The sequence below is a fragment of the Miscanthus floridulus genome, chromosome 8 (genome assembly GCF_019320115.1).
Source record: "Miscanthus floridulus cultivar M001 chromosome 8, ASM1932011v1, whole genome shotgun sequence".
Lineage (NCBI taxonomy): Eukaryota > Viridiplantae > Streptophyta > Magnoliopsida > Poales > Poaceae > Miscanthus > Miscanthus floridulus.
Genome location: NC_089587.1, coordinates 55,000,247 through 55,072,335, shown reverse-complemented (window position 1 = coordinate 55,072,335; position 72,089 = coordinate 55,000,247). Strand labels below are relative to the sequence as shown.

At 46.9% G+C, this 72,089-nt stretch overlaps 2 protein-coding genes across 2 annotated transcripts in view; both read right to left on the bottom strand.

The window, feature by feature from the left end:
* LOC136476416 (valine--tRNA ligase, mitochondrial 1-like) overlaps window positions 1–4,902 on the bottom strand; it is a 7,715-nt gene extending 2,813 nt beyond the window's left edge. The window contains exons 1-16 of the mRNA XM_066474237.1: window positions 4,646–4,902; window positions 4,491–4,532; window positions 4,302–4,349; window positions 3,777–3,836; window positions 3,521–3,690; window positions 3,351–3,423; window positions 3,142–3,207; window positions 2,967–3,050; window positions 2,422–2,499; window positions 2,104–2,187; window positions 1,926–2,005; window positions 1,730–1,787; window positions 1,332–1,634; window positions 1,053–1,223; window positions 349–539; window positions 1–252 (exon numbers count right to left, since the gene is read on the bottom strand). The exon at window positions 1–252 is cut by the window's left edge and continues 151 nt beyond it. Of these exons, the coding sequence (XP_066330334.1) occupies window positions 1–252; window positions 349–539; window positions 1,053–1,223; window positions 1,332–1,634; window positions 1,730–1,787; window positions 1,926–2,005; window positions 2,104–2,187; window positions 2,422–2,499; window positions 2,967–3,050; window positions 3,142–3,207; window positions 3,351–3,423; window positions 3,521–3,690; window positions 3,777–3,836; window positions 4,302–4,349; window positions 4,491–4,532; window positions 4,646–4,654 (1,769 nt within the window). The 5' untranslated portion in view covers window positions 4,655–4,902. The remainder of the gene's footprint in view (window positions 253–348; window positions 540–1,052; window positions 1,224–1,331; window positions 1,635–1,729; window positions 1,788–1,925; window positions 2,006–2,103; window positions 2,188–2,421; window positions 2,500–2,966; window positions 3,051–3,141; window positions 3,208–3,350; window positions 3,424–3,520; window positions 3,691–3,776; window positions 3,837–4,301; window positions 4,350–4,490; window positions 4,533–4,645) is intronic.
* Window positions 4,903–28,641: 23,739 nt separating this feature from the next.
* Window positions 28,642–31,997, bottom strand: LOC136472107 (putative UPF0481 protein At3g02645). The gene is made up of 2 exons (XM_066469836.1): window positions 31,381–31,997; window positions 28,642–30,074 (listed from the first exon to the last, which is right to left on the bottom strand). The coding sequence occupies exons 1-2, from the start codon at window positions 31,758–31,760 to the stop codon at window positions 28,766–28,768; spliced, it is 1,689 nt and encodes a 562-aa protein (XP_066325933.1). The 5' UTR covers window positions 31,761–31,997; the 3' UTR covers window positions 28,642–28,765.
* Window positions 31,998–72,089: the final 40,092 nt, after the last annotated feature.

Here is a 72,089-nt window from a genome sequence, read left to right as displayed (position 1 = left end):
AAGGGGAAAAGACCAGATGAAAACCATGTGTCCAGCACATCAGGGTCTTGATCTAGACATAATTTCGTTCCTGGATACTTTTTCTGTGCCTCAAGGTTTGCATCGCTTTCATTTCTTGCGACTATCCAGCGGTCATTGTTGGAACCAAGGTTTTTATCCAGGTCATCTTCTAGTGTCACATACCATGCAGGTACACGATGTCCCCACCAAAGTTGCCTCGAGACACACCAATCACGTATATTTTCAAGCCATCTGCAAAGACAGCAGTAATGGATAGGTCATTTGTTTCAGATTTATCTCATTCATTTGACATGATAATTACAAGTCACAACACATTGTATGTAATACCTGTACCAGTCTTGCTCATACTGCTGGGGAATAATTTCAATCTTTTTTGACCTTACAGCATCAAGGCCTGCCTTGGCCATGGTGCTGCAATTAACAAACCACTGTGGTTTTATCATAGGTTCCACTACATCATTAGTTCTTGAACAAACGCCCAAACTCATTTCATTCTTCTTTGTGTCCTTATACAACCCCTTAATTACAAGAATAAAAAATGTTACAATCAAAATCCATATATAAAACAAGAAGGCAAAGACCAACATCTTAAAAAAATGATGAAACAATCAAATAAGATATCCATAATTTCCAGTGTGAAGGATATATGTAAGACATGAGATTCAAGAAAAATCGTAATTATGGATAGCCGATCCCAACCTGAATACCTGATGCAATTGCTAATTTTAATAGAATCAATATTTATTGAAATTAAATGATAAGCTGTTTCCAATACTAATGCTGAACTGAAAGTAATTCATGCTAGAATATAGACTAATGTGACTCATACTGATTGTTTTCTTTGTACAACAGATTACAAATAAATACATAAAACACGATTATGGCACAACAATCATGATATTTCACTATTATTATTTTCACTTTGTTAGATTATGCACTCAATTCCACATATTATAATGCATATATTCATAAAAAGCAATTGATAATCAGCTATTTTCAGATACTTAGTTAAGCAAATCCAGTAATAATACCTTTTCCTTCAGTGCCTCAATAACAGCAACACGAGCAACAAATCTTGGCATTCCATCGAATTGTGCACCTCCATTGCTATTTATTTTTCCATCATCTGTGAATATATTGATGAATTCAAGGTTATGACGCTTTCCAACCTCAAAGTCATTTGGATCATGGGCAGGAGTAATCTGCATAAAAAAACGCAAAGAACAATATAGTCTAAGAGGATAGATATGAGGATGGTACAGGTAGGTACAATATAAGATGACAAGAAGGTAGTCCTCAGCAGGTCTTACCTTGACAGCCCCAGTACCAAAAGTGGGATCAACTAACTCAGCATCACAGATTATTTTGAGTTTTCGTCCATTGAAGGGGTGGACTGCATATCTTCCATGCAGATGCTTATACCTTTCGTCCTCAGGGTGAACAGCTATTGCTGTATCACCCAGCATTGTTTCTATTCTGGTGGTTGCTACAACAATCTCACCAAGTCCTTCCTCAAGAGGATAGGCAAAAGATATCAATACACCAAACTGTACAGGATTGGCATAACCAGGGACCTTTAACATAGTTTCTTCTTTAAGATCAATATGATCAACCTGGCAAAACAGTATTTTCCATCAGAAAATCATCTAATCATGCGTACAAAGGATCACAAAGTCTATCATAAATAATATAAAGTTCCATCAACAACCTCAATGTCAGAAATTGCAGTTCGAAGTGTGCAATCCCAATTGACAAGGCGATAATCTCTGAAAAGGAATAAACAATTCATTAGATGTGACAACAAGGTTGTCAACTAAAAAAAAGGAAAAGGTAAAGGATTGTAACAAACTAAATTGTGGAATATTTCATTCTAACACTCAAATAAGAAGTGTGAGGAAACTGACCTATATATCAGGCCTTCCTTGTGTAACCTGACAAAAGCTTCAGTTACGGCTTTTGATCTTTGCTCATCCATTGTAAAAGCCTGGTGCCAAGTTTGAAATGAAATTACTATGTGTTAATATGCATGGTTCAAGCACGAGACATGTTTTTTTCCCAAACTGAAATAAATAGGTATGTTACCTCACGGGACCAATCAAGTGAAGCCCCAAGCCGGCGCAATTGATTCAATATGGTACCACCATATTGATCTTTCCATTTGAGTACCTGTTTGTAAGATGATAAAGAAATGGAATAAGCAAACATCAAACCTAAATATGATACATCAGGAGCAGGATTAAGGAATCAGAAAAGGCAGCAACACATTCATTTCAGAACATGGCAGTAACTATGATGTTTCAGAACCACAGTGGAGACTGAGTCCATTATTAATGGTAAAATAACAGATAGAGAAACAGTTGGCCCACATATAATCATATGTCATGCAAAAGAAGTGCTTACTTCAGAAACAAATTTTTCACGCCCTATGTCATGCCTTGTCAGCTTCCTTTCACGCATAAGCTTCTTTTCTACAACAACCTGATATAAATGAGAACAGATGTCAAAGCGAAGTACAAAAAATTGAAGTACTCTGTTGTCCAAACAAGAAGTCTGAACTAAAAATGCTAAGTTAAAACATATACAAGTTGAAATGAGCAAAAATACAGTATTAATTTGCTCAAGGGAATAGAAGCCACAAAAATGATATGGACTATGCAATTAATGAAAGAGCAATTGCTAAACAGTAAATTCCAAATCCAAAAGTAGGAAATGTGATTCAAAACATTATTTTAAAAGTTTCACTAAAAATACAGAAAAGGGTTTTATTGACATGTCCCAACAACCTTGTTGAGGATTTCTTAATGGCAGTACATTGTTAATTATCACTGACAGCATGGGTCGATACATGTTTGCTCCACAACTTGAACGACAAATTCTATCATCTGAAACCTTATGTTTCATGATATAAACATCATCTGATAGTAAACAAATTCCTAAATGCATACCTGTGTAGCAATGCCAGCATGGTCCACTCCAGGGACCCACAGAGCATTGTAGCCTGACATCCTACGCCAGCGTATCATAGCATCCTGCATTGGTTACAAAACCATTGTATAGTCAATGTCTATACCATTAACATGGCATAACGACCTCTGCAAACCAAAAAAGAAAAAACAACACCTCTATAGCCACTGTAAGTGCATGGCCGATGTGAAGAGCTCCAGTCACATTTGGAGGTGGCAGAACCTGGAAAGACATAACTCAACTCTTTGTTGGAAGCTAACCAATGTTTGACAATATAAAAGCACTACAGTATGTCAAAAGATGCAGTATGCTAAATCAGCTTCTAGCTTATATTGCACTACTGTTCAAGAGCATGGATCACTTACTATAACAAATGGTGGTTTTGTGCTTGCAGGATCTGCCCCAAAATATCCGGATGATTCCCACCAGGCATACCATCTGCAAACAACAAAAGAAATCATGCAGTTGTGCCAGACATTTCCAATGCTAGGAATTATAAAATCAACAAATGCAAAGAACTAATCTAGCATCTTACGATCTCTCAACTGCACTTGGACTGTATTGCTTGGCCATCTGAGATGCGAGCAATTTCTTCTGCCCATTAGGAGTGTCTGGGCCTATGAAATCCTGTGGATTTTCATCCTCCACAGCTTTCTTCCTTTGTTTTTTCTCATTCTTCTTTGTTCCATCTGAGGTTGCTTGTGCCTAAGTCATATCCAGCAAGCATTTCATTTACTAGACATCTGGATCATCTGCTCAGTCATAAACAGATTAGAGTACTATATTCGAACCTGGAGCCTAGCCGCCTCCTTTTGTTTTGCCTTAAGTTTTTTCTCTTCTTTCTCTTTTGCCTGAGAGCATCACATTTAACCCATAAATGATTATAGCATACACCGATACACAATAACAAAACAGCCTGATCTCATAATTCAGATCATCTCTGACTTAGTGAAGTTAGGGTGTCTTTGGTTTGACGAATAAGGTGGTCCATCTTCTTCTCATTCCTCACTTTTTTCTATTTGGTTTGTGGAATAGAATGGGTTGATCCATCACCACCTCATTCCTCACAAGCTAATAATTAGTATATGCATGAGCAATGGGTTGGTTCCACCAAAATTCATGGGATGAACTCATGATGCATCACCTCATGAAGCATGGGGGGTGACTCCACAAACCAAACACACCATTACTGTTAAGTATGATCTAACTACCGTTTTCAGGCCATCCAATCACCAATTAACCCGTTGAGCCAAGTCCAAAGAATATATCTGGGAAATTAGTACAGAGAGCAATGCAAGACAGAATTTGATTGATACCTTTTGATCTTTTTTCAGCTTCCTTTCTAACTCTTTCTCATCAAGTTGCTGCAGGAACAAAAAATGAATGAATAGAATAAGTTGCTAACTTGAACAAAAAGTAAATGCAGTTCAGACTGCACAAAGGTGCCAAGTACTCCCGGAGGACCTTTTTCCGTGAGACAAGGTGAAGTAAGTGAGTACACGAACCTTCTCCTCAGCAACCTTCTCCGCCCCCTGCGCATCAGGTTGCTGCACAAAACCACACTCAAATCAGTCCCACGAAGGCACAAACATAGAGAAGGCATCCCCACGAGTAGAAGCAGCGGATGGACGGGTTGCTCGATCAGCGCCCCCTTTCTTACTTTGTCCATGCTTCGGATCAAGCCGGCGGATTGGCTCTTCTCTGCGCCGCTGCCGCCGGCAGCAGGAAGGGTGGAATACGGACAGTGGAATACGGAAGGGTTTAGGGTTTAGGCGTGTGCGGGCGGAGGTCGCCGGTGGGGGAGGAGGAGCGGCGGCCGGCGGGCGCGACTAGAGGAGAGATGCGGGAGAGCAACCAGCGGCGGCGGCGGCGGATATGCGGCCGTGCGGGAGAGGCCGAGCAAGGGATATAGGTGTTGGGGACTTGGGCTTTGGGCTGTTTGATTTTCTTTAACGAAGTCCATTTATCTCCGACCATCTTTTTGTTCTCTATGACAGGTGGAATTCCATGACAGGTTGATGATGATTTGATATTGGGCTGCCTAATGCTTGGTTGGGCCGGACACTACGATGCATGTGCGTGATGATAGCTTTGCGTTCGAGTGCTCGTGTCGTGGGAACAGGTAAAGCCTTTCTTATTATTTTCTTTTCTTTTCTTTTTCATATTTATTTTATTTTTTATTTTTGTTATTCTTGACTTTTATTTTATTTTTTCTATTGACACCTTGTTTTTACATTTTTTTCTTTCTTCCTATGTTACGTGTTTTTTTTACCTCTCTCTTTTCATGTTCCTTCTGCGTTTTGTATTTTATTTACTTATATTTTATTTTATCTATCTTTGTTTGTATTTTTGTTTTATATATTTAATAGCATTTTCATGTATCCGTGATCCTGTGATATTGTGGTGTTATTCGCTTGAAACTTTTCTAGTTTTATTTTAGAGTAAATTGCACTCACCATACAACAACTATTAAAATGGGTGCATGATAGTCCAACATCTTGTAATTTGTCTAATTTAATGTGGCAACTATTTAGGTGGGTGCATGTTGATCCAACTTCTTGTAGTCTATTTAATTTGATGCGAGAACTTTGACTCATTGACGCATATATGGTCCAAGCACATGTGTTTGATGCCATTGGAATAATGACTCATTTGCAGGCAAGCTAGATCTCTTACTTGTTGGATTCAATTTAGGCTTGATCTACTTTTAATTCAACAAAATCAAATAAATCTTAGCCCATGTTAAATGTTATAGTGCAATATAGTTTAGTCTCATTTGGATTTTGACTAAACATTGACTCAACTTAAATAGGTGAACTATGTGTGGTCCTATTGAAAAGTTGAAGGACGTGCCACACTGCGCACGCGCGTGACACCACCGAGCGTGAGCGTGCACGAGCCAGGCCATGCCACGACATCTCGGCTCGCTGTGCGGGGCGATCAAGTTTTTGGAAAGCGTACGGTTGCCTAACGGATTTTTGCACATCGATGTTAGTACAATTAAGGGTCTAATGATATTTGTGAGATGTGGATATATTATAAGTGTACGTGGATGCATGACAACACAAGGAGACCGCCCTAGTTCAAATCGTTGCGGCATATTGACCATTGATGGTTTACCTTAAATTTCTATTTTTGAATTTGAGTATAGGAAAAAACCCTAAACCGAGTTGCAACTCTTCCTCCATGCAATGGACAACCCGCGTATCGCTTTAGTGAGCCTTGAATGACCCTAGGTAGGGGTAAAAACAGATGAAAAAAGTATTATAGTATAGAAATAAAAATGGTCAGTTTGGTATTTTCCATATTTATGAAATCAATGGAAGCTTTTATATTTGGCCAAATTCAAAAATGGTATAATAATATAGTAAACGATTCAAGCTAAGTGATGGATGAGATGAGCGTGTGCTAGGGTGTAGCTTCCAAAGAGTGGATTTGGAGTGTACAAAGACATGTTGTTACAATGCTTGGACCATATATGCACCAATGAGCCAAGTTCTCGCATCAAATTAAACAGATTACAAGATATTGGGCTAACACGCGCCCACCTAGATACTTGCCACATTAAATTAGACAAATTACAAGTTGTTGGACTAACATGCACCCACTTAAATAGTTGTTGTATGATGAATACAATTTACACTTTATTTTATTATTATGATAATGTTCCGTGGTTTATTTTTATTATTAAATAGTACTCATGAGATGTTCTATACCAATCTTCTGGTCCGACTGGTCCATAGCAAGTATAGCGGCAACTGGTCCTTCACTCACCTCCTATTTTTTGATCTTTTATGTTAACTAGGGAGGACACAAGCGCATTTGCAACTAGAAGAATACCCCGTTCGTTGCTGCGGGAGATTCTAGATAATTTAAAAAGAAATTAGACTATTTATATTTATAGTTATATGAATGAATCTATCTTAAATTAATTTTTGTGAATGGTTTGACACATTCAATATGGATAGCTAAATACATGGTAGTAGATGAAGAGATAACTATCATAATTACATGTGCTAGTTAGCTATAATTGCAAGTTATAATGGATTGTTGATGTTGATAGCTTGCATGTTGAGAGAAATCCCTAGGGTTTAGCTTTATAAGAGTATAAGATTACTTCTGACCCTCACATGAGGCGCCGCCAAAACGCATTGCAAATAAATTTTCTCTATCTTAATATAAAGATGTGCAAAATTTTTATATGTTCGAGAACAATTATTTATGCGGCGATAGATCAAATTCGAGAAAAAAATATTTGAGAAGGAATAAGTAACGCAGTAAAGAAATCTCACAGGCCAGCCGGGCTCCGCAGAATGAAGCCGCCAGATAGACAGACACAAGAACTATTAATCCAGGGAATGCATCTGCTCTCCAGTAATTAAATTAAATAAAATGAAACAAAATACTAATAGCACGCAGGTTAATTCAGGGACTAAAGTTTAGAAAAGATCATATCGGGTGTCACATCATCATAAAACTAATTACAGAGATCATAACTAATTCACGAGATGAATTTATTAATCCTAATTAATTCATCATTAGCATATGTTTACTGTAGCACACCATTGTCAAATCATAGACTAATTAAGCTTAGTAGATTCGTCTCGTAAATTAGTCTCAATCTGTGCAATTAATTTTATAATTAGTTTATGTTTAATTCTCCAAATTAATAACAAATATCCGATGTGATGGGGACTAAAGGAGGGAAAAATATATATAAGGCAGTACCGAGTCCGAGTCACAGGTTGGTTCGTTAAAAAAAAGAGCACAGGTTGGTTTGACCGTGGACGCCGAGCCGAGCATCTACCGAGTCCGAGTCAAAGCAAGGGAGTAGAAACCTTGGCAACCAAGGCAGCGTCAGCATCATATATTCCCCCCCCCCCCGCCGCCGCCACCCCACACACACACCTTCTTGGACGAACGAAACTTCGAGCTACCCTCCCTTGCGATCCAGCATCCGCGCGTAGCAACAAAAGCACCCCGGCCCATCACGCAGCGGCCTCGGAGACACAGGCACACAACAGCAGGACGCAATAACGATCAGGAGGTGATTGATGGCGGAAAGGTTGGCCATCCGATGACTAAAAGCGTGAGCGTACGACGTCTTCTCCACGGACGGTGCTAACTGTCGGTGCGAAAAGTGACCAACTAGTAAATATTTGTCGTTTTACCGTACGTTGTGATCGGATATGGCCTAACATCAATGACACAGGGTTTATACTGGTTCATGCAACATGTCATACGTCCAGTTTGACTCGGTCGATGACTTTATTCCTGAGCCCAGGTGCTCGAAGTTTGCTATGGGGTTACAAACGAGAGGGAGTAAGATGGGGGTATCAGAGGTCCGGTCGGACTCCGGATCAAAGGGCCAAGAGTGATGGGAACTCCGACGTGCGCTAAGTGTTCGAGCGTGTGCTCTGTCTAGATCGTTGGAACTTGTTAGTTGTTCCACTCGTCCGAATTGATCGTATCTGAATCGATCCTCCTTTTGTTTTGGAGAGAGCGCATCCCCTTTTATAGATGAAGGGGATGGCTTTATAAGAGAAAGAGTGTGTGTGCTACCTAGTCTTGTTGCCCACGTCGTCAGGTACAAGACGATATATCGGTGCCCACAACACTGTTGGTGTCCGAATGCATGTGGTTGGTTCCACCGTCTTCTTCTAGTATGGTAAATGTCGGCGCCTACCATACTGTAAGATAAATGTCGACGTCCACAACACTATTGACGTTCTAACATGTCTGGAAGGTTATAAAGTACCCTTCTAACATGACCTGACAGTACTATCCTGCAGGTGTGCAGGGTATGGTCCTTGGTATTGCGATTGACTAGAGCGCCCTGCCTTACTTGCTATGTCTGTTTCCTGGGTCTTCACCGAGTGGGCGTCCCCGGTCGGTCGTTCCCCAGTCGGCTCTGGCCTCCCGGGCGGAGAAGAGCTGTAAGCAGAGGTTCGGTGTATTTCTGGTCGGAGAAGCAGGTCAGAGTCGGAAGCGAGCATCGTTCCTCCTTGGACAGGCCTTCCGGTCGGAGAGACGGGCCAAAATCAAAAGCGAGCTTGGCCAGGCCTTCTGGTCGGAGAGGCGGGCCACAGTCAAAAGCGAGCGTCGTTCCTCGTTGGCCAGGCCTTCCGATCAGAGAGGCGTGTCAGAGTTAGAAGCGAGCGCCGTTCCTCCTTGGCCAAAGAGACGGGCTAGAGTTAGAAGCGAGCGTTGTCCTCTCCTTGGCTAGGCCTTCCGGTCGAAGAGGCGGGCCAGAGTCAGAACCGAGCGCCGTTCCTCATTGGCCAGGCCTTCTGGTCAGAGAGGCGGGCCAGAGTCGAAAGCGAGCGTCGTTCCTCCTTGGCCAGGCCTTCTGGTCAGAGACTGGATCGCCCTTCTAGCCTGTCGTTAGGTTTTTGGGCTGGTCCTAGGAGTTGCGCATCGTTCGCAATGTCGTCTGCTGGGCTAAACTTTTGCTGGGAAGCAGGTCCATGAGGGCTCCTGGGTTTATGAACCCGACAGGAGCCCCAGAGCCCCAGGGGGATTCGAGTAGAATCGCCTGGGGGATTTTTTGTCTTGACGGTGGAAGCACGCGAGCGCATCCACGGGTGTAGCCCCCGAGCCTCCGATGATTCGGGTAGAATCATCTAGGGGGTTTTGTCTTGACAGCGGGTGTGTGCGAGCGCACCCGCAGGTGTAGCCCCCGAGCCTCTAGGCGATTCAGGTAGAATCGTCTGGGAGGTTTTTGTTTTGCCAACAGAGGAATTTTTGTTTTGATAGCAGGTGCGCGTGAACGCACCCGCGGGTGTAGCCCCCGAGCCTACGTCTGACTGGTGAGTCAGTTGGAGGCTGAGCATCTTGGTACTCTTTCCTCAGGCTACAGACTGTCGTTCGGGGTGTTCGCCCATGTTTGTCCCGCTCGCAACCTGCGTGGTCGGTTGATTTTCCGAGTCGGTGTTGGACGACCTGAGCCCCTAAGCCCCATTGGGCTTGGTAGGGGTTGGTCTAATTCCGTGTGTTACCCCATCCACGATTTCTGCAACCGAAGGGGCTGAGCTAACATTGCTTGCCTCGATGGCTCGAGCAACGTGCTCGGTGAGCTCGCTAACGGGCATGTTCGAGTGAAATCCAGGTCTATCGTTCGTGACGGGGTCGGCATAGCCCTTATGTGGCATTCCACTGCTCCTTAACCCGTGTCTCGATAGATGCCTAGGTCATTCCAAAGACTGACCCAGGTGGCCTGCTGGCCTCCCCTCGATGGAGATTCTGTGGGCATGGCTTGAGGTTAGGATCGAACGAGAAGGTTGAGATGACCCTGTCTGCTTCGAAGCAGATTAGGGTGAGGGCCTCTAGGGCTCATCTATGTTTTCTCCTCTAGCTCTATTTGATGCGAGGTGGCCTCAAGCCCTTCATGGGCTGGCCTTTGAACCTCGATCGGCCGTTGCTCATGTTGAATGAGGCAACTATCGCTTTGTGACGCAACACGAAGCGTTGTGATGCATCAACTGCATATGCGATGCTTTGGATGTATGGGATGAATGAATGAATGTGTGCATGGATGAATGTGTGAATGCATGTATGAGAATGGATGAATGAATGTTTATGCATTAGAAAATCAAATAAAGTAAGAGGGGTTGGTAGAGTTACCTTGATGACTCGAGTGACAGGCTTGAGGAGTTCTTATCGGATATGTCCGAATGGGATCTATGTTTGTTGTTCGTGATGGAGTCAACATGGTCGACATGGGGCATCCCTCTGCTCCTTACCTAGTCTCTCGGCATTCGCCTAAGCCATCCGATCGACTCAGGAAGCCCATTGGTCTCTTCTCGACGGAGATCCCATTGTTGGGCCCTTCCAAGTTTTGCCTAGGAAGGTGGAGGGCCTGCCTATGTGCGATTGCGCCTTGTTTCCCTGTGCTCGGCCTGTAGTAGTGGTGGCCATGCCCAAGCCACGTCCACGTCTTGACTGATGGTGCATCCCATCAGTCAGGGCGTGTCCTACCGCATCCCATCTGCATTGAATGGGGGAAGGGAGAGGGTTTTTCGCCCCAATCCTTTGCCTTTCCCAAACTATTACACCTCCTCCTTAAATAGGAGAAGGGAGAGGGCTTTCATCATGTTCCTTCGCCTATTTCCCAACTATCGCCTCTCCTTCCTCTTCCTTCTCGCCAAGAGTGTTCGTGTGTCATGACGGTTCCTAGGAGAAAAAGGGTAGAGCGAGGGAGAGGAGAAACTCATAGATCCATTCATAAATCTAGGGTGCAATGTCAAGCTGGAGGTCATCTAGTGTAAGCGAGTCGGTGCTGGCTGCCTTCGCCGAGAAGGGGCTGCCGCCGCTGAAGGAGGTGGCGCACTGGAGGGCTCCTACGGGGGAGGCTTTTCCATGACCTCAGGCCAAGGTAGTCTCCTTCCTTGCCTTCCACGAGCATGGGCTAGGATACCCCTCGCACTGGTTCCTGCCTGGGCTCCTCAATGAGTGGGGCCTAGAGCTATAACACCTCAATCTGACTAGGGTGCTGCATGTTGCCGGCTTCGTCACCGTCTGTGAGGCCTTCCTTAGAATGGAGACGCACGTGGATTTCTTCCGGTGGATCTTCTCCAGGTGAGCCTTGTTGGAGGGAAAGCCACTCAGGACTGTGCTGGTGGGGGGCTTCGCGCTATAGAAGAAGACATGTTCGTCAGGCGCCTACCCCACGTACTCCCCCTACGACTCCAATCGAGGGTGGCATGGGAAGTGGTTCTACATCAGGAACCTGGTGGAGGCGCCATTCCTAATGTTCACTTAAAGAAGGCCAAAGAGGTGGGAGAGCTGGTCATGGGGCCCCTCTAGTCGATAGAACCAGCTAGAGATCATCGGGGCGGTGCTCCAGAAGCTGGTGTAGTAGGGCCTCAATGGGGTGTGGGTGTTCCACACCTTCTTTCGTCGTCGGGTCGCTCCGCTGGCAGAAAGGACGCGTCTGATGTGGATCTACACCGGCCCGACGAACCCCAACCACATGTCACTAGAGGAGTTGTTGAAGGACAAAGTTTGAAGCTGACTCAACTGTATGCTGCAGCTGAGGGCCAAAGAGACCCTCGAAGGAAAGCCCAAACCTCTTCATGTCGGGAAGCTTTCCAATCTGGTACGTCCTCCTCTCCTTATTTGGTGTCCCTTTCAATCTTGCTCTCCTATAATTTGACTTCAAGTCATCCACTTTGCAAGGACTTACCAGTTATAAATCCTAGCCGCATCTTTCGAAGGGGCTGGAGGGCATGGCTTGGCAAGCTGCCCTGAAGGAGGCGGCGGTCGTGAAGAAGAAGAGATTTGAGAAGGCTTGGAGGAAGCACGAGAAGGAGATGGAGATTGCTCGGCGGGTATGGGTCGATGAGAATAGGAGCGACGTCAAGGCGGAGCTCGAGTCGAAGGACCCCACAGAGGTGGGTGGCGACGCGAGCTCTTCTGAGGATGGAGATCAGGACGTCGTTGTGACCTCGGTGGAGCATCACGAGCCTATGGCCACATCTACCAGCGGCGGGCAGGATGTAGAGAGGCACGGCGATGCTCCCACGCCATGGAAGTGCGTCACAAGCTCAAACGTCATTGGCGAGTGGGAGGTGAAGCGGACGCGGTCGCTGCGGCCTTTGGAGGCATTGCCGGCATCATCCTTCCTACTCCAAGCGTGGTGGGGCAGGCCGGTTGGTCGGAGGAGCAGGTTCGCACCTCGGTAACTTCAGGGCCAGCACCGACGCGCGACCCGCAATGGGGGGGCCACCAGCTGCTCCAGCGAGCGTGTCACAAGCCGACGATCACGATGGCACATGCTCTGATCGAGAACCAGCTAGGCCGACTCCCCCGTCAGTTGATGTGAGGGGCGTGGGTCATGACCCATGAGCGGTCCCCATTCGGCGGCCCCATCGCCAACGGGTCAGGGCTTCAGGGCCTTGCCCTTTGCATCTAGGTATGAACCAGGTTTCTTTTGATCTCATATTTCGAGTTTTTTGAGCACGACTAACCTATACTTGTTTGACAGCGGCCAAATACTGATGGGGTTGAGCATCACCCCGCCTCCCATGCGAGAGGAGTGGAGGTCCACCCTACAGCGAGCTGTGACAAGCGGCAGGGAAAGTAGGCTGGCGGTGGTGTGACCTTCCCTTTCAAGGGTCGAGCTTTCCTGGCCGGTTGTGAGCATGGCGGTAGTGGCAGCGGTGGTGATGGCGGTGATCCCGATGGCGACGATGAAGGTTGAGTCAAAGGTGACCCTCGTGGTCCCTCCCCCAACCGTCATGGTGGAAAAGAGGAAGGAGACCAGGCTCCCTATCTCGCCCGGTGGAGGGATGCGTGACTCGCCCTCTTGGTCAGAGCTAGTTGTGTCGGGGGTGACACGGTCAGGCCGGAGGTAGAGCTTCCGCCGGCGGGCCATGCGGTCGAGGAGGTGGAGATCCCATGCCCTGGTGAGGCAGGTGCCAAGGTGGAGCCACCGGCCATCCCACCATCATAGGAGCTGGCGGTGGTCCGGTCAGTGGCTGGGCCTTCCAGTGGGTTGGGGCGACCACCGACTCGGTGTGGCCCTGCCCCGGTGACCTGAGGAAGGTGCGGTTCATCCTTCGGGATGAGGATGAGGTGCAGCTCTGGGACGTACTTGGGGGGAGAGGACTCATGATGGAGTCTGATCTCGCCCAAACTAGGGCAAGGCTCGAGGAGGCCTTGGAGCGGGTTAAGTCCATCCATCAGGCGGTGATAGTCGACCTGCCCCATGTCACAAAGGTAAGTTTTTTTTGTGTTTGTCCTTGGCTCCTTGGTCTTTCATCGGTTGTCTCAGCACACATGCTTCTTGCTTTATAGGGCTTAGAGGAGATGTCGAGCCGCAAGTCCCATTTTCTTCGAGAAGAGCATGCTCGGATGGAGCGGGAGGCCACAAGCGTCGTGGCGGGTCACCAAGCTCAAGCACCAGCTAGAGTCTACCCACCATGAGTCTCAAGACCAGGTGGCCGAGGTGACGGAGGCACGGGCGATGAAACTGCATGTGATGGAGCGAGCGACCGCCACCGAGTGGGGACTCGACATGGCGAAGGTCCACCAGGTGGAGACCAAGGCGAATGCTCTAGAAGTCCCTGGCGGAGACCGAGGCAGTGCTCCAGAGTTCCCTGGAGGCCCTGGAGTTAGAGCAGAAGGCCCGATCAAAGGTCGACTAGGAAGTGCTCGCGCTCCTAGGGTAGGTGCTGTGGATGGAGGAGTCAAACGCTCGGCTATGCAAGCAGGTGACTCGGCAGGAGGAGGGACTCTCCATCCTCGAGAACTCCCGCCTCAATATGTACCTGGTCTACTTTTTGGTTGATGTCTTGGCTTTTTCTTTCCTTTAGCTTGCTTCTGAGCTTGTCATCCTTCTTCTAGAGCTAGGTGGAAGGGTTGGTTCTCTAGAGCAGGACCTGGAGATGGCCAAGGCGATGATCAGTCGGAGCGCGGAGGCGCTGGCCAAGTCCCTTGAATAGCGACATGCTCTTGAGGGGGAGCTTGACTAGATCTGCAATGTCGCCTAGGTCATCGTCTCAGAGGTGTTCAGGTTGGCGCCAAACACCAGCACACCCGCCATTCGACTAGCGGAGGTCCCGGGCAAAGTTCGGGAGCTTATCTCTGATGGGATGTTCTATGAGATGTCAGGGGTGCTGACTTTGGTGGCGATGCACCATCTAGACCTAGACTTCGCCACCATCTGCAGTGGGTACACCGATGGCTAGAGCCCGGACACCATCCATGCACTCGGGGAGAGCTTGCTGCCATGCGCACATATGGTGGTAGAGCAAGTCTCCATGCAATGGGTGATGGAGGCTCACCATGCGAATGCGGCTAAAGGCACACGCCAAGAGGACGTCACCCAGCCTATGGATGGAGTGGAGCCCGGGTCAGAAGTGAACGTCACCCTACCTCCGACCAAACCAAATGTCGTCCTGTTAGAGACCGAGTAGCCCTCATCTTCTTCGGTAGTCGATGCAGCCAGGCAGCCACTATAGTATTTAGAGTAGAAGTAATTAGCACATGTAAAGGATAAGTTCATGGGGAAGCCCCGTGTGAACAATCGTATTGATGAATACATCAATTTTTGTTTTGTGATGAATCACTTCGTTCGGGGAAGCTTGTCCCATCCGTTCCTTATTTTTACCCTAGCATAGCTCTGTTTTTTATTCTTTCTTTTTTGCACCTACCCATTTGAACCATAGGCTACAACCTTAAGAACCTAGGGCGTGGCCCACGAGACTCAGCTGCTCATAACCATAGGTCGTGGCGGGGTGTGATTGGTCGGAATGTTTAAAGTAAAGTTACGTAAGGTAATTAAAGGAATAGACTACCCTTTCATTCGGGTAAAAAAGGTATTTACCATATGATAGGGAAAAATAGAGGTGGTATCGCACCCCCGTGGAGCCCTCGAGCGACCCAGGCCAAAAGTGTTCGGGCCAGGGTGCTTTGTAGGAGCAAACATAGAATGGAAGAAAACGGTAAGACCAAATTTTTAAGGGAAGAAACGACATAACTATTCAATGTTCCAGGTGTTGGTGAGAATGTTGCCATTATCATCCTTCAGTTGGTAGGTGCTTGGTCAGCTCACTTCAGTCACCATGTAGGATCCTTCCCAAGGCAGAGAGAGTTTGTGCTTCTCCTTAGTTGATTGGGTTCTTCAAAGCACAAGGTCTCCGATCTCGAGGATCCTTCCTCTAATTTTCCTCTCACAGTACCTATGGAGACTCTGCTGGTAGCGAGCGGAGTGGATGATAGTCATCTCATGGGCCTCCCCAAGTAGGTTGACTACATCTTGCTGAGCCTCCATGGCTCGATCGCGGTCGAAGGCCTTCACTCTTGGGGTGCCATGTTCGAGGTTGGAGGGCAGCACTGCTTTAGCTCCGTAGGCCAGGAAGAAGGGTGTGAACCCTGTGGATTGGTTTGGGGTTGTTCTCAGGCTCTAGAGGGTTGCTAGGACCTCTGCAACCCATTGCCCGATGTACTTGTTGAGTCGGTCGAAGATGTGTGGCTTAAGTTCTTAGAGGACCATGCCATTGGCATGCTGGACCTAATGTTAGTACGTGGATGTCTGACCAAGGCCTAGTCGATCCTGATGCCATATCCATCACTAAAGTCTAAGAACTTTTTCTTGGTGAAGTTAGTTCTGTGGTCAGTGATGATATAGTTAGAAACGCCGAACTGGTAGATGATGTCGAGGAAGAACTTGACTACCTCTTCCGAGCAGATGTTGGTGATGGGCTTGGCCTCTATCCACTTGGTGAATTTGTCAACCGCTACGAGAAGGTGAGTGAAGCTGCCCGGGCCCTTTTTGAGGGGTCCTACAATGTTGAGGCCCCTAGACACGAATGACCAGGTGATGGGGATGGTTTGAAGCTCCTATGCTGGCAAATGGGTTTATCGAGCATAGAACTGGCATCCTTCACACCTGTGGATGACCTCCTTTGCATCTTGTAGCATGGTGGGCCAGTAAAAGCCTTGGCGAAAGGTTTTTCTGACCAGTGACCTTGGAACCGCGTGATTTCTGTAGATTTCAGCATGGACCTCGAGGAGGAGCTGCTTGCCTTGGTCGGTAGGGACGCACTTCATGAGTACTCCTGACGGACTTTGTTTGTAAAATTCGCCACGGAACATGATGGATGTCTTGGCGCATCGAGCGATCCATCACGCTTTAGTCCTTTCGGGTGGGAGAACCTCCTCGACGAGGTAGGCGAGTAGCGGTGCTCGCAAGTCGGCTTGATCAAGTGTCACCACAGCAACGTTGGCGGGCGATGTCGTCATGGAGGCACTGGGGTCGGAGCCCCCAAGTGCCAGGTCGGCATCAGGGTGTGTGTGGATTGGACCTTCTAGGATGTGGGTAGACAGTTCATGAAGGTCATTGATGAAGACCCCATCTGGAGATGGAAGCCGCCTGGTAGGCAATTTTGTGAGAAAATCGGTGGCATCATTGTCCTTTTGGAGGACATGGTGTAGCTCGATCCCCTAGAATTTATCCTCAATCTTGCGCACCTCCTGGTAGTATGCTGTCATGAGGGAGCTTTTGCAAGGGGACTCCATCATGACCTGGTCGACGACCAGCTCCAAGTCACCGTGAATGTAGAGTCACGTAGCATCGAGTTCGATGGCGATGCGTAGTCTGTTGACGAGGGCCTCGTATTCTGTGGCGTTGTTTGAGGCCAAAAAGTGGAGGCAGATTGCATAGTGGAGCCTACTTCTGTCTAAGGAGATCATAACCACTCTAGCCCCTGAGCCGGGCACCATTATAGACCCGTCGAAGTACATCGTCCAGTACTCATGGGTGACGTCTAGAGTCGGTAGCTAGACCTCTGTCCATTCGGTGATAAAATCCGTGAGAGCCTGAGACTTGATAGCGGTGCAGGGGATATACCTGATGTCATGGCCCATTAGCCTGAGTGCCCACTTGGAGATTCGTCCTGTGGCATCATGGTTGCGGATGATGTCTTTGAGCAGGTATAAAGTGATGACCAAGACTTCATGGTCGGTGAAGTAGTGCAACAGCTTCCAGGGTCACCATCAACACACCGTATAGGAGTTTTTGCACTTGGGGGTACCAGACCTTAGGGTTGGTGAGTACCTCCCCGATGAAGTATATAGGTCATTGGACCTTAAGGTGGTGTCCTGGCTCCTCCCTTTCGACTGACTAGGGTGCCGCTCACCACGTGGTTGCTTGTCGCGACGTAGAGGAGGAGGGGTTCTCCCTGTTCGGGAGCGACAAGGATTGGGTCCGACGTTAGTGACACTTTGAGGCTCTCCAAAGCCTACTGTGCTTCCTTAGTCTAGACAAAAGTGTCCATCTTTTTGAGAAGCATGTAGAGGGGCATCTCTCGTTCGCTGAGCCAGGAGATGAATCGGCTTAGGGCAGCCAAACAACCGGTGAGCCTTTGTACGCCCTTGATGTTGCGTATGGGGCCCATGTTGGAGATGGTCGTGATTTTTTCGAGGTTGGCCTCGATGCCACATTTAGACACGATGTATCCAAGTAGCTTTCCCTTTAGAACCCCAAAAACATATTTTTTGGGATTCAATTTGATGTTGAACCTTTGAAGGTTCACGAACATCGTAGCCAAGTTCACGATCAGGTCACAAGCTTGAGCTGTTTTGACCACAATGTCGTCAACATAGACGATGATTGTGGGTTTTGGCTGCTCGACTTGGTCAGACTGATCGAGTGGGTTGATTTGATCGGCGAAGCATTGCTGTCTGCACCGTTGATAGGTGGTGCCAATGTTCTTCAGACCGAAAGGCATGGTTACATAACAGTATGAACCATATGGGGTGATGATCGAGGTTGTGAGCTGGTCAGACTCTTTCATCGTGATCTGGTGATAGCCTGAGTAGGCATCCAGAAAGGAGAGGATTTTGGATCCTGAGGTGGAGTCGACTATCTGGTCTATGCGTGGCAAAGGAAAATGGTCCTTTGAACACTCCTTGTTGAGTCTAGTATAATCAGTGCACATTCTCCATTTCTCGATTTTCTTTTTAACAAGAATATGACTGGCAAGCCAGTCGGAGTGGTATACCTCTCTGATAAATCCGGCTGCCAGGAGTTTGGTGAGCTCCTCGCCTATGGCCTTGTGCCTCTTGTTGTCAAAGCAACGCTGGTGTTGCTTGGTAGGCTTTGAGCTTGGGACGAGGCATAGTGCGTGCTTGGCAATCTCTCATGGTATGCCTAGCATGTTGAAAGGTTTCCATGAGAAGACATCGTGATTGGTGCGTAGAAAGTCAGTGAGCTCGCATTCCTATTTGGCTAAGAGCTAGGTCCCGATCCACACTGTCTTGGTAGGGTCAGTGTGGTCGATTCCCACCGCCTTGGTTTCCTCGAGTGGGCAGAAGGCAGTTGAGGAGGTTGGCTTGTTGTAGTCTAGGACTGCTAGGGTCTACAACTCCCCGAGTCGTAGGAGCTCGGACGAGTTGATGATGGTAGTGGTGAGCTCGTAATGCTCGTGGTTGCATGTGTAGGCGTGCGAGAAGGTGCTACCCATAGTGATGACGTCGTTCGGTCCTGGTATCTTCAGCTTGAGGTAGGTGTAGTTGGGGATCGCCATGAACTTGGCGTAGCATGGCCACCCCAAGATGGCGTGGTAAGACCCCGGGAAGTCCACCACTTTGAAGGTAAGCACCTCCGAGCGAAAGTTGGCTTGGTCACAAAACATGATGGGTAGGTCGATCTGCCTGAGTGGGTATGCCTACATACTCAGGATCATGCCGTGGAAGGGAGAGCTCACTAGGTAGAGCTCCAACCAGGGGATGTGCATGGCATCGAGGGTGTCGACGTAGAGGATGTTAAGGCTATTGCCTCTGTCCATCAGCACCTTGGTGAGGCGCTTCATGTGGACGATGGGGTCAATGATGAGCGGGTAGCGACCTAGTCTGGCGACATGGGGTGGATGGTCCTTCTGATCAAAAGTGATTGAAGATTCTGATGAGCGAAGGAAGGAGGGGACGGTCGTTTTGGCGACACATGCCTCTCTGTAGCGCACTTTGTGCTGGCGCTTGGAGTAGATGGCATCGGATCCCCCAAAGATCATGATGCATTCCTTAGGGTTAGGAAAACCATCCCCATCCTTGCCCACCATGCCTCCTTTCTTGGCTGCTGCCACCTTGTCCTTTCCTTCTTTTGGCCCGCCGGCCTATCACAGGAAGCGCTTGAGGAGCTCGTAGTCCTTGAAGAGGTGCTTGATGGGGTAAGCATGGTTGGTGCATGGGCTATCTATGAGCTTGTCGAAGTGGTCAGGCTGGTCATGCTGGGGCTACTTGCCTACGCGATCAGCCGTAGCGACCAATGCGGAGTTGGCCAGTTGGCGTCGATCCTTCTTGTTCTTTTTGCCCCTCTACATGGAGGGGCCCTCATTTTGGTCCTCGCGCTTGGCCTTGCCCTTGTCCCAACCTCCATTGAAGACCACTCCGACCGCCTCCTCGCCGGAGGCGTGGTTTGTGGCGACATCGTGTAGGTCGCGGGTGGTTCGGGGCTTTAGACAGCCAAGCTTGTGAATTAGGGGCTCGTAGGTTGTCCTAGAGAGGAATGCGCTGATGACGTCCGTGTCGGCGACATTAGGAAGGGAGTTGCATCGTTTCAAGAACCTACAGATGTAATCCCGTAGGGACTCATTGGGCTCCTATTGGTAGCTCTTGAGGTCCCAGGAGTTGCTAGGGCTGACATACATCTCCTAGAAGTTCCCAACGAAGACCCTCTTGAGATCTGCCCAGTCGCGGATGCTGTTATGCGGGAGGAATTCAAGCCATGCTCAAACATGCTCCCCCACGCAGATGGGAAGGTACTAAATGATGAAGTGGTCATCATCCACTCCTCCGGCTCAACAGGCGAGCCAAAAGTGTTTGAGCCATATACCGGGATTTGTCTCCTCGATATATTTGGCGATGTTGGTAGGTGGTCAGAAGCGCTGTGGAAACGATGCTCTCTGGATGCGTCGGTCGAAGGCCCATGGTCCCGGGCCATCCAGGCTAGGACTCTAGTCGTCGGGTCGGCTACCATCCCTGGGGCACGTTTCACTACTCCCCTTGATGGTCCGGCCATGGCCCATATCACCTGTTCTCACCACCGCCCAATGGACATCATCATCATGCCAGGCCTGACGTCGGTTGCTGATGACGTTGCGAGGGTCTTGGTTCAGCTCGAGGCGTTCATACATAGGTGGCCGGTGTGGAGTGGGCGCTGGGTTAGGCCATGGCGTAGCTGCGCCCACCCGCTCGACGCCTGGCGGCTGCAGCGGTGAGCGGATGGAGCCGTTCGTCTGATGCGTCTCCGCTCCCCTAGTGGGGAGAGAGGCCACAAGTCGATGTTGTGACATAGAGCTCTCTGCCTGTTGAATGGTGGCAGTCTCCACTAGCGCCCGGAGGTTCTAGTGGACTGCCTGCTCCTATGGGTCGATAGGCTCAGGAAGCCCACGCAGAAGCATCACCGCAGCGGCGATGTTCTGGCCAGCCCGAGCGAACTGTAGGGGATCATTCCCCTCGTTGATAATGTTGCGCTAAACCTAGCGGGCACGACCTTGGGCGCCGCTCACTAGGTTACACGCATGGGGCACAACATGGTGTGCCGAGCGCACCGGCGCAGGTGGCAGCTAGTTCTGCTGCCTTTGTTGTAGCTCCTCACCATGCTCCTTTGCACACGCAAGGGTCCAGAGGGGTGTGGGTCTATAGAGACTCCGCTACCACTGGCGGCTGTCCCGGGCGTTTGCCATAACACACTCCTAGGATAGAGGGTGACTAGGTGCCACGACATCACCGATGTTCGAGCCATCGCTCTCAACCTCGTCATCCATGAGGTCGTGGAAAGAGGCAGGAGCATAGCTCGCCATCCCCCACGAATTTAGATGTGAGAGGGGGTGGCGTCAGCATCCTTTGGAGCCCCCGTGCGTATGAGTTCATGGGGGGCGTGAGGCCGTAGGGGAACCGGTTACACGACAATCACGGTGAGGAAAATGGGGTCCCTCCGGAGAGTTGGCGGAAGATTGTAAATAGCAAGTAAATAACAGTATGTACGTTACTCACGACGGGGTTTGAGCCCAGCGTATCCTCGGAGCGAAAGGGCAGGTGCCTCGTTGTTGAAGTCGCTAGGTGTCCCGGAGCTGATGGAGGACGCCTCTCCTCCGACGGGTGTCGGGACAAGTGCCTCCTCGAGGAGGTGAAGTATGCCGAGCCGGTCGGAGACAAAGTCTAGGCTTCCGAAAAGGAAGGTCTAGGATAACTCAAAGATGGGAGGAACCCACATCCCAACAGGTGAGAGCATGAGAAACTCCAGCGAGCCAAAGTGAGTCGTATCGCTTGATCCCACCATGCCGAAGATGGCGGAAAGGTGGGCCATCCGATGACCAAAAGCATGAGCATACGACGTCTTCCCCACGGACGGCACCAACTGTCGGTGTGAAAAGTGACCAACTAGTAAATATTTGTCGTTTTGCCGTATGTTGTGATCGGATGTGGCCTAGCCCTCAATGACACAGGGTTTATATTGGTTCAGGCAACGTGTCATACGTCCAGTTTGACACGGTCGATGACTTTATTCCTGAGCCCAGGTGCTCGAAGTTTGCTATAGGGTTACAAACGACAGGGAGTAAGATGGGGGTATCAGAGGTCCGGTCGGACTCGGATCGAAGGGCCAAGAGTGACGGAAACTCCGATGTGTGCTAAGTGTTCGAGCGTGTGCTCTGTCTAGATCATTGGAACTCGTTAGTTTTTCCACTCGTCTGAATTGATCGTATCTGAATCGATCCTCCTTTTGTTTTGGAGAGAGCACATCCCCTTTTATAGATGAAGGGGGTGGCTTTATAAGAGAGAGAGAGAGAGTGTGTGAGAGAAAGAGTGTGTGTGCGCTACCTAGTCTTGTTGCCCATGCCGTCGGGTATAAGATGGTTTATCGGTGCCCACAACACTGTTGGTGTCCGGATGCATGTGGTTGGTTCCACCGTCTTCTTCTGGTATGGTAAATGTCGGCGTCTACCATACTGTAGGATAAATGTCGGTGCCCACAACATTGTTGGCGTTCTGACATGTCTAGAAGGTTATAAAGTACCCTTCTAACATGACCTGATAGTACTGTCCTACAGGTGTGCAGGGTACGGTCCTTGGTATTGCGGTTGATCGAAGCGCCCTGCCTTACTTGCTCTGTCCGTTTCCTGGGTCTTCACCGAGCAGGCGTCCCCAGTCGGTCGTTCCCCAGTCGGCTCCGGCCTCCTGGTCGGAGAAGAGCTGTAAGCAGAGGTTCGGTGTATTCCTGGTCGGAGAAGCGGGTCGGAGTCGGAAGTGAGCGCCGTTCCTCCTTGGCTAGACCTTCCGGTCGGAGAGGCGGGCCGGAGTTAGAAGCGAGCGTCAAAAGCGAGCTTGGCCAGGCCTTTCGGTCAGAGAGGCGGGCCGGAGTAGGAAGCGAGCGTTGTCCTCTCTTTGGCCAGGCCTTCTGGTCCGAGAGGCGGGCCGGAGTCAGAAGCGAGCGTCGTTCCTCGTTGGCCAGGGCTTCCGGTCGGGGAGGCGGGCCGAAGTCGGAAGCGAGCGTCGTTCCTCGTTGGCCAGGCCTTCCGGTCGGAGAGGCGGGCCGGAGTCGGAAGCTAGCGTCGTTCCTCCTTGGCCAGAGAGGCGGGCCGGTGTCGGAAGCGAGCGTCGTCCTTTCTTTGGCCAGGTCTTCCGGTCGGAGAGGCGGGCCGGAGTCGGAAGCGAGCGCCATTCCTCCTTGGCCAGGCCTTCTGGTCGGAGACGAGATCACCCTTCTGGCCTGTTGTTAGGTTTTTGGGCCGGTCCCAGGAGTTGCGCGTCGTTCACAATGTCGTCTGCTGGGCCGAGCTTTTGCTGGGAAGCAGGTCCATGAGGAACCCCGGGTTTATGAACCCGACAGTTAGCCCGAGAGATGAGAGAGAGAGAGAAAGCTACTGCATGCATCTACTTTTTGCTGTGCAGGAGCAGGACATGGAACCATGTGTGTATGGATAGCTGGTAGCCTTGATTTTTTTCTTGCAAACGTGGAGCCTAACTTTAACATGGGGCTAATACTAGTGTATGCCTGCAGTGTACCTGCCCTAAGATCGAGCAGAGGAAAAACATCGTCGACCGATCCGTCGCTCAGTCGGCCAACAATCGTGGTGCTGGGCTTCTTGGGAGGATGTTGCGGCGGTGCCGCCGTCGCTGCCGGTAAGCAATCTGGAGGTGATCCAGAGGCTAAGCAGCAGCAGCAGAAGCGGGGATCAAGTGAGGAGAAGATGAACAAGAGAGGCGAGCAGCTAGCAGCAGCAGGGGGCAAGCACAAGGAGAGGAGGAAGAGGCGTGATCACCCGATCGTGGTGCATCACTTCCCTTCCACCCTCGCCCCAGCTTTCTCTGAATTCCTTGAGGCCTCGTTCGGTTGTTATGGAACGAGGTCAGGAATTACTATATAAATTAGCCTAACGTTCCACATGGAAATCTTCCATGCCTCGATTCCGAGAAAAACGATCGGGCCCTGATTGAAAGATTACTCCTCTTGGTTTTTCTTTTCTTTTTTTACTTTGGACATGAGAGCCAGGTGTAATTCTTTAGTGATTCAATCTCGTGTGTGATCCATTGAGATATAGTATAAGAAAAACCCAATTTCCCAACACCATTTGCAGCAAAATATTGTACTCCTCTGTCTGCTCTAGTCCGAGCGGAAGCCAATGCGTTCTTCGCTGCCTCGGTTCCATTTCTGAATATTGTGACCTGCACCCGCCATAGGCACCTTGTAGATAGATTGATGGAAATACCAAATGTGCCCGGTTCACGGATCAGATCTGAAGGGGCATAGTTGTGGGTGGAAATTCCAATTCTTAACTAGTATAGTGCGCATGCTAACGCCATGGCAGCATATAACTATGCAAATCAAATAACCAAGACATATATGTCAAGTTATTAAGTATCACTGAGATATATTTATGTTTCACGCAAACTAAATGAGATCTTGCGTTGCCATGGGATAATAATTTAATAACCCTTCGAGAATCACAACTGATGTTCCTGCGAACATCAGATGATATGCATAGAACTATTGGATTGATCTAATAGAGGCAAACCTGATTAAGGGCTAAAACAAAAGATAAAACCCACGCACAACCTAGCCCTGCCCGCACACAGGTCCAGTAGTATGTGCCTAGAAAACTGAGATAATACAACAGAGAATAACATGACATGACAAATAAATTAATGATCTAGTCTCAAATTATTATATAGAAAACATAAATATCTCAGCACTCTGCTACTGTGAAGAGCGAAGCGTCTATGCCGTCTGCGCATAATTTTCGTCCACCCGTTTTGTCCGTCACAGCTCTTCCACTTCCCAATCGGTCAAACAGCGCTAACAGGTGGGTCTTGCGCGCTCCTGCTCGCATGGGATCCCATCCCTGCCCCTTGCTGGATGATAAATCAGGAGGTTTGGATGGAATGTTAAAACTTGGTCATGTCAAACATCAGCAAAGATACTTAAAAAACAGAGATACCAAAAAAACAAAGATTTGTGCTTTTCCCTTCCCCTTGCTGGTGATTGAAGTATGCTAATGTATCCCAGCCCCAGTCTGTGACTGAAGTATCTATGCTAATGTTATAACAAAATAAAAAATAGAGACACATCTGAACTTACTCTTCTTCAATTTTTGGTTTCTGAAGCCAAATGCGCACGGTCTATTCTGGAGCACATATCCCTGCAAAAAAAAAAAAACATTAGCATAGATACTTCAATTACAAGACATCAGCATATTACAGAGTACATGGTGTACGTAATTTTTTGTATTCCGCGAGCAGGTTATTGACAAATCTGCAAGCAAGACTCTTGCCAAATCATAATCAGAAAATGGAAGTTTTTTCTTACCATATGTTATTATGTTTTGTCAACGTGTCAGCAAATTTGATTAAAAAACAAACAAACAGACCAAATGAGACAGAAAGAGGTGGTGTTGTTTACGATTGTGTACATGATCGACATAGTTAGCAAGCGGGCTCGAGCCTGGTTGGCTAGCTCGTGTTAGAGTTGAGCTAGCAACCACGGTTCGAATCCCCGTGTGCACAGCATTAAGCCATCTCATATGGCCAGGGTCTCGACCCTATTAGTTTTTTTTAATGAATGACATGGTTTTTATTTATGCATTTGAGGCCAAGTCTAGTGCTATACCACTATGTTTTACCCGTTCCAATAGGGTTGCTTGGTGGCCTTGAGCTGTGTGCTGCTGAGGTCGCCATTGAGGAAGATGACGAGCTGGTGCTAGAGTTGCATCTCAAACTTGGTGAGAGGATGAGGCTCGGTGGCGGAGATCCAGGACGGGGTGAACATGCAGAGCATGTCATCGTCCGCGGCCTTGTTGCGCGCGACGGCAGACACGTGCTCGCCCCGTGCAGTGGCCGAGGTCGCGCTCGCCCGCACGCTCAGTCGCGGGGACGGGAACTTGGGCGGCCTCCTGCTCCTGAGCTCGCGCCGGCCACGGAGGAGGGGAGGTCGCGCCCGCGTGCACCAGGTCCCCCGCCGCCGCGTCTCCCTTGATGGGCTGATGGCCTCGGGCACTCCCACGCGGTGTAGGCCCCCCGCCGCAGCGTCTCCCTCTACGTCACCAGCAGCGTCCCCCTCCGGAGACGACGGTGCGGCCCAAAAAAGCGATGTGGCGGCGGCGGGGCCCTTCAGGATGGGCAACCGCAGCGGCGGATCTATGGCGGGTCGAGGGTGAGGGACGAGGTCAGGAGGGCCGTCAGGGCCCGTTGTGCCCGCCGCCGCTTCGGGAGAGAGATGATGGGGTGTGCGATGCGGTGGGGCAGAGAGTGGGAGGGGAGCGAGAGAGGAGGAATCAGAGTCGCGTGGGCGAGAGGAAAAGTCATGCGTGCGTGTGGGAAACGGGGCGTCGGTGGGAGAGGGAGAGCCACGCGTGGGGTGGGAGCGGGATGAGGAATGAGTGATGGGGTTTGGTCCCAACAATGGGACCCGTTGGATTTGAGTGAACAAGAGAAAAGAGATGGTCAGAGTAGATCTCGTCCCTTCGTTTGAAAGGTTGGTTTGACTTTGGGCGTATTTTTTTGGGTGTTGGTGTGGACAGTTTTTTGGCGTGGCTTTAGGAAAGTTGACAATCATTGCATTATTAGTGGTAGAGATTCAGCCTACTAGCTGATTCTCCAGTGATCATCGCTTCTGACTTCTGAGTGCTCTGACCAAATGCGTCGCAAGCATTTGTGATTTTTCGTTGGACAATTGATTTCTTTACTAGACTATAGATCTACCTGTACGTGTGTGATGAAGGCGGGTGGTGGATGTGTGGCGTACGTTTCTATGATGCGATATTTTCTTTTATTATTTTATTTTCTTTTCTTTTTTAGTTTATTTTGTATTTCATTTTCCTTCACAATTTATACCTGTTTACATTTCATTTTTTTCTCTTTTTCATTTTTCCTTCTTGTTCTATTTTTTTTCTTTTTTTTTTCCTTCCTTATTTGTGTGGGTTACATAAAATATCAAAATACTTGGCTTTACTTACCTTTAGAAATAATTTGTATATTTTTGTGTGTTACATCACATAGCAAAACATTTGATTTTACTTAACTATAGAAATAACTAGTGCATTTATGATGTACCTTACGTGGGTCTGTTTGGCTGGTATTAAAGCCGACTGAAGCTGTTTTGTTATGAGAGAAAAATACTGTAGATTCTAGTTGATAAGCCGGCTGATAAGTTCAAGCGAACGAGCCCTATATTTGTGTGGGTTACATCAAATACCAAAACATTCTGCTTTACTTAATCCACGCCCAAATCAGTCCCACGAACATAGAGAAGGGATCCCCACGAGTAGCAGCAGTGGACGGACGGGTTGCTCGATTGGTGCTCCCTTTCTTACTTTGTCCATGCTTCAGATCAAGCCGGCGGATTGGCTCTTCTCTGTGCCGCTGCCCCCGATAGCAGGAATATGGAGGACGGTGGAGCGAGCATGATGGAGTCGGGAGTCTAGGGTTCTATGGTTTTTTTTTTCCGGTTTGGAGATTTTTATTTTAATAAGAAACATTTCTGGTTTGGAGATGAAAGGGGATTGGGGCATTGGGCAGACCAGGCCAGGTGGAGTGGCATCACACAAGTGGGCTATCTTGTAGAATGTTCCACTGGCATGTGAGGTCTTCCAAAATTGTCCCAATTTGCATCCGATGGGATGGGCTTTAATGAGCTTCCTTCCCTTTTACCTTTCGGGCATGAATCTTCATGGGCCACAAATTTTTTGCGTATGATTGGGCCGTTCACCATCGCCGCCGACCCGACATGATCTTCGTCGCAAGCTTTGGGTGCTCTGCCGCCTCTTCATGTGCCACTACTAATAACATATAAAACAGTTGATCCAGACTCCAGAGGCTTGCGGCAAAAGTCAATTAAATTAAGAATGCCCATACATCCGATGGTTTCAACCTAGGAGTCCTACGTTTTAATAACTTGCTCGAATAGAAGCCCAGTGAGTTTTGAATTTCAAAATTGTTTGGATCTAAGTTTTATTAATTGTTTGGAAATTATACATTTTGAATTTCATAATCTAAGAACTTAAAACATTTGTTTGGGACTCTATACAACTTCGATAATAAACTTGTAAACTATAAAGTTGTAGACTGTACTAAGAACTACAACTTCCCTATAAAACTTATCGTTATCTGAGGTTGTTTAAGAATTTTAAATTTCAAAATTTGAGAACTTAAACAATTTTTTTGTACTCTAAACAATTTCAAATAAAGGACTTATGAATCACAAAGCTGTAGATCGTGTAGAGATCTACAATTTTGGCGTAAAGTTTGTATTCATCCAACTTCATAGAAAAAGATATGATTTTTTTTATGCAATGATCTCTAGAGGTGTCTCTTAAGAGTGCCGTAATCGATACTCTTATAATGTCCACCTTTGTTAATAGTCATTTTTAGAGACATACATCTTAAGGAATTCATTTGTATCAATGGATTAACGATAAATAGTCGTCTAACAGGGGCAGTCTCTTTAGGATGTCTCTATAAACAATTGATAGAGGTGTGTGTTTGCCTAAGACCGCTTTCGCCATTTATAGCAACTACCCCAGTATATCTCTTAATTATGAAGCTTGTCTCCTAAAATGAGAAGTGATGGTGGCGTCATTTTTTTTGTTCTCACCTGCATATATATGAGTACTGCAATTTTGAAGATTCACTTATCTATTCACGTCAATCTGGAGACCCTTCTTAAAAAAGTTGTGCAAATCCAACCACTTTATTTATACACTAGAAAAATGTGAAAAAATCAGGCAACCTATAAAAAGTGAGTCCAATTCAACGCATCATACAGCTTATAGCAAATACAGAATCACTGAGTTCCTCCGACTTGCGGCATCTGGGGGAACACTGATCCGAACCATCGGGAACACGGGTACACGGTGCAGAAGGTCTGCATCGCCGTCATGAGCAGCAGCACGACGGCGGCGAGCAGCGTCAGGATCCGCCACGACCTGAACACGTACTTCTTGAGCAGCTTCTGCGCCCGCGCCGCCGCCCGCCGGCTCCGGTGCGCGTTCACCTCCCGTATCGCGGCGTCCAGCCGGGGCACCTTGCCCAGCCGCGTCGCCCGGCACATGCCGTTCCACATGTCGGCGGCCTCCTTGTCGCTCTTGAGGTGGTTCACCACCACGCCGCTCTGCCCGAGGATCTTCACGTCCTTGGGCGTGTCGATGATGCCGTTCATCAGCTCCGTGTACCGCGCCAGCACCAGGGGCCCACGCACGGCCACGGCCTCGTAGGCCACCAGGTTGCGCAGCACCACCTCCGTGTTGCCGTCCAGCGTGATGATGGGCAGGCTCAGCGTCGCCGTCGCGGCGTCGAAGGCGATCCCGGCGATGCCCTCCGGCGCCGGCACGAACCGGACGCCCCACCGCGCCAGGGTCGCCACCGACGGGATCATGATCTCCTGCGCCAGCGGCGAGCTGATGATGCTCCCCAGGTTCACGCCCTTGAGCCGCGCCTCCACGTCGGTGGACGCCATCAGCTTGGTCACCAGCGGCGCCAGCGCCGACAGCAGCGGCACCTTGCGCATGATCTTCCCCGGGAGGCTTGACGCCATGCTCATCGGCCGGGAGATGAGGTTCTTCCGGATGAACCGGACGGGCGCCACGTCGAGGCTGGACACCTGCATGCACGCCTGCTTCACCTTGTCGTAGTCCGGCAGCTGCTGCGACGGGTCGAGCATGTCGATGGTGAACTCCTCGGGCACCATCGGCGGCGGCTCCCGGTCGCCGTCGAAGACCGTCGCGTCGGGGACGAGGAAGTGGTAGAGGAGCTCGAGCATGTGCGCGTGCCTGGCGATGTCGGCGACGAGCAGCTCCGCGGTGGTCTTGATCGGGGACACCTCCTTGATGAAGCGGTCGAGCACGGCGTGCAGCGCGTCGGCGGCGGCCTGCTCGGCCTTGGGGTGGCGGAGCGCGAGCGCCTGCGAGAAGAGGAAGAGCGGGATCTGGTTCTCCAGCATCATGGCGTCGCGCACGGTGGCGTTGATCCAGTTGGTCGCCGAGGACACCATGTCAGTGACCTCGTCGCGGTGGTAGCTCTCGAGGAAGTCGAGGAGGAAGCAGGTGTCAATGGCCATCATCCATGCCAGCGTCTGGTCGCTCAGCTCCAGGAACCTGTGGTAGGTGCACTAATAATCAGTTAATTAATGAATCTTAATTGTAACCAAATATTACAGAACTTCAGTTATATTCTGACTATGTGAAGAGTGGGAATCTGAGATTGAGAGGACTAAGAAGCAGACCGTTTTTTTTTTTTTTGGTTGTTGTTTTGAATGATTGAAAGTTTGAAACAGACTGATTTTGTGAATCGTTCCTAGACACTAGGGAACAGAGTCTGGTTACTAATGGGCCTGTAGTGTTTGGGCTTTGCCCGCAAAACAGCCCAGAAGCCAGTGAACTATCGGCCTTTTAAATGCCCATTTTGGTCAAACGGCCTCTATGAGTCTTTGTTCTTTTTGTAAAAAAAAAGGGAAGCCTACATGTCCGGTTGTAAAACCATCACTTGCTACTACTGCTGTATCACCAACAAACTTCACTCGGTTGGCTCGCTCGCCAGGTGTGCTAGCGGTCGGGCGTGAGTTCGATCGCCTGGATCGACGCTCGCGTGTCTCACTGGGAATTTTCCCCAATAATAAATCTGCAGTCATGCCCTCGTATGTGGATACGTCACAATGATTAGAGTGACATGTCTGTCATGTCCGAAGCCTGAAATATTTCAGATATCTCTCAGCCACGTGTAGTCTCTATATGAGTTTGTATACGTGTGTGGTGTGAGTTGGTACGTAAGTTTAGATACTACAACCTATATTCGAAGAGTTGAGGCATAAAAAAACAAACTTCACTCAAGGAGTAAGCTCTAGAGGAAAGCCAGGAGAACCGCCGTAGTTCTGTTAAATAAGAGCAAAAAAGATCACGTTAGCTAGGCCAACAACCATCTGGTATGAAGTTAAGGCAGCAGGAGACAATACTCTAGGAGAACAATAGTTAGCACTCCAGTATATGTATACTCCCGCCGTCACAAATTTTTTTTTTTTGCAACTATGAGATTTGTATAGTAAATAATATTAATATTTATGTCTCCAACTTGGTTTGCTACAAAAAATATATTCTATAATTAATTAATGTATTGGTGTTTATTTCATAAATGTTGGTAGTTTTCATATATAAACTTTGGTTAAACTTTAAATTGTTTGACTCCTCGGATTTTATCAATTCACTAGGGATTTTGTCAATTATAGTAAATGTAGGCATTTTTTTAGGGGGACGCAAAGCGAGTAAGTAGTTTAGTCAATTCACTAGGGATTTTATCAATTGTAAGCAGAAACAAGGATATGAGGCGAGGATCAAAGGCGATGATGAGTGTACTAGTGAGTGCATCTAGATGGACGTGCACAGCACAGCACACGGCGTACACACGTACCTGTGGTATGGCGCCCGAATCTTGTCCTGGTCCCGGAGCAGCTGCTGCACGAGGTGGTCGAACTTTCGCCCCTCGGCGAAGAGCTTCTCGGCGCGCTTGGCGGCGGCGAGCTTGTAGCGCTCCATGTCCCTCAGCTCGGGGCGGCCGCAGTGGTAGGGCCCCAGCGCGAAGTGCTGCGGCAGGTACGCCTCGGGCCGCGTCGCCCTGAGCAGGCGCGGGACGTCGAACACCTTGGCCGCGGCGCCCAGCGCGTCGGCGGCCTCCCGCTCCAGGCTCTGCCGCACCCGGCTCAGCCACCGGTCCTCGTCGAAGTGCAGCCCCGCGCTCGCCGCCGACAACTGCACGAACCGCGCCCGCGCCTGCAGCTCCGACAGCGCCATGGCGTGGCTAGCTCACGCGTCACTGACCGACGGCGGTGGCGGCGAACGGGTGATCTGGATCTCGATGGATCACTCAACTCGATCCGCAGTTTGATCTCGCTGTGCACTCCTCGTTTTTTTTTTTTTGCTTCAAGTTGCTTGGATGCCTGGCTATGGCTAGCTAGAGAAATGGAGCAGCAGCAGCTGGTTGGTTAGGTGTAGGTCAGGTCATGCCCCGGCCCCGCCATGGGATGCGACGACGAGCTGCTGCTATATACTACGTAACTACAACTACTAGTGTGATGCTAATAAGCGCAAGTGGGTGGTTAGGAGCTGTTAAAAGATATTAATTAGCAGGCACATCACGCGCGTAAGCGTGAAACATGCATGTGGAATGTGATAGTCGTCGATGCATGCTGGAATATATGAACTGTAAATCTGGTCGTCGCCGAGTGAAGAAAGAAAGCGACAAGGCTGCAACTATATTGCCAACAACGCTAGATGCAATGATGAACTTGTCCCTAACGATGTGCAAATTCGTCATGATGATGATGTGATCACTACAGGCTAATGATCATGCATATTATACTGTTGAGGAGAGAGGTCGAGAGGCAGACCAGGCCACAGCAGGGTTCGTGCGTGGATAAACACTGCAGACGTGGAGGGGCCAGGGGATCAGGGGCGGACACAGCGGTGGGGCAGGGGGCTCAAGTCCCCCACTCATACCGGAGCAGTGGAATCCCTGCGGAGCTCTCATGAATTTTTAGGCAAAGTTCTATAGTGTAGGGGGCTGAGATTTAAGATCGAGCAGCGGTGTTGTTCAGCCCCTTGAAATATTTTCTGGATCCGCCGCTGCAGACGATAATGGTATGGTAATGCAGCGGATGGCAGGAGCACAGCGCACAACCCGACGATCGATTAGAGTAAGTATTGGGGAACAATAATCAAATCAGTCAGTTTAATCTGAAGAGGGCTTGATGACGGCATGCTGAGGCACCAGCAGGAAAGACGACGAATTAGAACATGCGCCGCGGCCATTCTGAACAGGGGCGGATCTAGCACCGCGGTGGGGTGGACAGTCCCCGCTACTGTTACTCAAAGTATATACAGCCTCCCTAAAGCCCAGCTATAAATTGGTACCCAAGAAAGTAATGAGAGAAAAATACCGTGAAGATGACGACTTCACTTAGCTTGTATCAGTATACTATGTTAGTTATGCCATTATAATTATGTGTGCTCTTCGATTAACAAGCCTACACAATCTCCACAGGGATCTAACTGCTGCGGTGGATAGTGAAATGAAGCGATGCGGCTGCATCGATGATCAGTCTGTTCGTTTCGGCTGGATTGGCTTATAATCCATGGCTGAAAGTACTGTTGGCTGGTTTGGTGTGAGAGAAAAATACTGTTGGCTGGCTGATAAGCTAAGCCAGATACAAACACAGACTGCCGAACAAGCTGGATATGCAGAGAACAGTAATGATACCTCAGGGCATCAATCCTTTCTGTATGGGACCAACCCGTCTACCTCAGCACCTCACGTCACGTGCACCACATCTCGCGTCTCACGCCGCGGACCTTCACGAGTGCCTCGCGCCATGCCCCCCTGCATTTCGCGTCTCGTGCCACGAACCCTAGCCCATGCCTCGGGCCGCACGCCGGCCGTGCCTCGCGCTGCGTGCCCCCGCGCCTCGTGCCTCGTGCCTCCCGCCGCGGCCGCGATCCATCCGTCTGCCGGTATCAAGCTCCGCGTCAACGAGCGTCCATTGGGGGTAGCAAGTAGATGAGCACATACTGCAACCGTATATTTCATTTATTTCAGATATATGTTGCATATGTTTACATATGTTGCATTGACTATACACATATTTTTTTTTGATAAACTGCAATGACTATACACATATGTTGCAAGTGTATGTTTCAAATGTTTCAGCTGTTTCAAATGTATGTTGCAAGTGTTTTATCTGGATGTTGCATATGTTGCACTGGCTACACATGTATGTTGCAAGTGTATGCTTCAAATGTTTCAGCTATTTCAAACGTATATTGTAAGTGTTTTATCTGAATGTTACGTATGTTGTAGCCCATACACATATGTTGCAAGCGTATGTTGTAAATGTTTTATCTGTTTCGAACGTATGTTGTAGCAAATGCTTTTATGTTGCAAGTGTTCCATCAGCTGGCGCGACAAGGGTTTGCAGATGGAGGTGGTCCCCTCGAGCGCAGCAGTCCCCACGTGTGCGCGGGAAGCGAAGCGGGCACGACAACAGATGCAGAGCACAATGTTGTATCCATGGGAGTGGCAGCAGGTGCGGAGCACGGAGCTACATCTATGGGTGGGCAGTAGGCACGGAGCATGAGGCGAAGCGAAGCACGAAGGTGCATCCATGGGCGCCTGAGGGTATCATTATTGAAAACAAACGGGAAGCAGGCGTGGGCGTCCGGACGGACGCCGCGTCCGGACATCTGAGCACTAGTCTCTCCCTATAGAGAACGTACTCCGACCTAAATCACAATACAAAAAATTTAAAACTGAGTGATAAGACATTGACAAATGTTTGGTTGAGCATTATTACTGTCTCCATCTAAAAAAATATAATTCGTATCATTGTAGTTTTGTGGCTTTAATCGACAGTGATAAGGCAACTGCCAGACTATTACTGTGCCCACCTATCACTGTAGGTTCCTGGCGTGAAACCGGCAGTGGTAGGCATAGTACAATCACTACCGGTTTAAGCCACAAACCGACAATAATAGCTGTTTTATAAAAAAATCGTAACTTTTTCATATGATATTGGATTGAGATAAATTTTATATTAAATTTGTAGAGTTTAAAGAGATCTAAAACTTTGTAGTGGATAACTTTTTAATTTGAGACGATTTACAAGTCTAAGTATTCAACATAAGTTCTTGGATCGGATTTGACATGATTAACAATGTCGAATGGAGACAAAGTTAACATTAAAGTTGTAGTACTCGACAAGATATAAAACTTTATAGTTAGCAACTTTTCATTCGAGACTATTTTTAGTGCCAAATATACAATATAAGATTTAAAAATATGTAGTTAAAAGAAGGGTATTTTAGATTCACACCATTACAATTTTTCGAGTTTGGAGATACGTCATTACAATTCGTCTATTTAGAGAACTGCCATTATAATTTCATCTCTCCCTCATCCATGCCATTTTCTACACCTCCTGCGTATATGGGTCCACTGTCAGACCCGTATTCATACAAAAACACGTACATGAACGTGTATAGATGCGTATAGGCCCACTGGACGCGCACGGCAGCTTCCGCGACGCCCTGGTCGCGCTCACCGTGCTCCAAGCCGAGGCTCATGCTACGCAAGGAGGAGCCGGTCCGGCTGGCATTGGCCGCGTGTGCGCTCCGCCGGTCTGTGCGGGACCTCCCGCGGGTCGCGTCCTCGGCGCCTGCCGTGGCCACCAAGACCCAGCCCGCAGACCCCGACAAGACCCCGCCCACTCCGACAAGGATGTGTTGTTCTTGCCAGACTTGCGGCTAGCGACCGTCTCCTTAGCCTGGCAGAGGATCTCGCGCGCGTGCTCCTCGGCGGCCGCCCTCTCGTCCTATCCACGCACTACTACTGAAATGATTTTGCGAGACACCTCAAAAACTTAACCGAGGCGGACGCCTATTTTAGCTCGCCACGGTAAATCCCACGATTTACCGAGGCGGGCGTTTTTATTTACCGTGGTGGGCACTTTTGCCCGCCTCGAAAAATCGATTTACCAAGGCGGGCACCTTAAAATGCCCGCCACGGTTAATAGGTATTAACCGTGGCGGGCATTTTAAGGTGTCTGCCTCGGTAAATTGATTTTCCGAGGCGGGCGCGTTATAAGGCCCGCCACGGAAAATGGCCTGGCCCAACTGGCCCAAGACGAAGCCCAATAGCCACTCCAGGTATAAATAGGCACACTTACGGTTTCCCAGCCATAGCCGAACCCCTTCATCGCGATCCTCGGCTCCCTCTCACTCTCAGATCCACACGGCGCCCCTGCTCCCTCTCCTCCAACTCTCACTCGTGCCCCTCTCCCTCGCACCGTCTCGGCGCGCCGCCCCTCTCCTCCGGCCAGCCTCCATCTCCCTCTCCACCCCATGACGCCGGTGATGGCGCTGCAAGGCGGGCATACCCGGTGGTGCGCGCCGTGGCCGGCGGCAAGGACCGCCACAGCAAGGTGGCGGCGGCGTCCACCACGGCGTCCCCGACGGATCTGGCCTCACCACGGCGGCGGCCTTCCTCCCTCCCTCTCCATGGCGCGGATCGACACGACGCGGATCCACGACGGCGGCCTTCCCCCTCCCTCCTCGCGGCGGCGGCGGCTGGGGCGTCCACGACGACGACGGTGACTGGGGCCAGATCCACGACGGCTGGGGCCAGATCCATGGCGGCGGCACCTGCTCTAGCGGGGATCCACGGCGGCGCGGCGCGTGGAGGTAGGTACAGCACTTCCCTCCCTCTCCCTCTTCCTTCATCTCCCTCTCCCTCTTCCTTTGCAGATGACGACGATGAGATCCGGCCACCATGGCCCAGATCCAGCCCCCACGGCGCGTATTCGGTGGTGGGTCCATCCACGGCGCCAGATCCGTGGCGTGTGGGCCGCTCGACTGAGGTGGTGGGCGGATCCGGTGCGGAGGAGCTCCCTGGCCGCGGTGGTGGGCGAATCCAGCAAGGTGGGAACGGGTGCGTCGGTGGGTTGGGCTGGGAACGTACGGGCTCGCTGGCGGGCTTGAGAATGGGCTCGCCGGCGGGCTCTTGGGTTTTTTTTGTTTTTTTAAATGATTTACCGCGGCGGGCGTCCTAACGTGTCCGCCGCGGTAAATCGATTAACCGCAGCGGGCAAAGCGGCCCGCCGCAGGAAGGCCACGATTTACCGTGACCTTTACGCGGTGGCGGACGCATTTGCCCGCTGCGGGAAAGGAAATTCGTCCGCCACGAAAAATGTTTCTGGCAGTAGTGACGGCGGCTGCAGGCACCATCCTTCTTGCCGGATGCGGTGGCGGCGGACCAGGACGTGGGCGTGCTGGGCATGGATATGTAGTGCGCGACCCGGTCGAGGACGTTCTCCTTGAGCGCCTGCAGCGACAGCCTGGGCCCGTCCCACGACATCATCGTCTTCATGTACGACGACATCGCGGACAGCCCGGACAACCACCGAGCGACGTGTACGTGGGAGTCCCAAGGACTACATGGGCCAGGACGTGAACGTGAACGTCAACAACTTCCTCGCTGTCCTGCTTAGCGACAGGTCTGCATTTATCTTCGAGAGCCTCCTGCCGGAGAACATCGACGTGTACGCGACCACGGCGGGGAACGTGGAGGAGAGCAGCTGGGGCACCTACTGACCCGGCAACGACCCGGATCCGCCGCCCGAGTTCGACACCTGGCTCGAGGGCCTCCACAGCGTCGCGTGGATGGAGGGCAGCGATGCGGGCGACCGCCGCGCCGAGTTCACTGAGGCAGCAGTACGAGACGGTGAAGGACCGGACGTCGGCGCACAGCACCTCGCCGCGCAGAGTCTACACGTTCTCATGGGCACCGACGTGAAGGGCCCAGGGTGCTCGGCATCGTGCGGCCGCCGCGGTAGCCCTGGACGACCGAGGACGAGCGCCGCCGCTCCACCTCTCGCGCTGGCCGCCGTGGGCGAGCGCGGCCGCTCCGCCTCGCGCGCAGGCCGCCTTGGGCGAGCGCCGCTGCTCCGCCTCGCACGCTGGCCGCCGCGGGCGTGCGCGGCCGCTCCGCCTCGCGCGCAGTGGGCTGTACGTGTGTTACTGTATACATACGTATCCAACAGTGACCCGTACGCGAGAGGTGTAGAAAATGACACCGATGGAGGATAGATGGAATTATAATGCCAGTTCTCCAAATAGGCGAATTATAGTGGCGTATCTCCGAACTTGAAAAACTGTAATGATTTGAATCAAAATAACCCTTAAAAGAATAGCGTCAGCTGTATAGTCACATGTATCATGTAGATCAGCTGGTATGTGTGCTTAAAACACATATTTTCTATATTTTTATCACCTATCACTATCAAGTTGGGACTACCGGCAGTGATAGAAAAACCACATCACTGTATGCTGGAGTAGTGACTAACTCAAACTATCTCAAGTTTAATCAAATTTATATAAACAACTAGGCAATCTTGTTGTTTGACCAAACTAATGATATCAAATAAGAATTGCTACGTTCATTATAAAATATATTTTCATAATATACATGTATTTAAAATTATAATTGCTCATAGTTTTATATAAACTAGCAAAGCATGCCCGTGCGTTATAACTGGAGAAAAAACTTTAGTTGTTTATGAAAACGACAATGAACGGTACACACGCACGTGCTCACACACACACAATAATATAAGTTAATAATGGTAACAATATATCAATAACCTATTGGTAATAATATATCAATATTATCCTATTAATATGTATCGAATACAATCTTGATAGATTCCTTTTTTTCCCGACACACAGCATGGAAATATTTAGACATATCATACTTATTAACTTCAATTGTCATACTATCCATGTGTTATAACAGTTAAATATCGTGAGGACACATAAAAATCCATAGTTCTAATACTTAATTAAAGCCGGCAAGTAGTTATTAGTTGGATCCTTTGCTACTCTAGGTAACTTGCGGATAACAGAATAAAGAAATGAAAACGGAGGAACAATAGAAGAAAAGAGACGCCACGGATATAAAAATTCTGAATAGAAAACACGAAAATGGAGAACGGTAGTAGGGAAGCTGTTTTATTTTTTCAGAGAAAAGGCGAAACCAATGAACGGACGAAAAACTAAATTAATATTAGGTATTATAGATAAATCATGCCTGTGCGTTGCAATGAAACCCAAAATAGGAATTAGATCTGTATCATCGCTAGACGTAATTTCTTCTAACCTGTATGAACGAGTAGATATGGATAGATTATATATATAAGAGCTAACAAATATACCCGTGCGTTGCAACGGAAGGAAAAAAAACTACATTAACGAAAAATGAAGACATGAGTGTAAGAATGGCAGCGGATCGGGTTTGGGGCGGATATCCGCGGGTTTCGGGTCCACGGTTTTCGGTTTCGGTTCCTGGTTTTCGCCCACGGATTTACGAGTTCGGATACCCGAAATACCACGGTTTTGGGGCGGATCCTGAATTTTATCCGTGGAGCTCCATTCGGGGCCCCGAAATATTGAGCCCACTAGAAGCCCAACTAAGAACCCTATTATATAAGCCTGAAATCCTTGTTCCTCATAGCCAACCCTCAATCCCTCATCCCGTCATCCGCACCTAGGTCCCAGGCCAGGAGCCCCGCACCGCCGCACGGCGGCCGCACGCCCGCACCCACCCGACGCCCCGACGGGCGACCTCACCGGCCTCGCCAGTCCGCGACGGCGCGACCACGCCGAGCTTCCTCGCACCCCGTCCGCGACCTCGCCGGCCTTCCCCGCACCCCGTTTGCGACCTCTCTCTCTCAGTGGCGGCGTGCGGCCTCCTCGGCCCTGTTCCTGCATCCGCCGGCGTGGGCGCACACGGCACGGGCGCGCACAGTAGAGGTCCAGTCGGTGGGTCCCTGACTCTGCCCTCGGCGGTTGGCGGCTCAAGAGTGGGCGGTGCAGGGAGGCGCGCGCCCTGGTGGAGGAGCGAGAGGGCGGCGGCGCTGGCGCATCCCTTCCCTAGATCTCGAATTTTCCAGGTTTCGGATTATCCGTCCGGTTTCTGGGATCCGCGGGTTTCGGTTTCGGGGATGGATTTTCACCCGAATTGGTGTTCGGGGCGGTTTCGGGTTTTAGGATCAGGTTTCGGTTTTGGGTGCCTAGACACTCCACCCGATCCGAACCCGCCCCGTTGCCATCTTTACATGAGTGTTATATACCTAACTATTTTTATTTTATTACTTCTATAAATTTTTTAAAATATAATTTGTTTTATGATGGATTCATAGAGTAAGTTAACATTGGTAACAATATCACAATATCCTTTTAAATCTATATCGAATTAAAATAAAAACTTGATAGCTTTTTCTCCCATTGAAAGGCATAAAAATATTTACTCCACGGGTGGCCAAAGCCCAGAAGCAAAACGCACGGCCACCTCCACCGCTCTGCGTGCCAGCCTCGCTATTCTGAGCTCCGACCTCAGCTCCTCCTGCACCTCTGCGTCAGACTCTTCTACCTCGGCCTCGACCACGCTGTGTCTCCCCGCCCCACGTCGCCGTCGCTCGGCCACATCTCTGCGCCACTGTCGCTCGGCCATGTTTCTGCGCCACCGGCTCCCTACTCCGAGCCACCGTCGGCTGGCTTTAGCTTCTCCCTGAACCGCTCTTCTCCTCCGGCGCATATCCAAGTGCCGCCCTCCCCCCTTGGCTCGCTGCAGCTCGGTGGCCGCCCTCAATCCCCGCAACTCCTCCACCAGCCCCGCCTCACTCTTCTTCCGGCCAGCCTCCAACCACAGTCCCTCCCCTCCTGGCACGCCGCAACCTCCAGCGGCCTAGACGCCAGTCCGACCGTGCTCCTGTGCGCATAGGACCACGACAGCAGTCTCTCTTGCTACAGTGTGCGCCGCCACTCGGCCGTCACCGCATTGGCAGCTGGACAAAACATAATGTGGCGGAATTTTTCTCTCTTTAGTATTAGGTATAGCTATAGCTATAGATATAAAGTATATAGAGGTATAGATATAGATATAGATAAGAAAGATGTCAAGAACCGGAAACGGAAAAGCCTATTTGGTAGCAGAATATATGGTAGAATGGCTTCTCAGGATTATTGGAAACGATGAAATATACTTAAAATGCCTTTTGTTTCTTTTCCCCTTTATTTTTTATTTTATTATTTCTGTTTATTTCACGTCAGACCGGCGCGTCAGCCGCGTGCGGGGCGACAGCAGCAGCGGCAGGGCAGCGGAAGGGTGGGCGAGTGGCGCGGCCACGACCGTGATAGAGCGGTGCGTCAGACGCTGTGTGGGGGCGGCGCATCAGCAACGGCGGGACCGCGACAAGGGTCGAGCGGTGCCTTGTATTTATTATTTATCTTATTTTTATAATAAGAGCATAGCTACTTCATCAAAAAATAAAAAAACAAAAACACAAATAAAAGGGACAGAAGGTCACGGATATCATACAGGAGAGGGGGCGGCACCTTCCTAATGAGACCATGTCGCACGGAACACCTATGTGTGGGAAAAGAATAAAAAAAAGGCAAAGTAGCCGGAGAAAAAACAGAAACAGAAACGGAAAAAAAAAACCCGTCTTGGATACGGATAAAGCATCAGTGTTTAGGCTGGACGAAAAATTTTAGATGACTAGATATTTTGTCTGTATAGAAAAATAAAAAATAAATAAAAAATAGGAAATAAAAAGAGACGTTTTCCATTGTGTCGTGTCCGTACGTCTTGTTCTGTTTGGTCGTGCCGTGTGCATATTTTTTTTTTTCCGTTTGATTGATCGATCGTCCGAAAGTCCGGTTCATTTCTGTTTGATCGAGGGCCCGAGGCTTTCTTTCGTCGGGAAAAAAAAATCGGTGGTGCCGGCACTGCTTTTTTTTTTTCGGTCTCCACGTTCACCCACTAATATTAGGATTCCCTATTCAGCTACTTAGAGCATCTCCGGGAGTGGGAAAAAAAACTCTAAAAGACTAGTTTTCCAACCTTCCCAAAACATATTGGGAGACGAAAAAATGTTGCAACTCCAACGGTTCCCCAAAATTAGATTCCAAAACTTCATCTTCTCCTCCAGAACTCCCCTGCCTCCTCGTCGCCGCCTCAGGCGAGCCGCGCCGCGGTCCGACACCGTGCTCACGCCCGACGACGAGTAGTCGCTATTCATGTTAGCCGAGCTGGCGGACCGAACGATGCCGTGGAAGAGGCCCGCACTGATCATGCCGCCGCCGCCGCGGCGCTGCTGCGAGGCCACCAGCGTGCCGTGCGCCGCGCAGAGCCCGCTCCGGCCACGCGCGAACTTCTCGCAGCCGCCGCCGAAGTTGCACTGCTTCCCGCCGCCGTGCGTCTTTGCGGCAGTCACTAATCGACTGAGCACCCTGCGCGTAGACACGCATCCGCCGGGCATGATGCCGCCATGGCAACAAACGCGCTAGGCATACAGGCATTGATTGGACGTGCACATGCACGTGTATGGAGCCCGGCCAGATGGGCCAGGGTGCACGCATCACGTGGCCGTGCCAGCCGCCGTGAGAGAAGCACAGCCCGACCCTTCCCTCGGCGCTCCTGATGCAGCCCTCTACGGAGCACCTGTTCCCGCGCCGCCGTGCTTGATGCACCGCCCAGACTTGCCCCGCGCGGCTTTAGGGCAGTCCGGGTAGCCGCACCGTCGGCCGCCGCCATGGGCGATGCAGTGATCCGTCTTCCCTTTCGCACGGTGCAGCCGCGTCAAGAGCTCGCGAGTCGCGACCCCGTGGAGGATCCGCGCGATTGGGAGGAGCGAGTCTGCGCGTATCTTTGCGCGCGTTCGGTCATTTTCTTACCAAACGCTAAAAGATCCGGAGGGAGTATTGGAACTGTTGAAGACATGTTTTTTTTTTAATTTTGCCAAAAATTAAAAGGATTGGGAGAGTGTTTTGGAAACTCTTGAGATGCTCTAAGATAGGAGGGTCGTAGACGACAATTTCTATATTCACGGAGCTAGTTAGAGGAGGACCAGACAAAAAAAAAAGAGTGGAGAGAAACTTTACCTCTTTAATATTAGATATAGATTTAGATAAACATAAGATAATTTGACTACGGACACATCTAGAGTTGTATCTTTTTTCATTGGGATGGCGGTATAATTAACTCCCAGAAACGTTTTTTAGGGGCGGCTCATAACCCTTTGTAGGGACGGTTTGACCAGCTGCCCCTACCAAACCGTCTCTATAAATCATACATTTATAGGGGCGGTTTTCAGGCCGCCCCTACAAATCGATTTGTAGGGGCGGCCGTAGTACCAGCCGCCTCTATAATATCTGTTTGTAGGGGCGGTTCAATCTAGAACCGCCCCTACAGTATGTTTTTCAGTAAAAAAATTCAAATTTACAATTCAAATTCAACCAGAACACTGTTTGTTTCTGTGTTTTCCATCCAGCGTTTGCGTTGCCGAACGCCCCGCGACCAGCATTCTGAACCGCGTTCGCGTTGCCGAACGCATCGCGACCAACGTCCCGAACCGCGTTCGCGTTGCCGAACGCTCCGCGACCAGCGTTCCGAACTCCTTAGACTACAAGCACAAGAGTATTATATAAACTACAATTACAAGTCCAATTCACAAGAATATATACAATCAATCATTAAATATACAAATTCCATACACATTGTTATCAACATCCTAGAGCTAGACTTTCAGTCTCACGAAGGTGTTGGTTCTGAGGATGTTTACCTAAGTTAGACTCTCGGTCATGGTAGGCGCCTTTGACGTGTACAATCTGGTCCAATATAAAGTTGCAAAGGTCGCCGATGAGCTCTAAGAGTTGATCATCCTTGTATGGGTCTCTTTTCATTCCTTTCTCTTTTTTCAACTACAAGAGAACAAGTTTCGGTTTAGTATTTCATACCATATATGAAGTTTTTATACTACGGGTGAAGAGGTTAAACTTACCCTTAAGGGGTGTCTTCTGTAGGCACTGATGTTACTCATCATAGAACATATATAGTATCCACAATGTACACTCCCAGGCTTTTGCTTGGGGCACTGTGTGTTTTGCATATGAAAATGTTAAGTAATGCTTTTGACAGCCATGTAATGAAGTACTGAAGAAGTAAGTTACACTTACCGTACATAGTATTTTTATAGCCAGCTTTTCCTTCCTTGCTGGATTATGCCTTCCGTGATGTTTAGTGACATAGAACCTAAATGCCATGTTCGAATTATTTTAGCAAATACAACTTGTTAGTATCCAAAAGTGAACGTTACAAGTATGTATACACACATATAAGCTAACGAGGATTGTCGATATGTATACGTCTTGAGAATTGATATGAAGTCTTTGTATGTCACCGGGTCCCTATCTATTGAATCAAAGACCCATGCCATGCTCCTCCCGACATCGACGGCTATACAAATCCAGTGGTTGTTGCATGGATTTAATCATAGAACTATATAAGCTCTTTTGCATCGAATAAAATATATCGAACAAAGCTTTAAGTATAGAGTTAAACTTACTCGAAGTTGTATGGTAGCCATATAGTAGAGTGGTGTTGGAGAATTTTGAAAGCCAAGGCAATGTATGTCGCAACCTTAAGGGACTCTTTCCTTAGTTTCGCCGTACGGATGTGCTCTTTCTCCCGAAGAGTCTTTGCAGCAGCTAGCTCTTTGACATCCAATTTCCACTGTTTGAGGTAATTAAAATTTGTTTGGGCTATAGCTTGAGGGTCTAGATACCCAGCTTTCACACTTGGCATTTGTTTGACAATGTGTACTTGCATTGTATAAATCACGGCGTGGGTTAGTTACAATAAAATTCAAAGATTATATTCATATCATATCGGGAGGACAAGGACATACAGGCACCATGTGCGAATTAGATTCATCTCCATTGCTCTCAGGTGAAAGCATGTCTGCATGTCATTGAAGTCAAAGACAATTTTCCCGGCTAGGCTTCCAAATGTGCCGGTGGGGAAGCATGCTTGTATGATGTCTATGCTCGTTGGGAGAACACGCAAGTACCAATCATGGAACCTTCTCATTCCAAGTGGTAGGCGCTGGATTCCCAGTTTGATAGAAAGGGCTTGCCTCTTTCATATGTTTTTGGGCAATCCTTTGACCATTTGATGGCATCAACATTTGGATACTGCTTTGCAATTTGGTGGAGTTGCTAGTGACGGCCTTCTCAGAACCCCGTGATGGGACTTTTTTTTAACTTGGTTCTCAGGCTTGAACTGGTCATGGGAATACCACTTGGATACCGACGAGACGTCTTTTATCGGAACATAAACTGACCTTATGGTGATTGGATGCTTCTTTCGAAGTTCTCATTTAGACACGTCCTTATCTTCTTGTGCATCACCTTCTTCAGGAGGCACTCATTGTTCATGTATTGGCTGTGCTTGTTGAGAAGACTATGGCATCTCATCATACACTTGCTCGGTACAAGCTAGAGAAGGTTGTGGCATCTCATCAGGCACATGCTCGCTAGGAGGCGGGGAAGAATGTGGTATCTCAGGAATGTGGTGGTTACGAGATAGTGAAAATATCTCCTCGACCTCAACAACTCCAAATTTGGGAGAGGGGGAGGCGGCGAAGAAGCAGTTAATATAATGTCCTATTTGTGCCAGAGGATGAACTGCCCCATAACATCTCCAAGTAACACTAGCCCCTCGGGAGTTGCGTAGTCTATCCTCCACTACATGAACTCGGGCTTCATGGTATGCACTTCGACCCTAGTGTAGTCCAGCGGTATTTAATTATTGTGGTGTAAGCCACACCAGAAGGATGGGCCACACCTATTTCCACCTCCATCACAGTGTTCTGCTGACCACTAAGAAACACCAAGGTGCAACTAGTTGGTTCCTGTATACGATCGATGGGGGTTGTGGCTGTAGTGGAACCTTGGCTGCTAGGAACTTTCGGAGGGCTGCCAACTAATGCCAGTTCTCTCAGCGGAGTCACTAATATCCATGGCTCCATAGATAGTCCTTGCTCCTCCAGTGCCTTTGCAATTAGAGCCTTCACTCAGAGCTCAAGATTAGTCTCCCGGTCTCTGTCATGTTTCTTGTACATGTACCTGTTCTCTTCGAATCCTTGCTTTCAGGTCGTCCTTTTCCCTAGCCCCCTGGTGCGACCTGTGTGCTCCTTGTTTTCCATGCCAAGGCTAAGGTTGTCCCTCTCTCTAGAAGGATTGAATGAGCCCTTCTCCTTGTCTTCAGCATATTTCAGTATCCTTGATACTGCCTCTTAGGTCTCCGGCTTATCAAACTTAAGATTACCACCAGATGATTCTATACTCCTCGTATATATCCAATTCCTTGAGCGTACCTTTAAATTTGTTACATCGATATTCTTAGCAGCTGTGGCCTCTTTGTCCATCTTCCTAAACTGCTCTTCCTTGGCATAGTAGCCACCAGGGCCTAGATGGTGGTGGTGTTTGTTCCTCTTCACCAGCTCGATGTTACAGGCACTGAGCTCCAATGCCTCGGTGAAGTCTTTTAAGCCATGAGCTCCTCCCATTGACTAGGAGTTATTTTGCCGAACTCGTTAAAGGAGTTAACCCCTTTTGGATATACTTCGTGTTGAGCTCCGACCTCCAACGTCGGAATGACTCTCCCATCATCCTAAAAGCATTTTTTACCAGTTCGTGCTTAACCTCCGGAAATCTAAAATTGAGCTTCAGCTGCCTATCCCATAGTTCATTCTTTTTGTTCTCTAGTACCTCTTTCCAGTTAGGGATTGCTGGGTTTAATTTATCTCTTACTAGGGCCCTGATCGCATTACAGAATCGTCCTCTTAATTCCTTCGGCTCAAGGATCTCCCATGCTAGCCCAACTTCCGTTATCACATAGCATGCCTTATCTAGATATAGATTTCCTTTTCTATCCCCTTGTTTCCTCATAGGCTTGGTAGTCGTGGTTGTGTCGTGAGGTTGTGGAGCAGAGGCATCATGATCTGTCTCTGTGGCTGTTGCCTCTGCTCTCCTTTCCTCTACTCTGTCTTGTCCAGCGAGATGTCGCAGACGTCGATGTTGTCTTTTCCAAGTTTTAGGAGAGACCTATATATACGACAGGTCAAAGTGTTAGCAGAGGTAACACAGCCAAAGCTTTAGCAAAATTTATAAGCTAAGGTTTTTTCCCTACCTCCTCGTTCGGATCAAAATCCTTTCCAAATCTTTCTCTGTTGGCCTCCTTCTGGCTTCACGTGGGAAAGGATCCTCGGGACTTACATATCCCTCTTCTGAGTCATCATCATCATCATCCTCTTCTTCTTCGCCTTTAGCAGCCTCTCCTGCTCTTCCTTCTGCCCCCCTTCCTCCTCGTCACACTGCTCCTGAGTAAGCATCACTTCTAGATCCTTTTCTAACTCGTTATCGAACTGCTCCTGAGTAAGCTGGTCCTCTAGTGCTTGCTCCTCATAGGTTGGCTGCTCATCATGCTCGAGGCATCGGGCTACACTATGTGGTGTCCGCGACATTATTTTTCGCTTTGTTCTAATAGATGCAAGAAAGTGTGCTTTATATACGCGAGAAGGTATAAGAAATAAAAAAGGTCTATACACCAAAGTAGTCCTATAAAACAATAATATATTAAAAAAATGAGTAGTAGCGGTAGTAGAGGCCTCAGAAACGTGTCAATCATCATTTGATCATGAACTTGGAGCATCAAGGCATCATAACAGAGAAGAGAGGAGAAGATAATGTAGGGGCGGCTGCTAATGATGCCAAGTTTCTCATAAGTTTTTGATCATCAGCTCATATTCCATATAATGTATGGACTTGGACAATTTCATCATCGACAAAACAAAGGAGAGGGGAGATTTGGCAAAAAAAGCAACAACTGCTTAACAAACATAGAGGGGAAAATGTGTAAAAAAACAGCAGCTGCTTCCCAAACATAGAGGATAGGAAAAATAGTAAAAAAATATTTGACTGCTGCCACATGGTTGGAAGACCCCTGCAGATCAAAATCTGGTAACTTAGATGTGGTAAATAATGGATTAGGGTAGAGGAGTAATAGTAGATAGAGTAATAGTAGAGGAGTAGAGTAGAGGAGTAGAGAAGTGTAGCAGACAGTAGTTAAGAGCAGCAACCACTTAGATACAGTAGTAGTCATAGATAGAGTAGTAGAAGTGAGCCACTTAGTAGTATAGGGAAGTGAGTAGAGTAGCAGCCAGCAGCTAGGGAAGAGAGTAGAGTAGCAGCCAGCTAGTAGGAGTAGGAGTAGCTAGGGAAGAGAGTAGAGTAGCAGCCTTGCTGCTACTACGCACACACCAGAGAGAGAGAGAGAGAGGTACAGATGGAGATAGCTACTAAAAAATGAAACTAAAATTGATAAGCAAACATAAACTAAAACTAAAATTGATAACATAGCTACCAAACTCTAAAAGATGAAATAGCAATTACTGCTTAAAGAAATAGCACAAATTAAAGCCTCACTGTGCTGCTGCCATAAGCGAAATGTACTGAAGCAAAAATACTCTGAACTATTTGAAAAATAGTGACTACAACTGGTACTAAACTACTCTGTTCCTATCAACACACATGCATGCAAACTGCTACAACCAATATAGCTTAGGCAAGTGAAATCAACTGATAAATAAATAAAACTACTTGCAACCTAAAAAGATGACCAAAATTCGTGCAAATGATAAAGTTCAGAACCTAAGCTAACTGCATGTGCTAGCTACCAACACCAAACAAAGGAGGAACAAGCTGAGTGGCTCAACTACTTACCACTTAACTGCTAACTTTGATATATGTTATGCACAAAACTACATCTTTCTCAGCAAACATACTACGATTTGCACAAATCCCAAAATAAATTAAGTTCTTTAAACTGAGTACTGAAACATGTTCAAATTAGTAAATGACTTTATAATCAGTAAATAGATATCCAGTAAGATGAAAGATGATATGCAGGGAGAAGTAGATCAAAACAACATGACAATATGTTTTGCCAAAGACATTTTTAGTATGCTGGGAATGTCATTAAAACTGAAAACACAACTGTAGCAACCTAACAGACTGAGGATGAATGGATGAGATATTTAAAACGTCAGTAAATAGATAGTACATGATCGCTTTTCTTTTTATATGAGGAAATCTACGTTATGAACTGAATGTAGGCATTCATTGCAGAGGCTCTTGATTCATGAAGATTGAGCTTTACATTTTAGATAGAGCAATGAGATGTTGAGCTGAACATAAATTAAGCAATGAGATCTTGAGCTAAGGCAATGGATGAAACGCAAATCCATAGTTTCTATAAAATAATTTAAACAGGTTCATTCAGCCATGGTACAACTTTCACATAGAAATGAAATGATCGAACAATGACATAAAATAGCAGCATGGGTAGAAATCTCACTAAGATTCATAGATGAAACTAAAACTGGTACTTATGTGTGTGGTGGCAATGCACTTTCCATGAATACAACACCTACTCAGTGACAAATACTGCAAATCAAGAGTTATAAAGGCATAAAGCAAAACAAATAGGCTGGAACACATGGAATCCACCTTTGATGCAGGCGTCAAATAGTATAACTTTGATAAATTAGTGAACATGGTCAGATGTTCTAGGAAGTCTGATTTCAAATAAACGTCACATCAAATAGAATAGCTGTTGCACCATTCTAACTTGCCTTGAGCCAGCCGAAATTGGCCATTTAAACAAAGAAATAAAATATAAGTCATTTCACATGTCACGCCTAAAAGAAATCCTTCCCATATATAGTTGTTATGAGATAAGCTAACACAACAACATTGTTGGCGGTATCAAAATTCCTGTGTGTTGAAACATTTGCGCTAACCGCTCATATCAGCATCTTCGACTCAGTCAAGACTCAAGATCACAAGTCCCAATTAGTAGCTAGAGTATTAGACTAAAATTTATGAGAGATAGAGGTGTTGTGATGCAATTAGAGAGGAGAAGTGATAGACTGTAGTAGATTCAACAAGGCAATGGAGTGATAGTTTGGGAAATGTGATATAATACAAGCATCAGTAGTACCATGTTGACAAGGTGGGAGGTGCTGTTAAGTAAGGAGGGCCTTAATTTCTATGGCAAGTGAGAGTTATGCAGTAGAAAGTATTAGAAGAAGCAAGCCAATACATAAGCTCAGTTTTTCATATTGTATCCCATTCAGTAGGCCAATACAAGAAGATTACTTTTCACATTCATTTACTACTTATTTGTTCAGACTCTAACCCTACAAGCCAACAACTGAACAAAGCAAGATTACTTTTCACATTCAGTCTGGTCAGTCTATGGTGCAAAGCAAGGGAAATTAGAAATAGTGCAATTCAGGGCACTGACACACCACCAATTAATCCTAACAAGATCAAAAATACCTGGAGCAGATAGTGAAGGCATACCTGGAGCAAAGAGCGGGGGCGTTTAGATCAGCTCGCTTCGCCGGAAAGTCGTGGACCGAGATAGGACACGATTCTTGGGGGAGTTCGCACCGCCAGGAAGTCGCAGGGGCCGGGCGAGTCCGCGCCGTCGGGGAAAGTCACGCCGAAGACAGCAAGAGGGGATGGTGCCAACCCGTCTTCCTTAGCGCCGGGAAGGGGAAGCAGGAGGGGAAGGAGGCGGGTGACCTTCACTGCCGTCGTGGATTGTGAGTTCTCATGGAAACCCTAGCCATCGTGGCGGTCGGCCTAGGGAGGCGGCGTTTGGGGGAGGAAGCATGGCGGGCGATGGAGGCAGTCACAGGAGGACGTTGAAGGTGAGAGGAAGCAGCGCGAAGAGAGCGGTGGCTAGGGCACGGAGACGGTGGCGGCAGCGAGACACAGTTAGGCAGCCTGACGGCGTTGGGAGGAAGAAAAGAGCGCCCAACACATTTTCACCTATGCGCCCTTGTTTTTATACTCAGGACGATTTGTAGGGGCGGTTCCTGAATCAGCCGCCCCTACAAATGCATTTCTAGGGGCGGTTCCTGATCCAGCAGCCCCTACAAATGTATTTGTAGGGGCGATTTCTGATCTACCCGCCCTTATAAATGCATTTATATTTTATTAAATTATTAATTCTATATTTTTTAAATCACAAAAATACAAAGTAAATGTATATAATATTTTGTATTATTCTATATATGCACAAATATATATAAAATCAATTGTAGTCATAAAAGTTGTAAACATAACTCAATCTTGTCATGTGACTACAATTTGAATTTTAAAACTTTGACTATAATTTCAGGACATTAAATGACCTAAAATGAAAATATTATAAACATAAAAGTTGTATAACTCATCAACATATACAATTTTTATTTTGGTCATCTTGTCATGTGACTTTGTTTAAACGATTCAAAATTTAAAATTCAAACAATTTCAACTTAAAATAATATTTTGAAAGAGTAAATGATTTCAGCTAAAAAACTCATGAATACCAAAGTTGTAGAACTCATCAATATGTACAACTTTTATTTTGATCATCTTTTCATTTGACCAAATTTGAACAGTTGAAATTTTAAATTTCAATAAATGACAACTTCAAACAAGATTTTAAAACCTTAAATGATTTCAACAATAAAAGTCGTGAACATAAAAGTTGTTGAACTTGTCACTCTCTGCAACTTTTATTTTGGTCACTTCTTCATGTGCCAAATTATTAGTAAATATTGTTCACAAATTCACATATGACTCATAGTTTTATGAACTACACGAGAGATATATTGATTTATGAACAATGTTTACTATCACTTTATCAGATGAAGAAATGACCAAAATAAAAGTTGTAGATCTTGATAAGTTATACAACTTTGGTATTCATTACTTTTCAGCTGAAATTATTTAATGGTTGAAAATCTCGTTAGAACTTGTAATTTTTTAAAATTTAAAAATTTGAATTGCTCAAACTTTGTCGAATGAATAGAATGGCCAAATCAACACAGTAACTTAATAGGGCATGCTTTTAGAAAATTTTAGGAAAAAAATCATCACATTTGAAGCTAGTATGAGAGAGAAAGACTAGTTACAAATTTTACCAAGAGATTAAAAAAAATTACAACTATTCATGATGGTCAATGATAAACAAGTGTGATTTCTCTTTTTAATCTGTGGCAAAAACTTATAACTAGTTTTTCTTCCTCATACTAACTCCAAATATGATGGTTTTTGTTCCTAAAATTTTCTAAAATAATGCTCTATCATTTTAGTCTAGTCTTCTATCTTTGTCACTAATTTTGAATAATTCAAATTTTGAATTTTAGAAAATGATAGCTTTAAACCTAATTTTCAACCACTAAATGATTTCAGCTGTAAATGTGATGAATATAAAAGTTGTTGAACACATCACTATCTCCTACTTTTATTGTGGCCATTTCTTCAATTCATAAAGTGTTAAGTGATTTCATAAAGTTTTAGTAGTAATAAAGTGGATATTGAAATAGATTCATCTAGATGTTGCAAAGGGTAGTCTCACACATATGCATAAATATAGTCTCACACACATACATAAATATATAGTCTTACACACATATATAAATATATAGTCTCACACGCATGCATAAATGAAGTCTTACAAACACACACTTACACAAAACACTCCACGTTCAACAACTAGCTAGCCTGCTATAATGACTTTTTCCTTGATACCTTTTTGTTCTCATGGCAATATATCTTTGGGTAGGTTCTTTTCCACAACACTGATCTTCTTAGGAAAGTATATGAATAGTAGCATCTCATCATAGTTATTGTAAGCTTCAACATCGTTCATGCCATCAACTCCGATAATATGTTGTTTCCCGGAGGCAACCACGTGCTTTGTCTTTTTCTTTGGGGGGAGGTTACTTTGTGGGTCAGACATATAGAAAGTTTGTGTGACACGTGAAGTGAGCACCCAAGGGTCATCTTGGTAGCCTAGATTCTCGAGGTCCTAGACTCTCAATCCGATCTCGTTCAGTTGGTGTTGTTTGATCCAGCGGCATCGAAATAGGGCCACCGTTATATCCCTTCCATAGTCAAGTTCCCATATCTCTTCAATGATGCCAAAGTATTGAATCTTTTGCCCCAATCCATCGAGAGCCTCTATTCGAACGCCGCTGTTTTGGTTCACATATTTACTATCTTTTGTGTGGGTATAGTACGTATACCCATTGATGTCATAAGCATTCCAAGATGTCACTTGTCTCGATGGCCCCTCCGCCAACCTACTGATGGTAATAGAGTCTATGGTTTCTCTAGGCGGTATGTTTTGGTCCTTCAACCATGTAGTTAGTCGTTGCTTATGCTATTTCATGACCTAATCATTCGAACGACCATTTCTCTCCGCCATAATGATAGCCAAGTGTTCATCAATGTATAGTTGCATCAGTTGTGTACTCTGCAAGACACTGTAATGCACTCGACTCACCTCTTTATAATCATGGTCGATGAACACTTTTCTACCACTGGTGCCCTTCCCAGCCAGCCTACCCTTGTGACAAGAATCGGGTTTACCAATCCCTTTCTGTACTTTTAGGTACTCTTGATAGCACTCGACGACTTCTTCGATACTGTAACCCTCTATCATGGAGCCCTCTAAGCATGCTCGATTATGCACATATCAACTTAGAACTGACATGAACCACTCATAGGACCACATTTCATGTAAATAGCAAGGGCCCAACGCCTGTATTTGATGAACCATGTGAATCATGAGATGTGGCATTATATCAAAAAAGTAGGAGGTAAACACATCTCTAGTTGGTTTTGTGTCTCCACCACAAATTCATGTAGGTCACTCAGCTTTCTTGCCAATCATCTTCTATGAGATCTTTGAAAAGAAGTAGCACATGCGGGTGATGGCCATTTTCAAGAACTCTGGTTTTATATCCCCGATTGCAATAGGTAGAAACACTGTCAGCATCATATGACAATCGTGAGCCTTGCAGTGTGTTATTAACAAGTCCTTCATCGACACTAGCTTCTTCACATTCGCTAAAAACCTAATCAGGACTTTGATGCCCCTCAGGAAACTGCATATAGCTCTCTTCTCGTCTGGTGTTAGATTGAAGCACGCCGCGGGCAGATTGCATTTTCCATTAGCCTCAGGTACCGGGTGAAGCTATGGCATCACGTTTAGCTGCACCATGTCTTTCCATGATTTCAAACCATCCTTTGACTTGCCTGTGTCCATCAAGGTAGCAATGAGACTCTCAAAGACATTCTTCTACATGTGCATAGCATCAATGGCATGGGGGACCTCCAAGTCTGGCCAATAAGGCCGATACTGTAAGAAGATCGATTGTTTCTTGAAAGGTACGCCTTCGACAGGGGGTGTGCTTCTATCTCTATTCGCCCCATCTGGATTCTTTTTTCCATAGACGACACGTATGTTTTTCACCATTCTATACACGTGTTCTCTATTATGACATCTCTCCGGAGAGGGTTCAATCTCCGAGGTGTTGTCATAAAATCTAAAGAACTATTTGCTGCAGTACTTGTGACTTATCTTTAAGAAGCGTCGGTTCCTTAGGTAAATTATCTTCTTGGATGCATCTAGGTACACCCATGTAGTACCATCCAAGCAAACCAAGCATCCCGTCTTCCCTTTGATCTGTCCAGACAAAGCAAAGAGCGCGGGGTAATCATTGGTAGTAACAAATATTATTGCTCTACATATGAAGTCCTCCTTTTGGAATGTATCGTACATCGGCTCCCTATGCCTCCATAGCCTCTCCATTTCTTACATCAAAGGCCCGAGGAACACGTCTATATCAATGCCTAGTTGTTTAGGTTCAGAAATAAGAATAGTGAGGAGAAGGTACTTTCTCTTCTGACACAACCACGTTGGGATGTTGTACATGGTCAAGATCACTGGCCAAGTGCTGTGGTCGCTCATCTTCTCATTGAAGGGATTCATTCCACCGGTGCTCAAGCCAAATCGTACATTCCTTGGGTCATCGCTGAATTCTTTGTGCTTCTCATCGAACCTTTGCCACTGACTACAATCAGCCGGGTGTGCAATCTTATCATCATCCACCTTACGCTCATCATCCCACCATGTCATGAGTGTGGCTTCTTTAGGGTTTAGGAAGATACGTCTCAAGTGGTCGGTCACTGGCAGGTACCACATTACCAAGGCAGGAATTCTTCTCTGCTTTGCATCGTTGCCTAATAGAGTGTCCTCTAGGGGCTGGCATTCTTGTATCACCTTTTTTGTACTCTTCCTATTCCTCTTTTTCCCCGTGGAGGCTTTGTCCCCACCATAAAGGTCATTCTTCTTGTACCGGCTGGCCCCACACTAGGGATATTTATCTAGTGACTTGAATATTTCGCCATGAAAAAGTATACAGTGGTTGGGGCATGCATGGATTTTTTCAACCCCCATTGTCAATGGCACTCGCGGCGGACGAAGGCGCAACCATGGCCAAGGGGCTCGGTTGCGCCTGTGAACACAGTGGCCGAGCAGTGGGGAAGGAAGGGATGGCGCTGCGGCACAGACACACTGAGGGGCAGCAAGCCCAGCGTAGGGCTAGCACCGGCGCAGACGGCCATGGCGCGGACGTGGCGCGGAGAGCTACGATGCAAGAGCTAGGGAGGGAGAAAATGGCGCTGCTAAGGAGGTGAAAAAGGAGCGGCACAACACTTCTCCACGGATGCAGTCATGGCGAAGACGGCACAATGCAAGCAGAGAGACCGAGAGAGCTAGCAAGCGGGGAGGGGCAGCGCAGAGGGCGCACGGATGATGGCGGGGTACTACGGCTCCCGCCCATGACCAAGGAGCTTGCGCGTGGGGATGGGCCAACATCAGTGGGGAGAGGCGCACGAGGGGCTCGGCATGGCCAGCAAAGGGAGCGAGAACATGGCTGTGCCGGTGCGTAGAGCGCGAGTACATGAGGTCAGGGGGCAAGGCCGACGACGGAGGTGCTGCTGTTGCTGCGGGGATAAGCACCATAAACTCATCGCCTAGCAGATGGGCAGCCTCGATTCGATAGGAATGTGCCATGGAGTACCAAGATGGGGCGGTATGTCCATGGTGCAACACGACAACAGTAGAGGAAATGGCGGCATGGCGTCAATGTGAAAGGACAACAGAGGCAGACAAGCTCAAGAGGAACAAGCAAGGAGATGCGCGCGGATGGTAGGATGGCCTGGCCCAACGTGGCTGGCAGAGCATGCCGGATGGCACGGACAAGACCGCGGCCACAGAGATAGGCAAGGCAGACAGCGGCATTCATGGTAGCAGCGATGACACGATGAAACAGGCAGTCGAACGGTGGCGCTTAGCGAGGCATGGGCATGACAAGGCTAGTGACACAGGCAAAACGATGCGCCAAGGGTGTAGAGCCACGACAGGAACGAGACGGTGAATAATTGCCCTACAACAAGTACGCTGTACGCCAGGAAAAATAAACAAAACTGCTGTGCTCTTTCTCTCATCAGTTCGTGCTTATCAAAATAAACCTGTGAGTATAAATATATACATCGTTCTATTTATTAATAGATTTTATTTTATCTATAAAAGTTGCTTTTCATACTTAATTTAATAGAACAAACCGTTCGTTAGCATCGTCGTTCGACGTTCCCAAATATCTTTATGCACTGAGTAATTTAACTTGGGCGTTGATTCGAGTCCACAAAATTAAATCACATAGGATTCACTCATCACGTCGAGTATGTTTTAAATAAAAAATCCGAGAAACTCATTTCAAAAATTTTACTTAGGCCTAAATCGTGGTGCTATGCAAGCTCGTAATACCAAGAGTGTTATAGGCTGGACTTTCACAAGGGCCTTGATAAGGAACTGTCGACTAAGGATGACAAGATCTGGGCCCTCGCGCAGGAGCTAGAGGTGGCTAAGAAGCTTGCCGAGGAGAACGAAGCTGCTCGCAAGGCTACCGAGGAGCAGATTGCGAAGATGCGCTAGGACTTTGAGGAGTATCGCCGGTAGAAACACGATGAGCGCAGCAAGGTTGTGGTCGACGCCCAGAGAGCGGCGGATGTGTACAAGGAGCTGATCTAGAGTGTGGGCGAAGAGACGAAGGCGCCTAGCGACTCGCCTGTTGTCAATTTCATGGAGTGGCTGGCGAATGAGCTGGCCACCGTGAGCGACTACATGACTGTCGGGCGGGAGTACGCTTCTTTTGTTTCGCTCCGTGCCTTCGCTCAAGCCCTAGAAGAGTGCGGGTGTGACCATCTCAACAAGGTTGAGATCAAGGACCCCTAGTTGTACTGGAATGCCCCTAACCATGCACATGACGCGATGAAGAGGTTTTTTGATGGGTTCTGGCATCCTGGTGGCAAGGATCTCGCTCTTCTTAGGGCTGCCATGACCCACGACAAGGTATGATTTTTTAAAGAGTTTTCTCTTCACTACGTCGGCCCTTTTGTTGTGGGTGGCGAAAGAGCATTCTTACGCATTTGAAATCTATTCTGTAGTCCCCTGAGGAGTGCATGGCCATTAAGGAGAAAGTGAAGAAGTACATCACTAAGCGAAATGCCCGAGAGGGTGTGGCCGGGAGCGGTTCGGGCGATCTGGATGCCCCATCTACGCCTGCTACCGAGATCCCGAGCAAAGATGACGTGGCCGTTCCGGGCGAAAATGCTAGACAAGACGGGGTAGAAAATTAGGACCTGATGTTTTTGGATAGTTTAGAAAAGTTGTGTTTGTTTGGCTATTGATGTAAGACTTCATTTAAACTCTTGTGGTTTCGGCGTGCAGGTTCCTAACATGGAACCTACGCAAGCTATGGACATCTATCCGTTAATGATAAATTGCAACGGTTTTTATGTTGGAGGCTCTTCTTGGTCTCGCCATCGTGAGAAGTTCCTGGGTTCTAGTATGACTAGTTTTTTGAGGTCATGCTTCCGCCGTATGCTTAGGAAAGAAGAATTTCTCAATATTTTTTTTCTATTCAGAGTTTGATCTAGTAGTTTTGGAGGAGCGAAAGGCCCATCACGAACAATATAGGTGAGGCCCCGGGAAGCCCTCGACATCTGGTCTAAAGGATCCCAAAGAAGAGCCTACCGAAGAAATGACGCTGGATTTGGAGAATCATCGATACAAGTTTTATCTTCGCCCCGCAAAGGGTGAAGCATAGTTTAGTGTGTGGCACTGGTAGAGAACCGAGCTTTACTCCCGGTGGGGAACCCCCTCTAGTCCCGGTTCCCCACCCGGGAGCAAGCATCCGGGACTAAAGGGGGGGTCCTTTAGTCCCGGGTCAGGAACCGGGACTAAAGGAGGACCTTTAGTCCCGGTGGGTAACACCAACCGGGACTAAAGGTGCCTCCTGACATGCCACGATGGCCGGCACCTTTAGTCCCGGTTGGTAATACGAACCGGGACTAAAGGTTTTTTTCTTTTTTCTTTTCTTTTCATTTTTTTGTTTTCTTTTCAAAATAGGTTTTCGAAGTCGTATTGTACGCTGCTAATTATACATTTATACGTGCATATAGTATGTTTCGGTTCAAGCACAATGAACGTATTAAATCACACAATTCAAGCATAGAAATATATATATATATATATATATATATATATATATATATATATATATATATATATATATATATATATGCATGCATGCATCATATATATATTTACATGCATGCATGCATACGTGTATTTTACATTATATTATTTCATGTGCATATATTACAAAAGATTGCATTATAGTTGTTGTGACATAACAAGTTTCTTCTCATCCTCTAGCTTGGCTTCAATGGCAGTGTTGGGTCGAAGTAGAACTCGCCCTTGGAATCGATGACCTGCTCATTAAAAAATCCGGCTATAGACTCTTGAATTGCTTTGATTTGGTCTTGCCGTATGACCTTTTCCTCCAACCATCGAGTCTACAGGTTTGAATTAAAGGAAAATAAATTAATATATGTACATATATATATATATATAAAGACATAGTAACACAATCAATAATAATAATTAAATGAATATATAGTGTATTTTTAACGTACTTTGAGTCTCTCTGTAGGAGTTCTTTGGGAGAGCACCTTGATAAAACTTGCAAACATAGTAACCACAGTAGTTGTTCCCCTGTTCCTGCCTCAGACACCACTTTACGAGAAAAAGATTTGTCATCCAATCTGGTGATCCGGTGAAAGCTATATGTTTAATTAATAAAGATGATGCGATTCAGGGGACTTACTTTCAATGGGATTACATTCAGTGGCGCTTTGCATTTTTCCATGTGTTGCTTCTCAATAAAGGTTTTCCAAACACTGCCCAATAAAAAATTTGCCACGTCATCAGATATAGTTAATCATCATGTTTGTGTGTATATATAGTTGCTAGAGATCCCGAAATTACCTCTGGATAATATCTATCATATCTTGGTAGTCTTGTTGTGGTTTTCTCATCGAGTCATAGATTATCAAGTGACTTTTCACCAGATCGATGTCCATCAATATCCAGTGATTGCTGCATGTGTTTATAGGATATAACGCATAACACTCATTAATTAACTAGAATCAACATATGAGCCATTAAGGCTATGATCGACATGATTAACACTCACTTGAAGTTATAGGAAAAGAGTATATCCTTCTTGTGGCGTTGGTTCACTAAGAAGTTCATGAGGTTACTCTCTGACTCAGACTTCCAATTAGTCATTGGAGTAATTGGGTCTTTGAATACTATATGGGGATCAACAAAACCAATTTCATTGCAGCCTTCCTTTCTGAGCTCTGTCATTGTAAATCTGCATATATATAGTACTTGTTAGGATAATTTATATGCATATACACACATATGATGAGTTTAATAATAGATCGAAAGAATTATTACTTACAGGCAATAGCAGCTAATGATAACTTTGTCCAGAGAGGTCAGGTGGCATAGTTGATGAAATTCTGCAAAGTCAACATACATAACATCATCGCCACGGAACCAATGTTCGTCTCTAATTCTGACACCAACGCAGAAGTCTCCACTGGTAGACGCCTGCATGTACCACTTGTTTAGCAGGTACATTTGCGTCCCCAGATCAGATAAGGCTTGAGGGTTGTATAGACTCTGGCCTAGTACAAATTTTTTCTTCCAAATATCAACCTCCGCCGCACTCTCAATGTTTCCATCACCAAACATCTGGTAAAGGTCGAGACCAGTCTCATCAAGAAATTCACCAAGGTGATCCAAATCAACATCCGGAGGTATGTTTGCCTGATGCATTAATCCTAAATTCGAACCATATTCATTACCAACAACTAGCGGGGGGATTGATTGGTGCGCTTGTTGTCCGAGTTGGGCAACTCCTTTCCCTGCCCGCTTCTTTTTCTGTGCCGCCTCAATTGACTTGGTGAGAGTGCGGTCATAGTCTGATAACGTTGATTTGGACAGCTTACGAGATTCCCGCTGTTGTTGCTGGTAAGAAGTCACCTTTTTTCTTAAAATATCCAGAGCTACGAAGAAGTACGGTTTCTCTAGGTTTCTCCTTGCTTCTTGATTCATTTTAAGTTTGTCATAGAATCTAGACATGTCTTTTTTATATGCATCAGTTCCTTCTTCCTTCTCTTCAGATATTATTTTGGGAATAGCCCTTGGTTTCACGGTGGCTTTCTTTGCAGGCGGGGACTGGTTCTTCGTTTGAGGGGCTGGCCTCTTGCTAGGCTTCTTGGTAGGCGGGGGCGGGGGAGGCGTTGGAGACCTCCTTGGAGGTGTTGGCAGCGGCATTGGAGACCTCCTTGGAGGTGGCGGCTGCGGCGTTGGAGACCTCCTTGGAGAGGGTGTGGATGCAGCCTCGTCTTCCAACACAATGTCATCGTACAGAGCACTATGATGATCTGGCGATTGAACAATTGGATTTAGGTTGGGGGAGGATCTGCTACAAAAAAAGGAATGACATATTATTATGAGCAGATTGTTAATTATTTAAGCCAATACAAATTAATGATGTAGTGTTTTCATCCGCACGTACCTATGGTGAGGTAGTTCAGGAGGAGGTGGAGCCGACATCCCTAGAATGATGATGTAGCGCTTGCGCCATAGAATGAATGTCTTCTCCGCTTCTCCTAGAGTCTTCTCGCCATCACCTCCAGGAATGTCAAGAGGCAAATCACTAAAACCTTTTTCAGCTTTATCTACCGAGATGGTAGCATATCCTTCTTGGATTATATTCCCATGAATCCTTGGTGTCTTGGTTCGGTCGATAGGATTAACAAGACCGATAGCCACCTTGATTGTGGAATTCTCCTTCGGAATGTGTAGCTCACACGTTGTACAAGGTTCAGTGACGTCATCCACAGGGAAGCACAGTCCTGTGTCCCCTTGATTTGGTATCTCCGTGGAAGCGCAGCTGCTTTTCAACTGAACAGATTGGCTAATGTTGATTCCTGGCTCTGATGCCTGCTTGCTTGCACTCATTGCTATTTGCACTTGCCTTTTGATTTCCTCCTGCATTCTCGCTTCAAGGTTTTTTTCCCGCTCCTGTGCTTCACGCACCGCTTCCTCCAACCTCTGGAGCCGCTGTGCCTCTTCTTCCTTCTTTCTCTGGCGACTTCTGTAGGAAGGTCTGTCCTGAGGGAATCCATGCTCCCACGAGACACTTCCTTTGCCTCTAGTTCGGCCACCATGTTCAATAGTCCCGATGGCGTATGTCAGCTCATCCTTCTCTCTGTTGGGCCTGAACGCACCACTAGCAGTAGCTCTCTGAGCATAAAACAATCTTTCTGCTGCTTCTTGCAGTCTTGCGCCATAAACGCACTTCCCTGTCTCCTGGTCTAGTGTTCCCCCATGAGCGAAAAACCAATTCTTTGCACGTTCTCCCCACTCGAGTGATTCTGGTCTGATACCCTTGGCAAGAAGGTCTGCTTCCATTTTGTTCCACTTCTTAATGGCAGTCGGGTAGCCACCTGATCCCAAGGTATGGTGGTATGTCTTCTGTTGGGCATTACGTTGGTTCTTTATCACCCGACTCACACCCTCTTCCGAAGTCTTGTACTGTACAAACTCATCCCAATAGGGCCTCTGCTTTGAGATCGGGCCTGGGACAGTAAAATCTGGTGCTATGTTCTTCTTGACATACGTCGTGTATAGGTGTTTCTTCCAAGTCTAAAACTGGGTGGCCATCTTCTTCATTGCCCAATCCCTAACTCGCTCCTTCAATTCATCACCATCTATTATATCATCATAACCATCTGTTTGGAGCGTGAAATGTACCAAGACATCATTCCAAATTAACGCCTTGTCATGATCGGAGACAAAACTGATATGAGGAGCATTGGTCTTCTTCTTCCATTCACGGGTACTAATCGGGAGCCGGTCCCGTACAAGGTAACCACAGTGGTGCACAAATTTCATTTTATTTGGCCCCCCCCGGTTCTCCTGTATCCACATTGAACTCCGAGATGATGAAGCGACCCTCCAATGGCTTTTTGGGACCTCGAACATTTTTACTCTTCGTTATAGTTGTTGATGTCGATCCAGAGGGCTACAAAACATAAACATTATTTTTAATGTCATGAGCACACATAAGACATATGATAATATATATATAGCTAATAATAAAAAATATATACTTGGCCAATATGTTGTTGCTCATTTTGTTCAAGAGCTAAGTACTGACTCCCGTCATCTACATCCTCTTGCACGTTATTTTTAGCACCATCATCGCCGGCAACTTGAGTGCCAGTGTTGATCAAATTCATCATCAACTCCTCCTCATCCATATTTCTCGGGTCGGCCATCTAGCTTCAAAAAACAAAACCAATATATAGTACGTCAAATCTTTGCTTATTACATGCGTAAAATCTACAAACAATATGCATTATTAAATCTTGCCCCTTGATCACGGACGCAATTCGCCACACTAGGACGAACTACGTCAGTACTAGGGCAAATTAGGGCACGAGAAAGGGCGGTGTGACAAGAGTGGCGGTGCTCCACTCCGCCGTATATATGTCTGTACACATGGGTGAACGAGGGCGGCGGTGCTCCGCCGTATACATAGAAACGCATGGACGAAATGCATATGAATACAAATGACGTATATATACGTGTCGGCGCGGTGGCCGGTGTGCTGACGAAATGCATATGAATACAAATATGTAATGCTCATATTACTTTAGCAACATTAATATATTATATCTGTATATTCAAAGTTCACAAATGAAGAAACATGTGATATTTTTGATAAACTAAAAAACGCTTAGTTTACAAACTGGGTATCAAAATTGAGTTCCTATTTGACCATTATATATCCTACAACAAATCCTTCAAAAAAAAAGACCCTACATGAATATATTTGGATAAAATTTCGTTAACAAACATTGATCTATGAAGATAGAAAAAATTCTTCTATTGAAACTGCATCTTGAAATAATGGCATATCATATAGTGATGAATGTATGGCGGTTGATGGGCTGGATCATTAGCGGATGGTTCATAGCGTTGTTTCCAAATAATATATAGCGTGTTTATTATACAAGCAATGGATTTACATCGATCTAATTAATTTCTAAAGTAATTTCATTGGTGATCCTTAATTATACTTGTCATTTAGAGTTCCAAATATTCAAAACTTGCCTTAAGATATGTTTTTATTTAAAATCATTTAGAGTTCCAAATATTCATTTTTAGTTTCTAGATTTTGTGATTCAAAATTTGGAATTTTCAATCGACCTCGACCGTTGACATGGCTTACACCAAAGTTGTAGTTTTCGACATGATCTATAACTCGGCAGTGGAGGGCTCGGACGAATGTACAAAGAGATCGACGAATATATCACCTCGAAGCTCGGCAGTGTACGTACTGGAGGGCCTCGGGCCGGCGCGGTGGGGCAACGCGCGGTGGAGGGCCTCGGGCGCGGAGGAGGGCGCGGTGGAGGGCCACGGGCAAGCGCGGAGGAGGGGCACGGGTGCGCGCGGTGGAGGCCGCACGAGGAAGAAGACGGCGGCGCCGGTGTCACGGAAGGCGAACGGACGTGGCGCGAGGAAGAAGAGGGCGGCGGTGTTCGACGAGGAAGAAGACGAGCGGATCGATCTGCCAGGCGCTGGAGGTTATATAGCAGAGGAGAATTACTCCCGGTGCCAGCCACCAACCGGGAGTAAAAACCCTTTACTCCCGGTACGTATTACCAACCGGGAGTAAAGGTGCCTTTACTCTCGGTGCGTGTTACCAACCGGGAGTAAAGGTATACCTTTACTCCCGGTTGGTAACACGCACCGGGAGTAAAGGCTTTTTTTTGGTGGGCCACGAAACTGCAGCCCACCTTTACTCCCGGGTGGGCTTTCCACCCGGGAGTAAAGGTGGCCTGCAGTTTCGTTTCCCGCCTGTTTTAAGCAATAGTCTTGTTAAATACAATAGAAACGCAATAGTTTTTATTAAATACATAGTAAATTAAATAAAATGCATAAAATTATTTTGTTAAAAATATGAATTTTATTTTTGTTTATTGCACATAGGAAAAATCGATAACCTAACTTTTTTTATTTTTTGTTAGAATTATAAAACATAATGTAACTAATATTTATTATTTCGTTAATGCAAAAATGTAGTGTTTAATTAAAATTATTAAAATTATTGGTTTTGGACAGGAAATTTGTTTTCACATCATTTTAACGTTAATATTTTAATTTTTCATCACTCAGTATCCTAATTTACCTTTTTGAGAGAGAAATCCCACCAAATCAAACATTGATTTAATTTGAAACATGACATAATAAACATCTGAATTCACAATTATTACATAATATCTCAAACACACACTATATTAAATCACTATATCATCAAGTGGGCACAACAGTGAACTTCTTCTTTACGTATGTCCCTTGGTTATGATCGCTTCGTAACCATGGAGTGTCCTCATCATTTACCAAGATGCTAGGGTCTTTGTTCACTTTGAAGGGCGGAATTCGGTCATCCTTTTCATATTCTTCTGACATGTCCGACTTGTCCTCAATTCCCACGATGACTCTTTTCCCTGAAAGAACTATGTGGCGCTTTGGCTCTTTGGTTGAGTCATTATCGTTTTTTCCCTCTTTTTGGTTTGGTAGACATATCATTGACATAGAACACCTGATTCACATCCTTGGCAAGGACGAATGGTTCGTCTTTGTACCCAATATTACTAAGGTCTACTGTTGTCATTCCATACTCGTTGTCTACTGTTACCCCGCCTCCGGTCACCTTGACCCATTGGCACTTGAACAATGGGATCTTCAAAGTAGGTGCATATTCTAGTTCCCATATTTCATCTATGCGTCCATAATATGTCTGCTTATTCCCATTCGGGTCTGTGGCATCTATGCGGACACCACTGTTTTGGTTGGTACTCCTTTTATCTTGGGCTACTGTGTAGAATATGTTCCCATTTATCTCGTACCCTTTGTATGTGACGATATGCCATGATGGTTGCATAGCCAATAAATACAGTTGCTCATGGATGCTCTCATCACCTTGACATTTTTTTCGCAACCAACCGCCGAAAGTTTCCATGTGCTTATGCGTAATCCAAGCTTCAGTCTTCCCTGGAAACTCGGATCGTAAGAGATCCTTGTGTGTCTCAATATACGGATCTACCAAAGAGGAGTTCTGTAGAACTGTGTAGTGCGCTTTATTGAAATAATCATCATCCGTACCAATATATGTTTTCCTCCCTAGTGTCCCCTTTCCGCTTAGTCTCCCCTCATGTCTCGATTCAGGAACACCAATCGAGTTGCGAGGCTTGGTCAGGTGGTCTGCTTTCCCTTTAAAATGCTTACCTTTCTTTCTTACGGGATGATTTGCAGGAAGAAATCGACGATGGCCAAGGTACACGACCTTTCGACATTTTTTCAAGAATACACCTCTAATATCACCGAAGCAGTGTGTGCATGCATTATATCCCTTGTTTGACTGTCCTGAAAGATTACTTAGAGCAGACCAATCATTGATTGTTACGAACAACAATGCTCGCAGATCAAAGTGTTCCTGTTTGTACTCATCCCACACACGTACACCTTCTTTATTCCACAAAATGAGAAGTTCATCAATAAGTGGTCTCAAGTACACATCGATGTCATTGCCAGGTTGCTTCGGGCCTTGGATGAGCACAGGCATCATAATGAACTTCCGCTTCATGCATAACCAAGGAGGAATGTTGTAGATACTTAGAGTAACAGGCCAAGTGCTATGACTACTGTTCTGCTCTCCAAAAGGATTGATACCATCTGTACTTAAAGCAAACCTTAAGTTTCTTGCGTCATTTGCAAACTCCGGGAATTCTCTGTCGATTGCTCTCCACTGGGACCCATCAGCAGGGTGTCTCAACATATTGTCTACCTTATGGTCTTCTTTGTGCCATCGTAACAATTTTGCATGTTCTTTGTTTCTGAACAGACGTTTCAAGCATGGTATTATAGGAGCATACCACATAACCTTGGCAGGGATTTTCTTACGTGGACGTTCGCCCTCAACATCACCAGGGTCATCTTGCCTGATCTTATACCGCGACGCATGGCATACCGGGCATGCATCCAATTTCTCGTACTCTTTGCCACGGTATAGGATGCAGTCATTAGGACATGCATGTATCTTCTCTATTTCTAGCCCCATAGGACAGACAACTTGTTTTGCTTCGTAGGTAGTGGCGGGCAATTCATTGTACTTCGGAAGCATCTTCTTTTGGATTTTTAGTAACTCTCCAAATCCCTTGTCAGATACACCATTCTTTGCCTTCCATTGCAGCAATTCTAGTGTGGTTCCCAACTTTTTCTGCCCTGCATCACAAGTTGGGTACAACAATTTCTTGTGATCTTCTAGCATCCGCTCGAACTTGATCTTCTCCTTTTCACTTTCACATTCTCTTTGTGCATCACGAATGACCTGACAAAGATCATCAGCCGGCTCATCTTCTGCGGCTACCTCTTCTTCAGCTTCTCCCATTGCAGTATCATTGAAGCATGCACCATCAGGAATAATATCATTGTCGTCCCATTGTTCTTCTTCATCTTCTTCCATTACAACACCGGTTTCTCCGTGCTTTGTCCAACAAATATAGTTTGGCATGAAACCCGACTTGAACAAGTGTGAATGAAGAGTCCTTGAGCAAGGATATTCCACCGTATTCTTACATATGGCACATGGGCAGCACATGAAACCGTCGCGTTTGTTTGTCTCGGCCGCACGTAATAAAGAATGCACGCCGTCAATGAACTCTTGTGAGCGGCGATCAGCATTATACATCCAATGACGGCTCATCTACATTACATGACATAAATATCATATTAAAACCTAGATCATAATTAATTATTTATACAACATGCGTGCCACCACAAAAGATACAAATTTATGAAAGCATCGCTACAATGTAGACAATCCCAACTACCACTAAAAGAACTAAAGCTAAAATACATTTCAGGAGCACAAGGATTTCGCGACCAATCTCAACTAAAACAGACAGATCCTCCGATTGTGCAACATCTTTGGGCTTCTTCGGCTGGATCACTGCCTCATTAGCCGCCGTATCTGCCTGTTGTGCAAGATATTTTTGCGCGAGTTCAACATACTCTTCCTCCCAGTAGAAGCCTGAACATCGTCCACTGCCATCCCACTGAAATTAAAACAAAAAATTAGAACTTTAATCACAACCATCATGAAAATAGGTATAAACTAACCATAATCATTAAATACGATAAAATAACTCATATTACGATCCGGACACTTGTAGAAGATACGATCCTTGTTGGGACCCTCCTTCTTCACTCGGTACTCCATCACAATCTTCGTCTCATCACGACACTTGCCGCATGGAATGAGAGGAAGGCCCGGCCTAAGTCGCTTTGGAAACCCATGAGAGGCCGAGGACCCGGAAGCAGTTGCCATCTACTCTCTATACTCATTTTTTAATACACTATAAATTTCTTCTTTTATAAACAAATAAAATTAACAAACTATAAAATTATCTAGATCTCTAAACAATGATATTTTTAATGGTCATTGTGTTCTCGTCTTTTACTGCGGCAGGTAAGTAATTCATATGATATTTCCGCAAATTAACAGAAGAATGGGAATGTACACACATAACAGACTACTACGACGATATCGGGACGTGTGAATAAATAACCATCCGTACTAGTTGACCTTGCTTACGTGATCATCTCGGCGAGCATTTCTCCACCGGACAGCACCGTACTTGGTCAAGGAAGAGCTCCGATTCTATGAGGAAGGGAACACGGTCTCCCACGACCGTTGTCGCTCTCCATCGTAGAATCAAAGCTCCTCCTTGATGTCCGTTACCGCTCGACAGAGAACATGCTTGCCGAGCTGAACACGGTCCGCAAGTTCAACTAGTACGGATTTTCTATAATTTTCTAACTATTTTCTAAGTTTTTATTTATATATACTACGTTTAGGTACGGTGATTGACAGACTACTACGACGATATCGGGACATGTGAATAAATAACCATCCATACTAGTTGACCTTGCTTACGTGATCAGCTCGGCGAGGATTTCTCCACCGGACGGCACTGTACTTGGTCAAGGAAGAGCTCCGATTCTACGAGGAAGGGAACACGGTCTTCCACGACCGTTATCGCTCTCCCTCGTAGAATCAAAGCTCCTCCTTGACGTCCGTTACCGCTCGGCAGAGAACATCCTCGCCGACCTGAACACGGTCCGCAAGTTCAACTAGTAAGGATTTGCTATAATTTTCTAACTATTTTCTAACTTTATATTTATATATACTTTAACCTTCTTTCATGTAAATATGCAAGCTTAAAGTGATTTTGAGCTCAAATTGCTTACAAATGAAAAAAAAACCACAATAAAGAACCATAAATATATATAGTGAATAAAATGGCATAAGAAAATGGTAAAAAATGAGAGTATGAGATTGGTAACCTTTACAACTGAAGAATCGACGGAGGAATCGAAGAATGGATGGAGGAACAATGGAGGGAGGGAGGAAGCAAGAACACTACTGCAGTGAGCTTCAAAATGTGCTGAGCTCGGGCTCGGGGAGGAAGGAGGAGACGGCCGATTTATAAAGGGAGAACATTTAGTCCCGGTTGATAGATCCAACCGGGACTAAAGGTAACTTTCCAACCCCGGGCGCAGCCACGGCCCGGGAGTAGACCTTTACTCCCGGTTGGAGCCACCAACCGGGAGTAAAAGTATACCTTTAGTCCCGGTTGGTGGCTCCAACCGGGACTAAAGGTCCCTGCCACCTCTGTCTGGCGCAGTAGCCGTTGGGCAGGGACCTTTAGTCCCGGTTGGAGCCACCAACCGGGACTAAAGGTATTTCTAGTCCCAGGGGCAAAAAATTCCGGGACTAGAGCCCATTTTGGCCGAGGATCAAAGGTCTGTTCTCTACTAGTGTGGGCGATGCGCCGTGCTTGTAACCTCGCCTGTCTTGCTACTGTGTAAAACTGTTTGTCTATATAGAATATTGGTCTTGTTACGTACGCACTTTTGTTAGTTGTTTTTCTTGGAAAACAAGCGTCATCTTTCGCTTTTCGAGTGGAGAGTGCCATCCCTTCACTCTTGCGAGTCGAGGGGATGGGCAAATAGGCAAGAGCACGATACACTTCTACGCCAGCCCCTTGGGACATTTTGAATTGAGAAGTCGTTGTCCCCCCACCTTGTGTGGTGAGGGGATTGCGAATAGGCCGGAGTACGATGGACTTCTGTGCTAGCCCCTTAGCGTGTTTTGTATCGAGAAGATGTCGTCCCCCCAACTTTGCATGACGAGGGGATTTGCGAATATGCGAGCACACGAGAGACTTTTGTGCCAGCCCCTCGACGCATTTTGTATCGAGAAGACGTCGTCCCCCCAACCTTGCATGGTGAGGGGATTTGGTGAATACGTGAGCGCACAAGAGACTTCTGTGCTAGCCCCTCGGCACATTTTGTGTCGAGAAGACGCCATCCCCCCAACCTTGAGTGGTGAGGGGATTTGGCAAATATGTGAGCGCGCGAGAGGCTTCTATGCCAACCCCTCGGCGCGTTTTGTGTCCACAAGGTGCCGTCCCCTCGGTGCATCTGTTAGCGAAAAGATGCGCGCTCGTTAGCGAAAAGATGCCCCTGATTTGATACTGGATTATTGCTTCATTCGTATTTGAAATATCAAAAAGATGTTTTTACATTCATGGTTGATGCCGAGTGTATTGGTAGATATGCGCAATCAGTATCTTTCCTTCTACTTCTTGGCTAGCAACATCTAGCTTATCTTGCTATTTTGCCTGGGAGAATTAGCAAAATTACTAGGCGAATTGTAGCAGAACCATCCAATTTATAAGAGCACAAGTATAATGGCAGCCCGCAAGCGGTCACACTATCATAATTGAGCTCATATAAACCCGGTAGTCTATCGAGTACCACGAAGGGTCTCAATTAACCATCAACATACAACCAAGATCGTACATGATTCAACAGACATGTCATAGGTTACATCAGTTAAGAAATATGTCATACATAAGAGTACAATTAAGAGTTATTACAAACCATGTTCAAATAAAATAGTTGCAGAAGCAATTAAGTTTGAAAACCAACACCTCACATCATTGTTCCAATACAGTGCCGGTCCATGATCACAACCACAAAAGCATGATAGAGGGAATTAATGAGAGATGCCTTGCCGAGGGCCCTACTCCTCGTCCATGGCAGAAGAGAGGTAGTTCTTACAGTAGCCATGATAGACTGTACCATCTGCAACAAGTGAGAAATAAACCATGAGTACGAGAAGATACTCAGCTAGACTTACCCATCATAAACCAAAAAGAAAGTGACTCCAAGGATCTTGCAAGGCTTTATAAGTGGAGCTAGCTTGACAACATTTTGCATGAAAAGCTACTAATTCAGTTATACATTTATAATTCGGTCATCAAGTTAATTATAGCTATTCATCTCTAGATTAGCAACTAACCTGTGCCAAATATGTGGTATATCATTTAGTAGCATACAGTAGTAACCATAGCCGGCGTAAAAGTTCCAAGTTCACCACAACCATTATTCCATAATCTAGTTACTACGATGTTGGAGCTAGCCAAGTTTTTTACTGTCCGGGAGAGACAGCGATTTGAATCGATTTCAACCAGTTGGAAATTTATTCCTAACACAAACCTAGACAGACCAGATCAACGGTCACCTTAGGTTACCTTTGGTATAACTTAGGTACACATTTCACGGGTTCAATCAGTGCCACACAACCAGGGACAACCAGCTGCCAGGACGATCAGGACTACCCTACCCTTGGACTTATATCTGGCTCCCCGCACATCCTTACTATCATCCAGAGTGCGCACTCTAACAGAACGGGGCTCGACCTGAGTTGAGCTACTCGGCTTCATGGTCGAAACGAGTTATCCGGCCAGCTAAGTGAGAGGCATGCATTTAATCTCAACAGAAGTTCCAACAATGGTACGGTCCTTAATCAACACAGATGAAATCACATGAGCCCACCTACTAAAAGGTCCTTGTGTGGTTTTGGTAATTGAGCGGCAACCTAGGTGGACTAATTGTGTTTATGTGAGATACACAGATGATTAGTCCATAGGTACATATGTGTGAGCAACATATGACATGAAGATGAAAATGGCTTGGAGATGTTGCAAAGCTCACACATGTGATGATGAAGGAGCTCATTGCATATGAGACATGACATTGAGTCATGTGATCAAGGTGGAGAAGATCAAGACAAGACTTGGCTTGATGGACCGGTTCCAAGCGTGAAGGGCAAGTCAGAGGCTTTGGAGCGATGGACCGCGTGGCGGTGAAGCTTGAGCAAGACTAGGTGCTGATGGACGAAGGCAACAGTGAAAAGCAAGTGAAGTCAAGATCGATGAACCAATATGATCATGTGATGATATGAAGTGGATCATATCATTGTTGATCGTGTTGGTGCATGTGTTGCATCGACATTGGAGGAGATGGAATGGAATACGCAAGGCAAAGGTATAACCTAGGGCATTTCATTTCATCGGTCATAGGTATATAGATAAGTTTATGATCGGGTTTAGGATAGATGGCCGTACTATCAAGAGGGGCAAACTTGTTTGCATATCGGTCATCTAGTGCCACTCGAGTGATCTAACTTTGCATCGTCGCTAGGATTGAGTGGCGTGGCAAGTTGAGTGGCTAATCCCTTGAAAATGTTTGTGAAAATATGCTAACACATGTGCACAAGGTGATACACTTGGTGGTTGGCACATTTGAGCAAGGGTGAAGAAGTTAGAGGTGAAAAGGAGTTAGTCGCGTTGGTCACAGAGTGACCGGACGCGTCCGGTATTAACGATGAACTTAGCGACCGGACGCGTCCGGTCGACACACCGGACGTGTCCGGTGTGAATCAGCAAAATCGGTGTTTGGTGAGACAGTTGATCAGACGCTGGCCGCGTTCGGTCATCCGTGGGTGCTTACTGTACTCGACCGGACGCTGAGGATCAGCGTCCGATCGGCCCTAGAGGCTTACTGGACTCGATTGGACGCAACGGCTCTACGTCCAGTCATTTCAAACAGTGCGTCCGGTCGGACATATCAGAGAGCTATTGGAGGCAACGGTGGGACACGTGGCGGTCAGGTAGCTACCGGACGCGTCCGGTATGGTGACTGGACACATCTGGTATTCACGACCGGTGCGTCCGGTGCTGCGTTCGGTCAGCAGGACCAGAGCGTCCGGCCGTCCCGACTTTTGCCCAGTGAAGGAGTAATGGCTCTATTTGTTTGTGGGGTTATAAATAGAAGCCATGGTCGGCCTTGAGCCGACAGCTGAGCACACTAGAGCCTTGGTGGCTTATGTGGTAGTGCTTGGGAGCCCTCCA

Coding starts and splice junctions, on each gene's coding strand:
- LOC136472107 (XM_066469836.1), bottom strand. CDS start 31,760: ATGGCGCTGTCGGAGCTGCAGGCGCGGGCGCGGTTCGTGCAGTTGTCG. Junction 30,075..31,380: donor ATTCGGGCGCCATACCACAG/GTACGTGTGTAC, acceptor CACCTACCACAG/GTTCCTGGAGCTGAGCGACC.